General features: G+C 42.2%; 1 long non-coding RNA gene across 1 annotated transcript; it reads right to left on the bottom strand.

Annotated features, from left to right (window-relative positions):
- Nucleotides 1–31,224: 31,224 nt before the first annotated feature.
- On the bottom strand, nt 31,225–45,449 carry LOC123373301. The gene is made up of 3 exons (XR_006580650.1): nt 45,271–45,449; nt 40,012–40,114; nt 31,225–31,313 (listed from the first exon to the last, which is right to left on the bottom strand). It is a non-coding gene; the product is annotated as an uncharacterized LOC123373301 (long non-coding RNA).
- Nucleotides 45,450–72,089: the final 26,640 nt, after the last annotated feature.

The raw sequence follows: 72,089 nt of genomic DNA, 5'->3' as shown, positions 1-72,089 counted from the left end.
GAAAGACGCAGCAGGAGTTAAGATTTTCAAGAGGCTTGTCTGCCATCTGCAAAGGGAAGGAACTTAACATGACTTCCAATATGTTTGGCCCATGGGTTGCACAAATATTTTGTAGAATGGGAAAAGATTACATAGGTGGGGAAAGCATGTTGTGTAGCCACTTTCCCTCTCTACATGGCCTCATGGAGTATTTGCTCCCATCCACACCATGCAGAATTTTTTTGGTTGAGCTTTTGGTTTGGGGTTTATTTTGTTTGTCGCTCATCTTTTTATAGTTGATTCACTTCAGATTTGTTAGCAAATGCCTACCTGCTGTGGTGCTAAAGTTATAAGTAAATGTTTTCCTTTGTGCTTTTAGTTTTTCTTCATAATTGCTACTTAAAGTGAAATGTCAGTTTCCCAACAAGCTGTATATCTTTAATTATGGCTATGACTCCTAGGCATACTGGAATAGTGGAATTTAAAATACATTACTTTTTATTATTACAGAATAAGGAACTTAGGACTCTGTGATCCTGTATGGAATATGAGTGACCATTTATAATATTATTGCTAGCAATATTTCAAAATTGCAATGAATCTTACGAGATATGCCAAGTAAGGTATCAGTGGAAAAGTTATGATTTGCCAACTATGATAATCTTGTTTATATGTTTGCATCATCTTTGTATCGTGCATTATGAATACGTGTGATATATCTGTATCTCAAACCTGTGCTGTGTTTCTGGGTGACACACCTAGACAGATTGGCATCAGCACTATCTAGCTGGTTCGATGGCCCATCAAGGGCAATCAGGTATACGATCAGGGCTGGCCTTACCATGAGACCAACTGAGGCGGCTGCCTCAGGTGCCAGACTGTGGGGATGGGGGCACCACTAGGACCCAGAGTGTAGAAAATTGTGTCTGCTGCTGGTGCATAAGTATTCTCTCTGCTCTAGATGCAGAGAGATGGTGGAGTGCTGTGCTGGAGGAAGGAGGGCACAAGAGACATCACAGACAGGCAGGAGAAAAGGTGAGAGGGAATAATAGAAAGCAGCAGGAGCTGCAGGGAGAGAGAGGAGGAGGAGCCTCTTATGTACCTCTTTAGCACCCTCAGGAGCCTGGACTGATTAACACAAGCTTCTCAGGGAGCTTCCTGTTTCCTGCTGCTTCCCTGAACCCACTTGAGGAGAACAGGCAGTCAACTGAAGTAGTAGGAGGCAGTTAGGCCCTTAAAATGCTGATATCTTCCCTCACTCAGGTCCTGCTGCCAGCCTGCTTATTTGTCCCCTTCAACTGAGTGTTGAGAGCCACTATAGCTGGCACAGAACAGCAGTCATGAGTAAAAGAAGAAAATACCCATCTAGGGCAGCATTCAGAAAGAGAGAAAGCAAAGGAAGCTTTTCTATCTAAGCAAGAAGGAGCTCTCCTGAGATACATAGACACAAATGTTAACGGTGAGCCTTCCGGCCCCAGCGAGGATGTGAGTGATGAAGAGATGCCTGATCTTCCAATTAGTCAGAGTGCAGGTGACCTGGCAACTACTGCAGCATCCATATCTCCATCTCAAATGGATGTAACCATGCACATTCCTGAAGAAAAGTGTAGATCAGAGAAGAGTGTGGTGGAGGCGCAAGAAACAGCTGCTGCTGAGTTTAGTTCCTTAAGTCTAGATGATCCAGGACTGTGGACCCACTTGAGCAGTAGCCTGAGGGACTTCCTTGCACTGCATGGGCCACAGCAAGTGAAAAACTTCATGTTCCCCAAAGACAATGAAAATAGAAGTATCCATCCAACACATTACTGGCGTGAAATTCCCAATGGTGACAAAGTGGAGAGGCCATGGTTTATGTACTCAAAAACCCAGAATGCTGCATACTGTTTTTGTTGCAAATTCTTCCAGTCTAATATTCCAGCCACATTGGGTTCTACAGGAAGAAAGGACTGGAAAAATCTGGCTAGAAATCTGGCATGCCACGAGAAGGCAGCAAATCATCAGAGAGCATTCCATAGGTGGAAAGAGCTTGAGATGATACTAAGGTTAAAGGCCACCATAGATTATCAGCATCAAGAGAAGATTGCATCAGTCTCTTTACTGGCAAAATGTTCTGAAAAGGTTCATTGCCGTTGTGAGAATGCTTGCTACTCAAAACCTAGCACTACGTGGCACTTCAGATCAGCTGTAGGTGCCAAACAATGGAAACGTCCTTAAAATTGTGGAGCTGATGGTTGAGTTTGATGCTGTAATCCAGGAGCATCTAAGAAGAGTCCCACCCAAGAAATGTACACACACCACTACCTTGGAAAAACAATTCAAAATGAGATCATACAGCTACTGGCAACAAAAGTCAAACAGAAGATTGTGGCAAATTGGAAGTCAGCAGGATATTACTCTGTTATTCTGGACTGCACACCTGACATCAGCCATACGGAACAAATGACTTTAATGGTGTGTTTTGTAACAACTACAGAACCTAGTGAAAATGTCCCTGCAATGGGGTCTGTCAGAGAGCATTTTCTAGAATTTATTGACATTGATGATACTACAGGAGCTGGTATGACAAATGTGCTTCTTAAAAAGCTGGAAGATACGGGAATTGCGATAGCAGACATGAGATGTCAGGGCTATGATAATGGTGCCAACATGAGAGGAAAGAACAGAGGAGTGCAGACACGGATCTGAGAGTTAAACCCTCGAGCTTTTTTTGTCCTATGCAGTCCTCATTCATTGAACTTGGTGGTCGGTGATGCAGCATCAGATTCTAGTGAGGCCAGGGCCGGCGCTTCCATTAGGCGACCCTAGGCGGTTGCCTAGGGCGCTGGGATTCGGAGGGTGGCATTTTATGTGCTCCCCACAGGGCGCATGGGAGCCTCCGGTTCCGCTCCCGTCATGCCGCCGAAGAAGGAACTTCTGCCGACGTGCCTCGGAAAACAGCAGCCGGCAATTGAGCAGCTCAATGACTGCCGCTGTCGCCTGCGGCATTTCGACGAAGGGTCCTTCTTCGGCAGCGCGATGGGAGTGGAACCGGAAGCTCCCGTGTACCCCGTGGGGAGCGAACAAAATGCCGCCCCCCGAATTCTGCCTAGGGCGCCAGAAACTCTGGTGCCGCTCCTGAGTGAGGCTGCTCAATTTTTTTAGTGTAATTCAAAGCATCTATGTATTTTTCTCTGCATCAACTCATCGATGGCAAATTTTGAAGTAACATCTGGGAACACACCCTCTGACACTGAAACCACTGAGTGCCACACAATGGGAAAGTCGAGTGGAGGCGATAAAGCCTAACAAACACCAAATTGGGAAGAGAGATGGTGCCATAGTTGCCGTTATGGAGGATAACGCTATGACAGGAACTGTTGTGGGAAAACAGTGGCAGAGGGAAATGGAATAATCAGAAACATACATAACTTCAAATTTCTGTGTGGCTTAGTGTTGTGGCATGACATACTGATTGAAATAAATGTTGTAAGCAAGAGACTCCAAGGTGTTGACCTTGATATCTCTGGAGCAATGGAACAACTGGACAAACCAAAGGTCAAATGAGGGATTTCAAAATGTTCTGAAGAGTGCACAGAAGTTGGCAGAGGAACTTCACACTGAAACTATTCTCCCCCACCCCCATTCAAGAATACAAGAGTCACCGAAGAAGAAGACGACATTTTGATTACGAGGCACGGGATAATCCCATAAGAGACCCCAACCAACAATTCAAAGTTGAATTCTTTAACAAGGTGCTAGATTGTGCAATACAGTCAGCTGAAGAACATTTCATGCAGCTCAAGGAACACAGCAGTATATTTGGGATGTTGTATGATATTCCAAAACTCTTCACTATACCTGAAGACCTACACCAGCAATGCAGGGCACTAGAGACAGTGTTGACACATGATGACATCCGCGATATTGATGCGTCTGATTTAGGTGATGAACTGAAAGCCCTTTCAAGACACATTTCAACTCCGAAGGCTGTTCTGGAATATATGTGCACAAATAAGATGACCACCCTCTTTCCTAATGCTTTGCTCTGTGCATACTTCTAACACTTACTGTAACAGTTGCCAGTGGAGAACGCAGCTTCTCCAAGCTGAAGTTAATAAAAACACATCTATGCTCCACAATGACACAGGTGAGGCTGGTTGGCCTTGCAACCATCTCAATAGAGCATGAGCTGGCCCAGACTGTGGACCTTCAGGAAGCAGTTCAAATCTTTGCAACCAAGAAGGCACAGAAAGCACCACTTTGATTAGTCAAACAGATAAAAATGCCAGTATTTACTATGCAGACAAGAAAAGTTACACTTGCTGTTCAGGCGTTTGAAAGTTAAGTGCTACTTAAAATTTTTGAACAAGGCATTTTAAGTTGTTAGTTCTCCTTTATTGGGGTAGGTAGCAGAGCAGTACCATGAGAGGAGTAGAACAGGAAGAAGGCAGAATTGAGACCTTTCAAAGTTTTGGCCCAAGCAAGGGGGTATGGGGCGTCATTTGAGCTCCCCGCCTCAGGTGCCAAAATGCTGTGGGCCGGCCCTGTATACAATGAACCCATTGAGAGAAGCCAGTGGCTTCACCTGTGAGTCAGCAGGACATGCTGGTGGACAAGGGTCTCCCATGTGCTGTAAGTTTGTGTTTGGGACAAAGGAAGTACAAGCCACATGGCAAAGGATATAAAAGGGCAGCTGCATATTCTCCATTTGTCTTCAGTCCTGCTTCTGACCTCTGGAGCAATTTCTCTACAAGCTGAAGCAAGGACTGACAGACCCATCTAAGCTCTAGATGTGTTCCAGAGGGACTTTCAAATCAGTAAACTCACCAATGCTGCTAAGAATCAGAAGCCTGGTCTACACTACGCGTTTAAACCGGTTTTAGGAGCGTAAAACCGATTTAACGCCACACCCGTCCACACTAAGAGGCCCTTTATATCGGTATAAAGGGCTCTTTAAACCGGTTTCTGTACTCCTCCCTAACGAGAGGAGTAGCGCTAATATCGGTATTACCATATCGGATTGGGGTTAGTGTGGCCGCAGATCGACGGTATTGGCCTCCGGGCGGTATCCCACAGTGCACCACTGACCGCTCTGGACAGCAATCTGAACTCGGATGCAGTGGCCAGGTAGATAGGAAAAGCCCCGCGAACTTTTGAATATTTCCTGTTTGCCCAGCGTGGAGATCCGATCAGCACGGGTGGTGATGCAGTTAAAAATCAAAATAAAGAAAGAGCTCCCGCATGGACGATGCGGACGTGATCGCTGTAAGGGCAGGCAAATCTGTTCTATCAGCACTCCGTTACAGAAGACGAAATTCAAAATCATTTTTTAAATATCTCCAGACAGATGCCATAGCAGGGACTCAGCGCACTGCTGCGTGACAAGCGTAACGGAAAGCCAAAGAATCAAATGGACGCTCATGGACTGGAGGACTCAAGCTATCCCACAGTTCCTGCAGTCTCTGAAAAGCATTTGCATTCTTGGCTGAGCTCCAAATGCTTCTAGGGTCAAAAACAGTGTCCGCGGTGGGTCAGGGCATAGCTAGGCAATTTACGCACCCCCCCACCCACCCCCAGAAGTGAAAGGGAAAACAATCCTCTCTTGACTCTTTTACATGTCACCCTATCTTTACTGAATGCTGCAGATAGACGCGATGGTGCAGCACTCAACACCAACATCCTTGCTCCCCCCACGCTATGGATGGCTGATGGTACAAAATGACTGGTACCCGTCCTCATCATCAGCCTATTGGCACATGGGGCAGTGCAAAAGGACTAGTAACCATGCTGACTAGCATCTGTTAGGTCGATCAAGGGCGCCTGGTCCTAATTTTTCCTGGTAGATGGTACAGTATGGCTGATAACCATCGTCGTCATAGCAACAGGGGGCTGAGCTCCATCAGCCCCCACCCTTCATGTGTAAAGAAAAGATTCAATTGCCCCTGAACTAGCAGAGGGATGCTGGGCTCCTCTCCTACACACTCCTTACTGTCCTGTCTGGACTATCATAGCAGCTGGAGGCTGCCTTCCACTCATATCTCACTAACAAGTCACTGTGTCTTATTCCTGCATTCTTTATTACTTCATCACACAAGTGGGGGGACAATGCTACGGTAGCCCAGGAAGGCTGAGGGAAGAACGGAATGAACAGGTGGGGTTGTTGCAGGAGCACCCCCTGTGAATAGAATACAGCTCATAATTTCTGCAGGCTCTGACACAGAGCAGGTGTGCTCTCTGGTTCTCTGATACAGTGGTTCTCTAGTACACTTGCCCATATTCTAGGCAGGACTGATTCTATTTTTAGATACCAAAAAGGAGGGATTGACTCAGGTAGTCATTCCCAATTTTGGCTTTTGCGCTCCTGGCTAAGAGCAGCCAGGGGCACTTATGACAGCAGCAAATGGAACAGTGCAAAAGGACTGGTAGCCACGATCATCTTATTACCAATTTATGGTATGGTAGATGGTACAATATGGCTGATAACCATCTCTGCTATCATGCAAAAGCAAAAGCATGCTGCTGTGTAGCGCTGCTGAATCGCCTCTGTGAGCGGCATCTAGTACACATACGGTGACAGTCACAAAAGGCGAAACAGGCTCCATGATTGCCATGCTATGGCATCTTCCAGGGCAATCCAGGGAAAAAAGGCATGAAATGCTTGTCTGCCGTTGCTTTCCCAGCGGAAGGAGTGACTGACGATATTTACCCAGAACCACCCGCGACAATGATTTTTGCCGCATCAGGCACTGGGATCTCAACCCGGAAATTCAAAGGGGCGGGGGAGGCTGCGGGAACTATGGGATAGCTACGGAATAGCTACCCACAGTGCAATGCTCCAGAAATCGACGCTAGCCTCGGACCGTGGACGCACACCACCGATTTAATGTGGTTAGTGTGGCCGCGCACACTCGATTTTATACAATCTGTTTTGTTAAACCAGTTTATGTAAATTCGGAATAATCCCGTAGTGTAGACGTACCCTGATATGTGGATTCTGAAGTCTTATGTATGTATCTGATTGCTTTACCATGTAATCACTCTCTTCTTGTTCTTTCCTTTTAAAATAAACCTTTAGTTTTAGATACTAAAGGATTGGCTGGCAGCATGGTATTTTGGCTAAGTTCCAAACTAATATTGACCTAGTAATGTGGCTGGCCCTTAGGGGTTCAGAAGAACGCTTTATATAGTGAGCAGGCTTTTTAAATAACCTCTCACTTTACTGGACCTATGTGCTGATTGGGAGCCAGAGGACTGCAATGCATTAAGGGGGCTGTGTGATTTCTTTTTTCAACTTCTTGCTAACCAGTGAGGGGGATCAGGAGCACAATTTGTGACTGGTTGGTGAGTTGTGACTGGCTGGTGAGTGTTAGCCGTCAGTTTTGGGAGAATCTTCTCTCCCTTTTGCAGCCTGCCCTGACCTTGGCATTGTCAGTGTGGGCTACCCCAGGCACCCAAGGTCACACATTCATTTCTTTCTTTATCAAAAAAGATGTAATTAACACTAATGTTGGCATCCTTGCAGGAATCACAGGCCTAAAATTATCTGGGTTTCAGCTAAGGAGGCCTTTTACAAAGTTAAAAAATTAAGTCTAGTCAGCTGAAATATTGGTATCTTCTACAAGTGAAAACATCAGTGTTTATTAAAGCTTTAGTTACATTGAAAGACCTATGCAGGATTTTGTCTTGAAAATGAAAATTATTTTAAACTCCACTGCTTTAATATGCCTAGGAGTCATACTCCCAGAATTTTCATGTGCTTTTCACAGCAGATGTTAACCAAGTGCTATCTCTTTGAGACCTTTGAGCATTAGTCCTGCAATGACATCCCACTAACTCTCTCTACAGGCTAAAAATTCACTCATGAATCATGACTTCAGCTAGACTCCGGGACCTCAAGTCTCCTTTAACCTTAAACATGCTCTTCAATGCAATTAAATAAATTAAATGTTTAAATTACTTATATTAGCTTTAATTATATAATTATAGAGTCAATGATAAATAAATCTATAAAGGCGAGAAGCTAATTTAAAAAAGAACTAGTCCCAATTTTGAAAAGGAGGAACACTCCAATGGAAATTGCAGCCTTCTTTTTGCAGCTAGCTGATTTTAAACGACTTGAAGCTTTTGCCAAAGTGTGACAACAATGTAAAAAGCACAACAACAGACTATATGAGTAATGATACCCTGTCTTACAGTATTTTAATTTTTTATTGTAGTGTTCAAGATGTTACTTTCCAAATATTCAGTGAGGGATGGCTCCTGCTCTGAGGAGCTCATGGTCTATGGATAGACAGACAGGTAGAGAGAGGTTAGGGGAAGGGGAGTAACAAAATAAGGGCTTTGTTTTATTGTAAAAAAACCTTTATAAACAGAGCTGTCTGTTCAATGGGAATAGACTAACAGTATTATATACAACTACATCCTCTAAGGTATCTACCTGCAAACTCACTCATCTTTGTAGTTACATGTACAGACTCCCAATAAGCATAAGCAGTTTAGAATAATCTGGTTTTGCAGCGCTACGGAATCCACTTTGGGGCAAATTATCAGTGATGCGCACATCCAGCACAACTGAGAAATGAGGCTGCAGGAGCAAGAGTTCCATAGAGAACTTCTAAATGAGAACAAGTAGCGGCAAAGGCAACTTTAATTGTTATGCCAGCAACAAGTCCCTGCATTTCACAGGACAATAGCATTTGCCCTTAGTTTTCTTCTATCACTTCTATCTGGGTACTTATTGCAGCAGGCCTATCGTTCAATAAAGTTGATTTACACTGTTTATTTTAGGCAGGAGTCTGTCAGGCATATTTTATTTTGCCATCAATGCATGTCCAATTGACTACTCCATAGCTTCCTTCCACCAGAGTCATATGTTCCATAAAAAAATGGGCTAAAAAGAAAAGCAAAATTACTACATATAGTCACCTACCCCTCTCAAAGGGACCGATTGCATTGAATAGTAACAGTTGCCAACATTTAGGCCAAAATCCACAAGGGAATTAGGCACTGCAATGCTGAGCATCACAACACCTAACTCTTAGGTGCCTAGAAAAATCACTGGAACAATAATGCGATCCAAAAAGTGTGAGTTAGGTGCGTAGGCACCCTATACAATGACTGGGAAGAGAGAAGCACCTAACAACAGGGTCCAAAAGCGAGCATATGCTAGGTGGGAGCCAGCTACGCTAGCCAATGGGAAGTGCTGAGGAGAGGGGAGTGTCCTAAACCCCGCCCCTCTCATAGAGATAGTCATCTCCCTGGAGCCCGGATTTGGGTGCCTATCTCTGCTGGCGATCCACAACCAGAAACCCTCTCCTGGAGTCAGGTGGCATAGGCACGTAAGTTGTTTTTGGTGAGAAGTAGTTAGTCACCTGCCTCACTCCATGCAAAATGGCTGGAGGAGATGGTGGTGGCACCACAGCCCATCTTAAAACTTTTAGCCCAGTGGTTAGAGCACTCACCTGGGATGTGGGAGAGACAGTTTCAATCCCTGGGAGAAAGGATTTGGACAGGGGCCTCCTACCTCTCAGGAGAATGCTGATTTGGAGCTCCCTCAATCTCCTACTTAAGCTGTTCCACCACTTATAAATACTTAGAGTCGTTATGTCAGAGAAAGAGAGTGTGAGACAGAATCACTCTGCCCTGGTGGTTAGGGCCTCCACCTGGGAGTTGGGAGGCCCAAGGTCCAGTCCCACTGCTCTAATGGTGCATTAATTATTTATCTAAAATGGAATGGCCTCAATAGAAGAGACTGAGGAAGCCTCACATAAAAATTTCCCATACATCACTGGTTAGAGCACTATCCTGAGAAGTGAGAGACCCCTCTTCAAATCTTTTATCCCCCTCAGGCAGAGGGGGAAATTGAACCTGGTCTACCACATCCCAGGTGAATACTCTAACCTCTATAGCTTTTAGCCCAAAGTGGGCAGCAGCCAAATTCTGAATGGGATCTGATCTAGTAGGCGCCCTCTGAGCTTGCCTACTGGAATGGGTCCCACAGGTGAGATACCCGGAAGAGCACCTATCTTCCCCTGATTTGTGCATTGCATTGGGTTTAGGCAGGAGATAGGAGTCCAGACGCCTAGAGCTAACGGCAGCACACATGCCCAGAGGCAGGAATATAGGTGGCTAGGGAACATTTGCAGTGAAAATTTAGGTACCTGCAGAGTTAGGCAGAAGCTGAGTGGGAGGTTTGTGAATTGCAGTGGTGCCTAAAGTTGGGACTTAGATGCCTAAGTACCTTTGTGGATCTGGGCCTTAGCTCTGGCTCTATCAGGCATCAGTATCATCCATCTTCGCCTTACGCTGTCAAAATGTGTGTACAGAGTATATATACTGTGGGGCACATGCCTTCTGCAGGCTACATTGACATAAGTCACAGTCTCAGGTGCCATAGCTTGTCTGTCCAGTTATGCTCAAGCAAGGAAAGTCCAAAGGCCGTCTCACTTCACCATGTATCAAACACCTCACCCATATTTGAAACATTTCATGAAAGTACTTTTTTCAGCCAGCAATACTTCTCAAGCTCTTGCCTAGGCCCTTCCTCAATACCCTGCTACCAGCTTCCTGGCAGAGATTTAAAGACACTGCAGCCATACCCTGACACACAGAGGAAGGAATGAATAATGACCTGTATATTGATGGACTCCATGTTTAAATTCTAAGTTCAGGGTGTTGCACTAGCAAGGACGACTAATGGGATCTTGGTTTGTGTGAAAGGGATGTACAAATCCAAGGCTTTGTTGCAGCACTTTATAGAGCACATTGGAAACATCCAGTTTTGGACATACTCTGCATAAAGATAGAGTGGAGATTTTCAAAGGCACAAATGGCAGTTATTAATTTTCAGTCAATATTGCTTATTTTTATAACTTTAATTGACTTATTACAAGTGATGTATTATATTATTATTGGCTAGATTTTCATAAGTGACTAGTGATTTGGGAGCATTTTAATTTTTGGGTACCCCACATGAGACACCTTGCAGAGCCTGATTTTCAGAGGATTGAATGCTCATCAGTTTCTGATAGATTCCATTGCATTCCTGACTTTAATGGAGCTATTCTGGATTTAGACTGGTGTAACAGAGATCAGCATCTGTCTCAGGCCTGGTCTTCACTAGGAAAAATAGGTCAGTATAACTACGTCACTTGGGGGTGTGAAAAATCCACACCCCTGAGTGACACAGTTAAACCAACCTAACCCCCAGTATAAACAGCACTAGGTCAACAGGAGAATTCTCCCGCAACCTAGCTACTACCTCTCCTGGAGGTAGATTACGTACGTCGATGGGAAAACCCCACCCATTGACATAAGTAGCATCTTCACTGAAGTGTTGCTGCAGCATTTTAAGTATAAACAAGCCCTCCGTGTTAAAGAGAAAGATGAGATGAAGGAAGCCAAGAAAACCCCAATGTGTTTCTCCCATAGCCACCAAAAGTTTTTAATTTATGGTCCTGGATGAAAATAAGCTCCATGGCTGCTGAGGTTGGATAGCTGGCAGTGCTTGTGCAGGCTGAAAGCTGTAGAACTGCTTCTCTACAAACTAAAACTACAATATATCAGAGTTTAGTAGCATAAGCAACACTCTTGTCAAAAAATTGGTAGCTGCAGTAAAGAACAGGATTAAATTCAGTACTGTACAAAAAAGTGAAAGTGTATGGACAAGAGAAGGTTAATCCAATCTGTGGGTTGATTCACTTTGTCACAGTAATGGGGCTGGTATGTTATATCAGCCTCAAGACACTCTGTGCCTGTGAAGAATTTCATCTTTTAAGATACAGTATATTATGGTTCCTCACATTATATTGTATTCCCTATATTTTCTAGTAAGTTTCTCTTTTTATATTGTCAGAAATGTGTGAATTTTACTCTTAATACTAAGTTATCTTATTTAGCATCCACACATTCCAGATGCTTGTTTAATTTGAATGAAAACATAAAACAATGTAGATACCTTGTGTCCTCCCTTCCTAAAATGGGAGGAATTTTGGAAAATTTTCTACATATCTGTGTAGAGTGGTCAAAGGGAGCAGTAAAAGCAGAGGAGGTGAGGAGTTAGTCTAAACAAGGTAGTTTCATTTTTTCCCTTCAGAAGGGTCTGAAATCTTAGAAAAGTTCAGCATATAAGTTAAAGTCATGCTTGGGCTGTTCTAACTTGCATGACCAATGCTTACTTAGCTGATCACCAGTAGTCTCGCTGATCTTGGCAGCATTACAGGGCTTAGATTTTCAATACAGATGAACTGTTCTTGCACAATTTCTCTAATGAATTAAGCACAAATATAATTGCTGATCAACATTTTTTTATCAAAACTTTTTTTTTTTAATGCAAAATTGTTTGCGAGTTGGGTTTTTTGGACAAAAGAACTTTTCATGAAAATTTTCTCTTTCCATGAAAATGTTCTAATTTTAATTGAAGAAATGAATGCTGGACAATCAAAAAATGTCAATTTGGAAATGCCATCACCATGTCTTATGGGAGTTGTAGTACAAAGGCCTCATGTCCCCATTACTTTCTGTGGACTAAGTTCCCCAGGCAGACTACATCCCCCAGGATGCACCACTTACCTATGAGGGGAGACCATAGTGTATTATACAGTTTGATCAGAAAGCCCAGCTTATAAAGAGGAATGGGAGCATGAGACACCAGAAGCACAATTCCCATGAGGCATCATAGTGGCATTTCTAAATAGAATTATTTTGGTTTTCAAAATTTTCCACAAGGGAAAAAAAAAAAGCCATTCAGCTCTAACAAATAAGCTTTGCTTCAGCATCGGACATGCATGTCTTCTCTTTCCATCTATTTTATTTCTTAAACAAACAGCTTTGTATCTAATACATGAAGAGTTCACTGAAGTCCTTTATGATCTGTTTCCACAACGATATACAAATTCTTATTTCACAGTCATCTTTTGTTTTCAGAATTTCATTTTGTAATTCTAATGCTACAACTAAACAGATAGCATTTTTGCCATTTTTTAACACCACATTCCTCTTTGAGGGAAAAGTGATTCTCTTCCATTTGATATGTCAAGATCCCAAATGTGCCCATTTTCTTCTGCTCTTTTTCCTATGTATGCTTTTAGACCATAGGATCTATCATATTACATTGCATCAAATTATAGTTTGTGGAAACAATCTAGATTCTTAGTGGGCATAGTAGTGGAATGTTAAGGTGTATTATACTGTTCAACCATGATATGGTGCTATGTGCAACAAAACAAGCTCAAAACAGCCATTTCTGGAAGTGCATTAAAGGATCTTATAATGAACACCTCTGGTATAGCTCTCTGGGAAGGAAGCTCTGTAGCCAGTTCATAGCTGGTACAAAAGCCTGACCTGCAATCTACTATGTACAATCAGTACATGACATGGTGTCAGAAGTAAACTAGTGCCAGAGGAGAACAGAAAGAAAAGGAAAACAGCAACAGTTGCAGACAAAAGAAAAAAGCAACAAAGGTTGCAGGATCTCATCAACATGCTATACTTTAGTGTCCCAGAGAAGTTCAGCTTTGAAAGACCCTCAGAATGGACAGGATACAGGAAGCAGTATTTTTCAAGATTTTGCACTGCTACAAAACTCCACCAGAAAACTGGAGACATTCAAGTATCTTCTTTAATTTATGCTATAGGGAAGCAGGCAAATCATATCTTTAAATATTTAGCCTTTACTGAAGGCTGATACAAAGACGACTATCAATGGATTCTGGGTATGTTTCATGCATACTTTATACCTCAGAGAAATGTGATTTATGAAAGATCATGTATTCACCAAAAAATTCAAGAACCAGGAGAAAATGTTGAATATTTTATAAGAGCTCTGCATGCATTGGCTGAAAACTGATTTTGGGGACTGCAAAATATGAAAATACCATACAGACTGGTTATTGAGTTAACATAAAAACCTCTCACAGTAACTACAATTAATGACAAACTTAAATCTACCCACAGCTATACAGATAGCTAAGCAGCATGAATTAGTCAAACAGAACAAAAAGCAGAAGCAATTTGAAAAACCTGAAACTAGCTTAGAAGCTGTAAACAGACATGGCATGAATGCTAAAACTGATTATGATAAAAGTATGTAAAGCTTAAAGGGGGATATGTAATGGAATGTTAAACTGTATTATACCATTCAGCCACCAGGTGCCATCATGTGTAAACTTACAACAGCCATTCCTGGGAGTGTATTAAAGGATTTTACAGTGAAACACATCTGGTCTATCTCTCTGGAAATCTCTCTATCTCTCCAGATATCCAGTCCATATCTGGTACAAGAGCCTGACCTGAAGCTACTGTGTATAAGCAGTACATGACAGGCAGGATTTGGAGGCACTGGGTGGGGATAATAGCAGGTAGTAAGGACAAATGGAGTAGCTAATCCAGCAAAATGGGGCTGTAGGGCAGATGGGAGTTTCTGTGAGTTACCCAAGGAGTTGGATTGGAGGTAATTAGGACCACTGGGACAAGGAGAAAAGTTAAAGTGCAAAGAAGTTGCTTTCAGCCAAAGGAAAGGGCTGCAAGCAGCTAGAGGGAGCATCCAAAAATTGAGGCACCTTAAATCACAAGCCACTTCTGAAAAATCAACAGATTCACATTCTCGTGCTCCTAGTCAACATCATAGCACATGCTGGCCAAAACATTTAAGCACAGAGTAAGAGGCTACTGTAATTTCTGTTCCAAAAGAAGGAGTAAAAAAAAAGACAGCCCAGAATCAGAAGTCTCTCCTCTACTTCTGAATTGGCTTTCCATCTGTTTTTCCAGAACCCAGATTTTTGTACCACTCAGATTGTCTGGGCCACTGTCTCAGCATTGTTTGGGCTATTTTGGAAGACTTGTCTGTGAAAAAAAGAAGTGAGGAAGGAAGTGCACCTGTGCTAGAAGGTTTTGTGGGATTGTAATAACACAGGGGTTTCACTGAGTAGCAAGAGCATAAATAAGAAGCACAGAGAGTAAGTATTGGTTAAGTTGCTGGAGTATATGGTAAGAAATCAGTGCAAATTGAATTATAAAAAAATATATATGGAGATATACCTATCTCATAGAAGTGGAAGGGGCCCCAAAAGGTCATTGAATCCAGCCCCCTGCCTTTGCTAGCAGGACCAAGTACTGATTTTGCCCCAGATCCCTAAGTGGCCCCCTCAAGGATTGAACTCACAACCCTGGGTTTAGCCAGCCACTGCTCAAACCATTGGGCTATCCCTCCCCAAAGTCTATTTTTCTGTATTGCAGTGTTTGTCTCCCTGACCTACAGTGCTTGACAGAGCCCTGAAACAATCTCAAATTTGACTATCTTTGGTTGTTGGGATACATGTAAATATTAGTGCTCCTCCACTTATTGCTGATTCATACTACAGAAGTGTACTCCTAGATCATTCAAATCTTCTGGATGAAAACAAAGATGGATTCGTGAACATGCAGAAACACCACCATCAAATGATGAATGGAGTGCAACTCATCCTCCGTCTATATATCTTATATTGGCACCTGCCACTGCAGTATCTGAGAGACAGCCCTGTATTTTATTTTACTTTTTAAAAAAAACAGCGAGAGATGCCCAGTATCGGGCAGCTCATCCAATTCACCAGACCAGAAATGGGCATTGAAAAAACTGATGCATGGCAGGACGGCCTCTGTGTTTGTGCTCATAATGCACAATACAATATCTGATATATATATCTGCAAGAGAGAATGGCAATTAATATAAGCGATCAACAACAAAAGATCAAGAATAGTGGCATTAAGCCAAAGCAAGGAATTCTTAAGTTGGATAGTAAGGAAAAAACTATACCTGTAAAGAAAAATATCCAAGGAAGAACAAGTTGACACAGAGTGAGTGGACTGAGAAAATGTCATAATTGGAAATGTTCCTGGCAAGATTTGGCAATCAGCCACTGGGGATACTTAGGAAATAATTGGATCTATCTTTGCCATAATGCAAGGAGGTAGACTACATAACTCACAAGGCTGCCACCAATCTAATGTCTGTACATTTATGAAGGTGTGTTCAAGATTTAGTGTAAATATAATGTATACTGCAGAGCCAATTGAGCTCATCTGGGTGGCTTTGGCAAAGAGGTTGTTCATTATTGTCATTCATGTATATTGGAAGACATCTGATATGAAGTTCATAATTGAAATGTTATGAATACTTCAACATATGGATCTTTCACATCCACTTAATTGCCAGTTTAGTAATAATTTTATGTAATGAGAAATTGTTAATACTACATGAAATACTAAATTGACGTAATCACTAAAAAACATAATATGACATCCACTGCGCAAAAGATGCTATAATTCCAGGTGCCTTTGTTACACTTTCAACAAAGAACGTAACATTGCAGAACAAGTCAAATTCATCTTTAAAAATGGCTAATCTATGAAGTTTCAACAATATTTCTATATAACTATATTAAAGGTGAAACTGATGAGATATTCCTTCTCTCAGTCTTAGAGTATTTTCCTTGTTACCTTCTAGTTATGACTTATGATCTGGCAAATGTTAGGGAACAAAGTGCTTCAGATCTTTGTGGCAAAGGTCCCATAGTTGAAATAGCTATCTGTGTCCTGTTACTTTGATCATCTAGTCAAACAGCAACATGCCTGGTTTAGGTACTTGTGAAAAGGGATACCTATTCGTATCTCTCACAATTGTAGAAGAATAGATTTGGAAGAGGCAATAATGGGATAAAAGGCCTTTTACCTCTAACACACTAGTTCAGATCTTCCCTAAAATTGCAGTTACTGAAAGTCAGTGGCCTACCGGCATGTAAAATGAACTCTTAGTGACCAAATGTCTACATCCCAATTGTCATCTTTATTGCCATTCACAACAGATTAAGGGTATGTCTAAACTGCAGTTAGACACCCACAGACCATGCCAGCTGACTCAAGTTAGCAGGGCTCTCAGCCTAAGGGGCTGTTTAAATGCAGTGTAGATGTTTGGGCTTGGGCTGGAGCCTGAGCTCCGCAACCAGGGCTGGCTCCAGGGTTTTTGCCGCCCCAAGCAGCAAAAAAAAAAAAAGTCGTGATCTGCAGCTCTACCACCGCCACTTCAGTCTTCGGCGGCAAATCGGCGGCTGGACCTTCGCTCTGAGAGGGAGTGAGGGACCCGCCGCTGAATTGCCACCGAAGAGCCAGACGTGCCGCCCCTCACCGTTGGCCACCCCAAGCAGCTGCTTGCTGGGCTGGTGCCTGGAGCCGGCCCTATCTGCAACCCTCCCCTCTCACAGGTCCTAGAGCCAGGACTGCAGCTCAAACCCAAATGTCTACATTGCAATTAAATAGCCACTTAGCCTAAGCCCTGCAAGCCCAAGTCAGCTGGCATGGGCCAGCCATAGGTTTTTAACTGTAGTGTGAACATACCCAAAATGGACATAGAGAACAAACTACTGTCATGCTTTAAAAGGTAGTCCCCTCCAGAACAGGATCATTACACCGGGGGTGGGGCGGGGGGCGTGTAGGGAAGCTTACAAGGTCTCCATCAGAGACCTCTTTTCTGCTGTTGGAGTCCTTCATCTTCCCATGTTGTCAGTCTGGCACCTCTCCTGAGCATCACATTCACTTGAAGGGCCTGATTCTGCTTTCACTCACACTGGTGAAAATCAAGAGTAACACCACTGAAGTCAATGAGCAGCCATATAAAACTGAATGAGCAAGAGGTGAATTGGACCTCATTAATGAGCAACTATCAAAAAAAAAAAAAAAAAAAACCGAGTGTCAGGTATAAAGATGAACAGGATTAATTCCATCTTACCCAACTATTTTTCAGCCATATCTCCTTTGTACAAAGTGTAATTTGCTTTTCTGGGCAAATGATATTCAGGTGTCTTGTCTCTCCCCTCTTTTTATTGGCTGAATACCTCCCTTAAAATGGCCTGTACTATGCTAGATTTAACAGCATATGAGTTTCTGTTACTTAAAACAGAAACACAGTAAATGGAGCTCTTTTGTTTAAATGTTATGACAATTTGAGCTGCACTGGGACGTTAACTGGATACAATATGCCCCCAAAACTTTGGCGTTTGCTTTGTGGTCATAAAAGGTATTTGTGTTCAAATTTGAAAATTTCATTCATATATACCATAAGACCGACCCTGACTAGAGCCAGTGCACTGTGTATATTTGATCTTTTCTGATACTATGCCACACAGCTAATGTTAAGCACAGAACTCCCATGCTGTCAAAAGGACTTTCATTCAGAAGACCAGCATATCTACAGGAAGAAAGGAGACATTATCCAAACCTAAGTTAAATAAACATGGCAGAGTCCATACAATGTAAAACAAAAGTCACACATTGCAGTTTTAGGTGGAACTTATTTTCAAAGGTTGATTAGGCTTTAAAAAAGGAGTTTACTGGTAGTACACAAGCTTGAAGTCACTGAAGTCAATGGTATCCATGTGGGCACAGCAGTCCCTGCACATGCAAAAAGTTCCAAGATTGGAGCTTTATTCATTATTTCTTGCCTACTTTTAAAAATAGGCCTATATTTTATTGTAACATATGAGTTTTACTATTTCTGTTCACTTATCTTGTAAAATATTTAAATATGGACTCCCAAAGGTGATTTCTAAATAGGCTTATCAGAGATAACAATAGGAAATTAGACTACCCATGTTCATAAGCAAACAGAACATAGCCTTTGGAGAGATCCTGTATGTGCATTTCATATGGGGACATAAAATTAGTTATTTGTAAACCATACTGTAACGAAGTACAGAATTATCAGGCTATGTACAATGTGTCTGTTTCTTAGATGCCATAAGTTACTTCTCTCTTGCCTTCTCCAGGTTCTATACGCAAAGATTTTCCAGGAAGCTCACTAATGGTCTCTGATTTAACCAATATAATACATCCCTTTTTAAAATATTTCAAAGCATTTCCTTTTATTAAGAAAATGATGTTGAATTGGAATAAAGGATCTAGTTTAATATGTTTCCAATCAGAAAAATCGTACTATAGAAAAACAAACCATGAAATATTCTTTCAGAGAAATCTTACAATTGAGTATCTTATTTTTTGTAAAATATATTAAGCAATAGAAATAATTTTGGGCAAATATTTGAGAGCTGAGCATGGAAGAGATTCATTCATCTTTATTTTTGCATTTTTAAAATCCACATTAATTTAGTTTACACAGGAGCACTAAGTTGAAACATTAATAAAGTTTCTTTGTATACTGTATTCAATGAAAGCCAAAATGTTTTCCTCATTTTCTTTTCTTTTAATTCTAGCCCAATAGTGTGCAGTGCAGGAGGACAGTGCCCCTCTAGCTTTGTCCCTCGCATTAAAGGTAGTAACATAGCGGGAGGGAGAAGGGACAGAAGCATGGTCCCCAGAGTGGCTACATCCCACCCTCACACAGATTGACAAGGAGGGACCAGAATGGGGCAGAGATTGGTCTACTTTTGCACTTAACTAGTTTTCGGCAAAACTTTTTTAAATGAAAATTTTCAGCAATAGTTCAATTTCCTAATATAGACTGAGATTACAAATATTGTTACTTATTTTGCTGAGGTTCCCTTATTTCAAATTTTAAATGATCTATCCTTTGTTACAAGATTTGTCTTTTAATTAAGGGTCAGATTGTAATACCCTGGTTCACATTGTAGTCCCTTACACTACAAGTAGGCCCATTAAAGTCAATGGAGTAGCAAAGTACTACTCAGGATAAGTTAGAGTATCATAATTTAACCGTACATAATTCTCATCCAGACTTTTTGTCTGAAAAACAATTCTAAGGAATATAGCAAGAAGGGTCATGAAATGACAGAGACTTGTACAATGAAATATGTCACCGGATACCTTAATATTTCATTCTAGTTCAGTCAAAAAAGCTCTCTAATGTGATGCAAGCAATAAAACAAGATAAAAATCCCTATTAGTTTAACCAGTCATTCAGGATCCTGACAAAAGGAAGAAAGGAGAACAGCAGAATATGGACCCTGGACTTTAGAAAAGCAGACTTTGACTCCCTCGGAGAACTGATGGGCAGGATCCCCTGGGAGGCTAATATCAGAGGAAAAGGAGTCCAGGAGAGGTGGCTGTATTTTAAAGAAGCCTTACTGAGGGCACAGAAACAAATCATCCCGATGTGTAGAAAGAATAGCAAATATGGCAGGCGACAAGCTTGGCTTAACAGAGAAATCTTCAGTGAGCTTAAACACAAAAAGGAAGCTTACAAGAAGTGGAAACTTGGACAGATGACTAGGGAGGAGTATAAACATATTACTCAAGCATGCAGGGGTGTAATCAGAAAGGCCAAAGCACAACTGGAGTTGCAACTAGCAAGGGATGTGAAGGATAACAAGAAGGGTTTCTACAAGTATGTTAGTAACAAGAAAGTGGTCAGGAAAAGTGTGGGACCCTTACTGAATGGGGGAGGCAACCTAGTGACAGATGCTTTGGAAAAAGCTGAAGTACGCAATGCTTTTTTTGCCTCAGTCTTCCCAGACAAGGTTAGCTCCCAGACTGCTGCACAGGGCAGCACAGAATGGGGAGGAGGTGAGCAGCCCTCAGTGGTGGAAGAACAGGTTAAGGACTATTTAGAAAAGCTGGACATGCACAAGTCCATAGGGCCGGATCTAATGCATCCAAGTGTGCTGAGAGAGTTGGCTGATGTGACTGCAGAGCCATTGGCCATTATATTGGAAAACTCACGGTGATCGAAGGAGATCCTTGATGATTGGAAAAGGCAAATAGAATGCCCATCTTTAAAAAAGAGAAGAAGGAGAATCCGGGGAACTACAGACCAGTCAGCCTCACCTCAGTCCCTGGAAAAATCATGGAGCAGGTCCTCAAGGACTCCATTTTGAAGCACTTGGAGGAGAGGAAGGTGATCAGGGACAGTCAACATGGATTCACCAAGGTCAAGTCATGCCTGACCAACCTGACTGCCTTCTATGATGAGATAACTGGCTCTGTGGATATGGGGAAAGTGGTGGATGTGATATATCTTGACTTTAGCAAAGCTTTTGATATGGTCTCCCACAGTATTCTTGTCAGCAAGTTAAAAAAGGATGGATTGGATGAATAGACTATATGGTGGCTAGAAAGTTGGCTAGATCATTGGGCTCAATGGGTAGTGATCAACGGCTTGATGTCTAGTTGGCAGCTGGTATCAAGTGGAGTGCCCCAGAGTCCTGGGGCCAGTTTTGTTCAACATCTTCATTAATGATCTGGATGATGGGATGGATTGCACCTTCAGCAAGTTTGTGGATGACACTAAGCTGGGGGGAGAGGTAGATACGCTGGAGGTTAGGGATCTGGTTTTATGTATATATTGCAAATTGCCAGTTGATATGCTTTAGGGAGAGAAGTAACAGCAGAACCCTCTTCAATAATGCAGTGCAATATTCTTGGAATATGCAGACCTGCTGGACAAGAATAGCCCCATTTAACCAACCTCACTACAATTCCCTTACCTTGGCTGAGCAAGCTCTCCTGAGTGTCTCAAACAAAGTGGCCAAATGCAGGAGACCCTGGCTTCCCTTGTTGTCAAACTCCTGCCAAGCCCCAGTCAGGGAAGGTATTCATATCACTTGTCTCACATCTGCTGGCAACCAGCTTATTGCTAGAATAAGTTATGCTTCTTCAGCAAATAGTTTGTTTGTTGGTTTCTGAGCTAAGCGTATAAGCAGCTGGCCAACAGACATATCCTACCCACCATTCCTGAGGCCGTGTCCTACTTTTTGTCCATGAAAAGTGGTACACATGAGCATCTTCTCACTCTGTGCAATGTGTCTCTGAATTATTGAGACATTTAGACTAAGTTTCTTAGGGCAAAGGCCACCTCTCCTAAGTTCTCTGTTCAGCATCAAGCCACTGGTGGTGCTCACCAAATAATAATTGCATATAAAAATATTTAGCACTTTCAGAGCACTTTTTACCTTTAGAGTGCTTTACAAATATTAACTAATCATTGCAGTAGAGCTCTCCTGGTTATCAAATGTCCTTTACTGCTGTCGAGGCATCATCACCATAAATGTTATGCCTGAAATATATACAGCCAAATAAATCCTACCTCGACCAACTCTTCTTTGGAAATGGTATCTTCCATCTCAAAGGCTTTCCTTGAGTAAGTTTATTTTACCAGGTAAGACATGAAATCTGGTGTCTCTCTAGCTGTTCTCTCTATTAGATTCAAAGGATGCAGTACTTAAGACCAGTTTTCTCCACACAAAGTTGCTGTATTTAGTCATCTCCAAATAGTTAAAATAAAGCAGTATGGATGGGATGCAAACTTCAATGGTCACACAGTAGGAATACAATTCATTCACTAATTAAATGCACCCTACCTCGATCACTAGCTCCTGCCAATTCCAAATTCATATTGCAGAGAATTTTCATTTTATATGATGCAGAGAAAGGGAAAAAAAGACCTAAGAATATTAAAATATAAGAACGGACCCCCGCCCCACCTGCCCCTGAAGGCCATGCGCACCTCAGACTGCAGCATATACAAGGACATTGAAACTGAAGGGAAATTATTAAGTTGTAATAATATATTAACTATATAAATAATAGATCTGGTTTTATGTATATATTGCAAATTGCCAGTTGATATGCTTTTGGTGTTAGCCTGCTACAACTGGTTTATTGCCCTATTGAATGGGGGCAGGAAGGAATATCAGTTTTATGTGGCTTATTGTTGAACTGTTCATAAAGCTAGATTAGTCTGCAGTCTCAATGCTTTGCTCTTCCTTTGTAACAGAGCTACATACTATTGTTCCCAAATATAAATGTGAAATTAATATAAATATTTACCATAAGTTTCTCTCCCTCCTCCCTCCCCCTTATGCATCTATGATTTAGTTATAGGTTTTATAGGCTGTTTTTATATTTTTAATTGTTTGGTAGAGTTAAAATATGAAACAATGGCTAACTGCAATACATTAAATACTTATGGGTATGTTGTGCCTTCTGTTATAATATAATATCCATCTATTCTGGTTGATGGGTTTTAACCTCACACAGAATACTTTAAACTCCATTTGGACTTGTGCCTACAATCACCTTAGCAAAGTCTCTTAAGTAACTGCGCACAGCCTAATTAGTATGCATTATCAATTAACAAACTTAATAGCCGGCAGATTGATTAGATCCTCTGTTGCAGGGGCAGAGCTGAAGCGAAACAAAATGAAAAATCATTGCACGCATACACTGCTGCTTTGTTATTTTCTCAGATCCCCTCCTCCTCCTCCACATTCCTTTAATTAATGCATACATATGGTTCTGAATATCTTGTAAACCAGAGCTTGCTCTAACTCTTTAATAAAACTCACTCATAGATGAGAAAGCGATGTCCATGCCTTATTTATTTCTGGCTGAAAACAAACAATTTGCTTTCACCCATGTCTTTCCCTTTTAAATAACTCATATTTTTAAATATCTGCAGCTTATAAACTGATTATTCTCACAGTGGTGATGCTGGAAATATATAGAAAAGTGGAAACCATGTGCATCACTTTAGATTCCCCTAGAACTGAGAAGGTTGTTCAGGTGTCACATTGATAGTACTTTGACAACTGTAAAGTACTTTTAGCAATTATTAACAAGAAGAACAGTGCAAAATATGGAATATCCTGTTAAATATTCTCTTATTTTTGATGAGCTGGAAAAAGTATGAATGAAAGAAGGAAAATCTTCATATTCAGAAGGTAGCTATTCTAAAAAAATGTTTCCAACTAAACTGTGCATAGAATGCTGCCACTATATTTACATCTTCAATAGCAATTCAGCACAAATCCTCTGAAGGTTTTGAAGGGGAGTGGTGGCAAGTTTTTCTTTTGGGCAAAGTGTATTAACCTTGATGGACTGAAAAATAATGGCACATACCATGGTGATGTGAGCATTAAAAATAGGTGCCAGTGTTTAATAACTATTTAGCATTTATATAGTATATACATATTCAAATCCCTGTACAGACATTTACTAATTAATCCTCACAACAGCCTTGTGGGGCAGGTACTGTAAAAAACCCATACTCATTTTTACTGATGTGACAAAACCAGGCCAAGATGTGAAGTGACTTTCTCAAGAACACACAGCAAGTTCTTGTCAGAGCCAAGATTAGAACTTAGAACCACCTAGTTTCTAACTCTGTGGGCATGCCTCTATAACAAATTGCCTTATTACTAGCCCTGGAAGGATTAGATTTTTATAAGTAAATGTCAGTAACACCATACACACAGAAACCATCAAAAAAGTATTTCCATCAATAATAATTGAAATTTACAGATAGGCAAAGTATGAACAATGCTGCTTGAGATCTCTTTACAGTTTGATTTAAGGAGATTTATTTTGTATATTTTGCCATGTTATGTTGACAATTTGTCTTTTAACGGCTATAAAGCTTTAACTTTTTGAATCTCAATGTTGACTACTGTCATTAAATGATGACTGTCTGCTCCCCCATTTGTCTGATCCCTCCTATAATTTCTTGCAACTGTAAAAATTTAAATAAATAAAAATAGAAAAAAAATGCTTAAAAACCATAATTTTGCACAACTGCAAAAATTTTAAATTGATAAAAACAAAAAAGTGCCTAAAAATAAGAATCAATATTATCTGTCGAAATTATGAAAAAAATAAAAACCAAATGCTGCCAAGCCTGCTTGTAACTTATCCTTTTCATACAGGAACCAGTAAGCTCAAAGGTGTGCAGTATAATCAGAATCTGTAGGTGAGTGGCTATTTCTTTGAGTAGTCATATCTGAAGAAGACAATCATTATAGCAGCTTCTTGGGTCCACCAAGTTCCCTCTGTGTCTTGCAAGCACATTCCTGTATATAAGGGAATCCCCACTGCCATAAAGCTGGAAGAGACAGCTCTCTTGTGCAGCCTCTGCCACCCGACTGCTACTTCCTACACTAGACTGCCCTCTATTGTGTGTTGGATCAGGGAAGGGATGGGAGGGGCCATGGCTGAGCAAGGCTCTGCTGTGCTCAATTCTCTACTGGTGTAAAGTCCATGAGGGACCCTAACCCCTTGGAGCTTTAGACACTGGGCCGGGTGGCTGATAACAGGGTTCCCAGTTCAGCTCCCAGTCAGCACCTCTTAGTCTCCACGAGGTTAAGCTCTGCTCAGCACAGTGGAGCAATCAAACCCTGAAGTCTCTAGAAAAAAGTGCATTTAAAAGTGAAGAGCTTTTCAGCTCATAACGTGATGAGGGTTATTTCCTGTCCCTATGCCCTTAACAACTGAAAAGAAGGAAAAATCCATTGACTGCTAAAATTCTGAGAGGTATTCATCTTCATTGGAAAGAAATTGTAGGGGATGCTCTGGGTTTCATTTCATTACTATCACGATGTTTGGAAGACTCTTACTTATCTTACCATCAGCTATTTTGCCTATCCCTCAGCTCTGTTTTTGTTCTTTTTTTCTCAACAAGGAAAACACAAATTGGCACTATTTCTGGGGCGAGCGAGGGAGTATATCAGATTTACATACAAACAATTCACCAAGAATAGTCTTCAGTACAAAAGAATTAGGGTCACATTCCACCCTCACATGCAATTCCCACTGATGTTAAGAGTTTTACACAAAGGCCAAGGATGCAATATGGCCCTTAGCTATCAATCCCAGCATTGTTAGTATAACTACAGAACAATAGAGATGAAGACCACCTTTCTCCTATGCCAGGACATATAACCTTTCCGTTTACACCTGGCCTGCTGCTGCTGAAATAGTTGTGATTTTTTTCCTAACACATTATATTATCTATGGTTTTACAAGTTATGTCAAGCACACAGACTTAGAAATGGTATTCAAACTACCTTAAGTCTGATAGGGCTTCTTCAGATACTAAACAAAACTGATAGACAGATGAAATAATAATTAATAAAATGCCCATTTTATCATGATGTAACTTTTCCCTGAAAAATCTTTGTATTTTAAGATTGTCTTTAGAAGTAAGAAAACTGAAATTCCTTGCAGTCAAGGGAAGGATGGAGTCTTAATTAACTGTCAGAAAATGGTCGCTCAACATTGGAATAAGAAATATGCCTCTAATTGTCATTATGTGACCCATGGGAAGGGCATTGGGCTTGTAACCAGAGAAACTAAAATGTGAAAACTTTCTTAATGATGGGGCTACTCAGAGAGCCTAAGATGAATGAAGACCCACCATCTAGGTGTATCCCTTCCTTTGGATTAACAGCTGCACCACATAATGATTTCTACCCTCCTAATATTTGTCTTACTACTTTAACAATATAGTATTCTGTATAATGAATCCTTTTTTAAAAAAGAAGAAAAGTAAAAAACAAAAAAGAAAACCATCACATGAAAAATACAAAAATAATGTTCTACATACTGTGGCAGAGCTCCAACCTTGTCCCCATGGGTCCCATGCTTCCAGGTGGTTTATGCTAGCCTCAGTGGCTCACTGCAACCCTCCATGCAGCCCTTCTCTCTCTAGGGGCAGGGTACAGTCTACTGAGCCCTTTTCATCATAAGTCAGCAAGGAGGTTGGTGAGAGAACTCCCACAGTCTCTGTTGTCCCTACAGGCTTATTCAAGAACAGTTGAGTCTCCTGTCCTGACAGGGATGTGTCCTCCCTTCCCAGGAGGTGTTTCTGTAGTGGCGAGTTGGGGGGTACCCGGGCCCACCCTCTACTCCAGGTTCCAGCCCAGGGACCCTAATGACAGCAGATGTTGGCAGCTGACCTTTCACTGCCAGAGTTGCTACATTTCCCTGGGCCACTTCTCCACAGCTCCCCCCTTCTGTCTTTCAACGCCTTCTTCACCCTTACCACCTTAGGGCTTCCTTTCCAGTGGTTTCAGGGTGTCTTCATTACCTAGCCCTTCCGCTGCACTTCCTCTCCCCTGGCTCTCTTTGGCCTGACTGGAGTGAGCCCTTTTATAGCATCAGAGGGGCCTTAATTAGAGTCAGGTGCTTAACAGCTTCACCTGACTCTTAGCAGGTTAATTGGAGTCAGGTGTCCTCATTAGCCTGGAGCAGCCCCTGCTCTGGTCAGTCAGGGAACAGAAAACTGTTTATCCAGTGGTCAGTATATCTGCTTTCCAATACTTTGCTGTTCACAGCTGGCCTGGGTCTATCACAATACAAAATACATAATGACTTTCTGAGATCTCTATGATTATTGTTTCAGTTGTTGTTCATCATGTGTTCCTTAGTATATATCATTTACTCTCATGTAAAAATTGTCAGCTTGATGTCCCTTTCTTATCTTAATTTGGTGCCCCCTTATTCTTGTGTTCAACACTAGCTCAAATAGCCTTAAAATAATTATCCTGTCTATTGCCCATTAAATACTTTAATGATGTTCCCTCTTAATCTCTTATTTGCTAAAGAATATTTTTCTGACTAACTAAGATCCCTGTGTGATCCTAGTGGCCTTCTGCTGTACCATTTCCATTTGTGGAATATCCATGTGTAATACAGCAATTGAAATGGTGCAAAGTATTCCAAGTGTAGCCTTACTCGTCCCCTTGCACAATGCTAGTAGAATTTCCAAAGATATGTATTCAATTCTAGTTCTTGGCTTTTACTCCCTCAGCCACCCTAATACGTATATGTTTAAGATAGTAAAAGTATTTTACACCCCACCTCTCTTCTGGTCCATATTTTGGACATTGAAATTAAATTACTATAGAAAGGTATGTATTATGTCTGGGGAAAAATTGTGGCAAGGAAGGTGAGAAGCAAAGCTTCTCATCAGTGACTGATAGAAGTTGTTGCCTCCAGTTGTGTAAACTTCACAGATCTGACTGAAGGACAACAGAAGCCACCATCTCAGTAAGAAAACTGAGGCCAGTGCAATGAGGATCTTTATCCAAAGCCCACTGAAACTAGTGGGAGTATTTCCATTGACTTCAATGGGCTTTGGATCAGCTCCTTATTCTGGATTTACACCCAGATCACTGAATACAGAATCTGGCCCCTAGTTTATATATGACATTCTAAATGTTCTTGCTTTCCTTCTTTGTTCTGACTACCCCATCCTATTTCTTTAGCTCTTATCACTTGAGCTTAAGAAGAATCTCCATTAGTATTCCAAAATCTCTCTGTCAACTCAAACTAGTTTGCAGACAACACAAAACTTGGGGGAGTGGTAAATAATGAAGAGGATAGGTCACTGATTCAGAGTGAGCTGTATATCCTGGTAAACTGGGTGCAAGCAAACAATATACATTTTAATATGGCTAAACATAAATATATGCCTCTAGAAACAAAGAATGTAAGCCATATTTACAAGATCAGGGACTCAATCCTGGGAAGCACTGACTGAAAAAAAATTATGAATCATGGGGAATAATCAGCTGAATATGAGCTCCCAGTGTGATACTGTGGCCAAAATAAGCAGGAGGATCTCGACTAGGAGTAGAGAGATTACTTTACCTCTATATTTGTAACTTGTGTGATTATCACTGGAATACTGTATCCAGGTCTGGTGCCCCCAATTCAGGAAGGATGTTGATAAATTGGAAAGGGTTCAGAGAAGAGCTACAAGAATGATTAAAGGATTAGAAAACATGCCTTATAGTGAGAAACACCAAAGAGTTCAATCTATTTAGTTTAACACGTGTGGCAGGTACCCCAAAGGGAATGAACAGACAGGTTATCATCAAGTGATCCATGCTCTGTCACCCAATCCCAGCTTCTGGCAAACAGAGCCTAGGGACACCATTCCTGCCCATCCTCACTAATAGCCATTGATGGACCTATCTCTCTTTTGAACCCTGTTATAGTATTGGCCTTCACAACACCTTCTGGCAAGGAGTTCCAGAGGTTGACAGTGCATTGCGTGAAAAAATACTTTCTTGTGTTTGTTTTAAACCTGCTACCTATTAATTTCATTTGGTGACCCCTTGTTCTTGTATTATGAGAAGGAGTAAATAACACTTCTTTATTTACTTTCTCTATACCACTCATGATTTTATAGACCTCTATCATATCCCCCTAGTCACCTCTTTTCCAAGCTGAAAAGTCCCAGTCTTATTAATCTCTCCTCATACAGAAGCCGTTCTATACCCCTAATAATTTTTGTTCCCCTTTTCTGAACCTTTTCAATTCCAATATATCTTTTTTGAGATGGGGAGACCACATCTGCACGCAGTATTCAAAGTGTGGGCGTACCATGGATTTATATAGAGGCAATATGATAATTTTTTGTCTATTATCTATCCCTTTCTTGATGATTCCTAACATTCTGTTTGCTTTTTTGACTGCCGCTGCACATTGAGTGGATGATTTCAGAGAACTATCCACAATGACTCCAAGAGCTCTTTCTTGAGTGGTAACAGCTAATTTAGACTTCAACATTGTATATGTATAGTTAGGATTATGTTTTCCAGTGTGCATTACTTTGCATTTATCAACATTAAATTTCATCTGCCATTTTGTTGCCCAGTCACCCAGTTTTGTGAGATCCTCTTGTAGCTCTTCGCAGTCTGCCTGGGACTTAACTATCTTGAGTAGTTTTGTATCATCTGCAAATTTTGCCACCTCACTGTTTATCCCTTTTTCCAGATTGTTTATGAATATGTTAAATAGGACTGGGCCCAGTACCGATCCCTGGGGGACACCACTATTTACCTCTCTCCATTCTGAAACTGACCATTTATTCCTACCCTTTGTTTCTTATCTTTTAACCAGTTACCAATCCATGAGAGAACCTTCCCTCTTATCCCTTGACTGCTTATTTTGCTTAAGAGCTTTTGGTGAGGGACCTTGTCAAAGAATTTCTGAAAATCTAAATACACTATATCCACTGGATCTCCTTTGTCCACATGCTTGTTGACCCCCCTCAAAGAATTCTAGTAGATTGGTGAGGCATGATTTCCCTTTACAAAAACCATGTTGACTATTTCCCAACAAATTATGTTCATTTAGGTGTCTGACAATTTTGTTCTTTACGATATAAGTCTATAAGTACTTACAGGTGAAACAAATACTTGATAATGGGCTCTTCAGTCTAGCAGAGAAAGGTATAACATGATCCAATGGCTGGAAGTTGAAGCTAGAGAAATTCAGACTGGAAATAAGGCATACATTTTTAACATCGAGTAAATAACCATTGGAACAATTTACCAGCTTGTCTATCACTGGCAACTTTTAAATCTAGATTGGATGTTTTTTCTAAAAATTATGCTGTGGTTCAAGAGGAATTAATTTTGGGGAAGTTCTATCATCAGTTTCATACAGGAGGTCAGATTAGAGCAGTGGTGGGCAACCTGCGGCCTGCATGCAGCTGTCAGGATAATCCGCTGGCAGGCGCGAGACAGATTGTTTACATTGACCGTCCGCAGGCATGGCTGCCACAGCTCCCAGTGGCCGCGGTTCGCCATTCCTGGCCAATGGGAGCTACAGGAAGTGGAAGCCAGCAAGTCCGTGTGGCCTGCACCACTTCCCACAGCTCCCATTAGCGGGGAACAGCAAACCGACCACAGCTCCCTGTCGCTGCGGCTGTGTCTGCGGACAGTCATTGTAAACAAATTGTCTTGAGGGCCACCAGTGGATTACCCTGACAGGCGACGTGTGGCCCTCCACTGGACTAGAGGATCAGAATGGTCCCTTCTGTACTTAGAATCTATGAACAAAACCACCCTCCGACTTCAGTAAATCCAGTTATCATACTCTTTGCTCTTGTTGCTTTAAATGGGCCCTTAATGGCCTGATGCTGATGAATGACACTTCGGAAATGCTCTACCTTGAAGACTGAGGGGCAGCATGGTCCAGTTTCTTATATAGGGTTAACATAGGACCACTTGAACAAAAAGATACTAAGTAATTGTTTAGGTTGCATCTCAGAGCATGTGTGACTACAGTCAGAGCATAAACTGACTACAGTTTAACAAAGGGGTCTTGGCCCCTCCCCATAGCTCTAACCTTTCAGTCCTCTATAATGCCCAGATTCTATGGTGATTATGCTTGTTAGAACTGAATAGTTAATAAAAAAAATATCTCAAATATTAAATCAAAACTGGCCCATTAACTTTATGGATGTGTTGGGTGTATTTTGTTATAGTGTTATGGTCTGTTAAAAAATATATATGTTAAATCCAATATGTAGTTTGTAAAGATATAGCAGCAATCCAAGATGGAGTTTGAACTGCCATCTTATGACCACCATCTTGTTGTTTACTGTTATCATGGCCCAGTCATGACTGAATTGAACTGTCTTTTCCTGCCACTGGCAACTCCAAGGACAATTTTACCTCAAACTGTTTCCTGCCTTTGCTGGGACTGTACCATATTTTCCCGCCACTAAATGCATAAAGGGATTGAACTCACCGACAAGTGGCGCACTCCATCCCAGTGACTGTGCATGCATGGTTCATGTCTTCACAGCACCAGTGCATCGTTGAAGGGCACCACCATTCCTGAAATGAAGAGAAAGGGAAGAAGACATTCCATCTTATCTGGTCCTGGGTACAACATCACCAGAGGGTTTTGATCTGCTTCTTCCACCTTGAGACATTGAGGGACTTTCCAGTGCTCCTCCTCTGTGGGTTCCAATTACCCAACAAATGTAGCTCCTGGACTTCCCCAATGCCACAAACACGCTGATAGTGAGACAATTAGGGTTCTCTTAATTAGGGATTTCATACTGTTTATTGCCAAGGGTGATTTTGTATTTTGGACTTGAGCTTCATACTCCTATTTTAAAGCTGCTGTTTCACTGTTTTGTATTGTTATTTAGCTACTGTTCTTTTACATTTACCCCTTCCATTTTGTACTCATTCCATTAATACACTTACCTGTTGTTTTTACCTTTACCTATCGTCAGTTTCCATTTCTTACACTACACATAGGGAAGAGGGAGGGAGACCTGTACATCAGTCCACTGGTGACAGACACGGCAGAGGATGGGTCTGCTCTTCTGAGTAAAAGGGGCTTGTTTTACATCTCAATACCTACACCACTATCAGGGCCGGCTCCAGGTTTTCTGCCTCCCCAAGCAGCAAAAAAAGGTCGGCAGAAGCCTCAATTGCACCACTCCATTCTTTGGCGGCAGTTCAGCAACAGGTCCTTCACTCCCTCTCTTCCTCTTCGGTGGCACTTCAGTGGCACTTCGGCGGCAGCTCAAAGAGGGAGAGGGCCTGAGGGGCCCACCGCTAAATTCCCGCTGAAGACCCAGACGTGCCGCCCCAATAGCAGACAAAGTACTGCCCCTTTGAATTGGCCGTCCCAAGCACCTGCTTCCTTAGCTGGTGCCTGGAGCTGGCCCTGACCACTATACATCTAGAGTTACCTTGGCTCCCCTTTGAGGTAACAGATGCAATGGTTACTGCCAAAGGCTGAGCATTAGGAGCATCCTGGGTTCAAATGAGAAACCTCAGTCATGTGCTCACTTTGGGGGAAATCTCTCCTGAATTGCAGCAAAGAATCCTGTGGCACCTTATAGACTAACAGACGTTTTGCAGCATGAGCTTTCGTGGGTGAATACCCACTTCTTCAGATGCAAGAAGTGGGTATTCACCCACGAAAGCTCATGCTGCAAAACGTCTGTTAGTCTATAAGGTGCCACAGGATTCTTTGCTGCTTTTACAGAACCAGACTAACACGGCTACCCCTCTGATACTTGTCTCCTGAATTGGTGTATGTCTGTTCTGTAGTGGCAAGATTCTAGGAACATGTGCTCCATAGGGACTTAATGCACCTCAGCACAGAACAAGGTTGGAACACATCATAGGTGGTAGTAGTGGCCAATCTGTGACCTGAGGAAAAGGATACCTAGTCACATGCTCAGGCATCATGAAGGCTATTGGATTTAGCCCTTTGTAATCCACAGAACTCAATGGAGGTGCTTGTGTTTATCAAGACTGAGCACGTTCCGTTGAGCCTGAGGACCAGCCAGACCAGCCTCCAGGCTGATTGATCAGCTCAGCTGGGTTGCAGTAACATAAGAACGGCCGTACCGGGTCAGACCAAATGTCCATCTAGCCCAGTATCTGTCTACCGACAGTGGCCAATGCCAGGTGCCCCAGAGGGAGTGAACCTAACAGGCAATGATCAAGTGATCTCTCTCCTGCCATCCATCTCCATCCTCTGACAAACAGAGGCCAGGGACACCATTCCTTACCCATCCTGGCTAATAGCCATTTATGGACCTAACCACCATGAAATTATCCAGTTCTCTTTTAAACGCTGTTATAGTCCTAACCTTCACAACCTCCTCAGGTAAGGAGTTCCACAAGTTGACTGTGCGCTGCGTGAAGAAGAACTTCCTTTTATTTGTTTTAAACCTGCTGCCTATTAATTTCATTTGGTGACCCCTAGTTCTTGTATTATGCAAATAAGTAAATAACTTTTCCTTATCCACTTTCTCAACATCACTCATGATTTTATATATCTCTATCATATCCCCCCTTAGTCTCCTCTTTTCCAAGCTGAAGAGTCCTAGCCTCTTTAATCTTTCCTCATATGGGACCCTCTCCAAACCCCTAATCATTTTAGTTGCCCTTTTCTGAACCTTTTCTAGTGCCAGTATATCTTTTTTGAGGTGACGAAACCACATCTGTACACAGTATTCGAGATGTGGACGTACCATGGATTTATATACGGGCAATAATATATTCTCAGTCTTATTCTCTATCCCCTTTTTAATGATTCCTAACATCCTGTTTGCTTTTTTGACCACCTCGGCACACTGCATGGACATCTTCAGAGAACTGTCCACGATGACTCCAAGATCTTTTTCCTGACTCGTTGTAGCTAAATTAGCCCCCATCATATTGTATGTATAGTTGGGGTTATTTTTTCCAATGTGCATTACTTTACATTTATCCACATTAAATTTCATTTGCCATTTTGTTGCCCAATCACTTAGTTTTGTGAGATCTTTTTGAAGTTCTACACAGTCTGCTTTGGTCTTAACTATCTTGAGCAGTTTAGTATCATCTGCAAACTTTGCCACCTCACTGTTTACCCCTTTCTCCAGATCATTTATGAATAAATGGAATAGGATTGGTCCTAGGACTGACCCTTGGGGAACACCACTAGTTACCCCTCTCCATTCTGAGAATTTACCATTAATTCCTACCCTTTGTTCCCTTTACAGAAATCATGTTGACTATTGCTCAACAGTTTATGTTTTTCTATGTGTCTGACAATTTTATTCTTAACTATTGTTTCGACTAATTTGCCCGGTACTGACGTTAGACTTACCAGTCTATAATTGCCAGGATCACCTCTAGAGCCCTTTTTAAATATTGGCCTTACATTAGCTAACTTCCAGTCATTGGGTACCGAATCCGATTTAAAGGACAGGTTATAAATCTTAGTTAATAGTTCCGCAACTTCACATCTGAGTTCTTTCAGAACTCTTGGGTGAATGCCATCTGGTCCCGGTGATCACCTGACTGGCCAGCCCACATGATTGGGTGAAGGAAGCCAGAAGGCCTGCTTCTAAGCTCAGTAGCTGGTGACCACCTGCTCAATATTTCTTTCTAGGGCTGTGATCACACTTGCCCCAGCCTTGTTCTTGCCCTGTTCCAGTCTTGCCCCTACCTTGTTCCTCCCCTGCTCTGGTCCTGCATTCCCTTCCTAGCTCTGGCTTTGATGCCAGCTCTGACTCTGGCCCCTGGCTCTGGTTTCTGGTACCTGACTCTAGCTCTGACCCTTGGTTCTGGTTTCTGGTTCCTGATTTCTGCTCTAACCCTGAGCCCCCAGCTTTGGTACCTAGACCCCTCAGCCTGGTTCTAACCATTAGGCAGGACTACTGGTGCCTGCCCCTGACAATGTTGTAACATTAGATAAAAAAAATTAAAAAGGCATAAGTTACATGTGTGTTGAACTATACGGATTACATAGAAATGCACATCTGGAAGGAAACTTAATGCTGCAGTAGTAGTTGCAATTTGATTGGATTTGTAGGTGTAAAACAACTATTGTGAATATAAGAGGTGTGGTGGCTGAGTGGTTAAGGCATTCAACTACAATATAAGAATGATTTGTTGGATATTAGTTTCTGAAGCAAACCATGCTGAAATTCATTCTCCCTAAGGACTGCATAGTAGAACAACAAATGACTGAATACAACTGAACTCCATTAAAGATATTTCTCAGGGTATGTGTATTTATCAAACATTATATTGCTTACAATTAAACATTTTGTAACTTATCACACAAATGCATGTATATTTTAAATTGAAGTTAATTTGAAGTTTCAGTTTCTATTACAAAAACTAAGCTCACAATGAGATTTCATATGCTTAAAATCATTTTTTTTCTTTTGCATAAAGAGGTTGAAAGACATTATCAGTGTTTTATTGTATGTAAAGAAAGACAGGATTGGCACGCTATCTTTACAATCATAGTCATATCAAATATGTCAAGTCTAACATTTAAACAATACAGTCAGAAATTGATTTTGGTCACTTCCTTGATTTGAGAAACAAGGTGTTTTCAAAATGAAGTTTATTCATGCCATTTTCTATTAGCATTATATGAAAATTAATACATGTATAGTTAACTGACAGGATAATATCAAAAAATACTATTATAGATTGCTTATCCAGTGTATGTGGTCTGGGTTTTTCATTTTTTTTTTAATATGCATCTGTAGAGAACTGAGTTGGAGCAATAAATCAATTTGATTTTCAGACACAAGATAGCATTCTTTTAACTAAATACAGCAGTTATTAAAAAAAAAATCAACATTGGCCTATTGATGCCACACAGTTATTTTCTACTGTAAATATAAAGGAAAAACTGGTATCTCAGATACCACTTAGTGCTAACTGTTCACAAATGCTGACTTGTTTTTTTTCCTCTAAAATACAGTATGCATTGTAAGTTCAGTCTTTATATAGTCCACTTCTTACTCAAGAAGGCTGAAAGGGGTATAAGAGGCATCTCCTGGTCTCCCATTTTTTCCCTCACAATTTTATGGTCGTTTTCTGCCTATAGTTAAGGATGCCCAATACTTTCCACTATAAGACTCTTTTTTCAGTTGTTTATAACTTTGCCCAACTGTTTGGGCTGAAATTTTTCACAGCAGGTGTCTGTCTCAGACTGATATATATATATATATATATATATATATATAATATTGAGGCGGAGTTGGGGGGATTTCAGCTAAAATGGTTCTGGTGTTTCTGAGAACAAGATTAGAGACAAGGGTTGTTTTGTCCATGTTAAATTCTTACAACCATTTTGTTGGTAAGCTTGGCTCATTTAGCCTAACAAGACAAAGGCTGAGGGGAGTTTGATTGGTCTCTATAAAAACATCAGAGAATAAACACCAGGGAGGGAGAGGAGTTAAGGGCCATCAACAAGTTTAATTTGAAATTAGATGGTTTCTAACCATCAGAGGAGTGAAGCTCTGGAACAGTCTTCCAAGGGGAACAGTGGGGGCAAAAAAACCTAATTTGTTTCATGACCAAGCTTGATAAGTTATGGAGGGGATGGTATGATGAGGTTGCATACAATGCCATATGCCCCATCCTCATAATTATTAGCAAATATTTCCAATGGCTGGAAATGAGACACTAGATGGAGAGGGCTCTGAGGACTGCAGAGAATTATTTCCCAGGTGTCCGGCTGTCCACATGCTCAGGGTCTACCTGATCTCCATATTTATGGTCAGGAAAGAATTTCCTCCCCAGGCCAGATGGGCAGGACCCTGAGAGATTTTCACCTTCATCTGCAGCATAGGGCACGGGTCACTTGCTGGTTTGAACTAATGGAGGATTCTCTGTAACCTGTAATGTGCAGGAGATCAGACTAAATGACTATGATGATCTTAAAGTCTGGCTTTAAAGTCTACGAGTCTAGTGCTTCCATGCTTTGGAGCAGGGATTTGAAATTTGGCAGTATGGGATGCCTTGGTGTCAGGGATGTGTGTTTTCCTATTTCCATGACCATTTGGCCAAGTTACAAATTTTTGAAAAATCTCAGTTTGAAGATGCAAGGTAGACATTTGCAAGAGTTTGAGAGCTAGATTCTTCAAGAATCTATCTCCTCAGAGCTTCATCTCCACACGACTCTTATCTGCGACCAGGCATGTGCTCCATCCCCACAGAGCACCTGAGCCCAAAGAAAAGTAGGGCTTTCCCAACAGTTGGCCATCTTGGCTTCTGGGAGCTGCTGTGGTGCAGGCACTGGAATTGAGAGTAGGGAGGCTCTCTCTCTGTACTCTCAGTGCTTCCCTGCTAGTGTTCATGCAGTGTGAGGGGAGGAAGAAGCCTGACTTGAATGCGGAGGGGTGAGGAAGAGATGGTAGGGAGGGGGGACATGAGCATGGGTTGTGGACAGGATCCAGAGCCAAGGTCGGGGCATGAGGGGAACAGGAGCAGAAAGGGATAGGAAGAGGCTGCAGTGGAGACTGGGCAGAAATTGCATTTAAAAAAAAAACCATGTTAAACAAACACTAAAAAGCCTGGCACTCAAAAGTTAGGAAATGACAGAATTAAGGTTGCTCATGCAGCCCCATTGTAGCTTTTTACATGAATTGATTTATATTTCAGAATTATATTTTGTTCCACCAGGCTTTACTATTTGCTGAATCTTATTGGTGTAACCTCTGTCTTTCCTCCTCCAACCCTACCATCCTCTCATTACCATCTTGGTGCCTCATGCAAGGTCTTTGGTGTAGAGACCTTGTCTTCTTTTTATAATGTGAAGCACTTCACACACTTGAGTGCTGCAAAATAATACTAACAAGGAGCACCACATTAGGGTCTTTCCCCAATGTTGGGGTCCAGGGTGGGGAACAGGCAGTCACAGAATCCATAACCCTCCAGGTAGAACTGCCCTAGAAATGACTGAATTACACTGATCATTATCTGACCACACTGGGCCTATCATACGAATCAAAGAAATACTAGCCACTGAATTTCTTAAATATGGATCTGTGGTCAGTATTATTCTTGCTACTCTTTCTGTGGAAGACCCTTTATTCATCTAGCTAAGTAATAGGTGGGCTGATGATTTATTTTTAATACAAAAATCCTCTGATCTATTGAACATTTTAGCCCCACAAATGTCAAGTAATTTGTTCAATTGTTAAGGTGATTGCTCATTTTCCATATTTTCAATGGAATTATTTCCACTTCAGTGCTAAGATATACCAAGCTTGAAGTAAATCAATTCTCTCCTTGTGCTAAAAATTAGCATAGCACAAACTAATCAATGCCATTAAGCACTAGTGCAAAAGCTGAGACACTAAACATAACAGCAAAAAGGTAAATTGCTTATGATTCCAACCTGAATGCAAACCAGACTGCTAGGTGGCTGACCCTTGTTTAATAATAGTTTAAAAAGAACAAACAAACAGGCTCAAACCAATTTGTTCACAAAACTATAATGTATGATTCTATTGTTGTCTTAAGTGGACAAGTTTATTTTGTATGTTAATCAGAATATATCTATTGCCATGATACAGCACACAGCTGACACTCTACAACTTCAGTCTCCGGTACTGTACATGAAGCACCTTTCCTCAACACTTAAAGATGTCACAATTATTTATGAAGTGAATGTTGTTTCTGAAAGGTGTTTTACTAATAGCACTTGAGACTGACATCATGTATGTAACAGTTATGGTATGGGCTGCAGCAGATCAACTTTGATATTGTCCCTCCATTTTGCCTTAACCCTCTTAGTGGTACCTTTCCTAATGCTGAGAAGATTTGGAAGGATGTCTGTGTGGTTAAGGATGGGAATCAGAAGATCTCTAACATACTCCCAGGCAGCTCCACTGCAGATTTTCTAGGCAACTCCTGCAGACCTTGGCCAACTTCTCTGTGCCTCCATTTCTTCATCTATTCTATACAATGGGGATAAAATACTTTCCTATCTCATAGTGATCCTGTGGTGCTAAAGTCACTAATATTTGTGAGGTGCTCAGATACTTCAGTAATGAGTACCACAGAAAAGCTTATATAATCATTAAATAAGATACCTCTTTAATGAATCTGCCAACAAGGGTGACAATTAGTGCCAGCTGTAACATAGATACCTATCTTTTATGACTGGACCAGGACCATCAACCCATTTCAAATGGTCCACCAAGCAGCCATGTGATGATGATAATTTGGGGGCTTTATCGGCCATAGACAAACATGAACTGATGAGCTAGAAAGGAAAAGTTCTATGTTCCATTACTGATTTCCTGAGCCATCCAGTCCTACTATAAAAATTCACTTTTAATAAAAGGTTATTTCTATCACCTGCTGTAGTATTGCTATCATTTTCTGGGAGAGAAATGATGAAATATTTTAAATTTTATAATGCAATATTTAAACAGCTTTTTTCCCCCTAAGAGAAAGTTCTTTGACAAGACATCCCTTCCATCATGTGTTAGTTCTCAACAAGAACTGGGCATTTTAATCTGACAATTCCATGTGCACTATAAGGAGGAGAAAAAAAGAACAAATATGCACTATTCTCTGCTAGGTTAAAGGTTAAATTTCTTGTGGTCTGAAGGATCATGACCTTATTTACACTTAAACTGTAAGGTACAAACAGAAGTTATTGAAGTATATGGATATTGATTTCCAGTAATATGGTGACATTGAAACAAAACAAATGTAATAAAATAAATAATAATAATATAATCTTACATTTATATAGCATCATCCCAAAAGGAATCCAAAGCACTTTGCTTTACAGACTGATATACCACAGGGATCACTTTATCCGCAACTGAAAGGAAGCAACTGTATTGTAGTTCATCGTGTGTCTCTCAGAGAAATGTAGCATACAGCAAAACTATGTAGCAGTTTTGGACAAGACATGAACACCATTGTTGCTGCAGGGAAAATTAAAGTAGGCAAGATGTAATTATTCATCTTGAAGGTTTTCCAGGACACTAAAGCTAATACCTATGCTCATACAAAGAAGCCCCGGCAGTTCACAAGTGATCAGAACTTTGGCTTTATGTTTTCTCCTAATGATAGGACTTCCACTAGTACTATGTCTCCTAACACAAGTCTGGGATGTTTGTTCAGTTCTTACCCAGAGGGGAGTTATGTCATCATCACCATTTAATGGAGGATGAAAATTTGCAATTTTCAAAGTGGTCTAGGGGATTTAGACATCTTCCATTAGAGTGATTTCAAAATTTCAACCTACTTGTTTCTTGGCAGCATCCTTTCCAAGTCTTGATCCAGTTCAACCCGCCTTAGCTTGTGATAGCTGATGGGATCACATCATAAGATGGTATGACTGGTGAGACCTTTTAGGAAAAAAGAAAAAATAATAATAAAAAAAAACATGCCAATGTGCAGAAAATGTACCTGTTTCTAGAAGTGCAAATGTGGAATTCCCTTTATAAAAATGTACTACGGGGGGAGGGATAGCTCAGTGGTTTGAGCATTGGCCTGCTAAACCCAGGGTTGTGAATTCAATCCTTGAGGGGGCCACTTAGGAATCTAGGGCAAAATCAGTACTTGGTCCTGCTAGTGAAGGTAGGGGGCTGGACTCGATGACCCTTCAGGGTCCCTTCCAGTTCTAGGAGATTGGTATATCTCCAATTATTAAAAAAATATTATTAAAAGTATTCTACAATAAGAGTCCACCAGTGCATCTTATAACAATATTGCAGTGTTTAGTGTAATTACTCAAGACCCACCTTTGCTGTAATGTTTACAGGAAATCCATCAACCAATGATGGTTAGGTTATGCATCAGAGACAGCTGATTTTATTTATTTAAATTAGACTGTAAGCTCTTTGGCACAGAAACTGTCTCTTATTATATATTTATACAGAACAATGAGCTCCAATCCTCATTGTGGTTTCTACCAGTAGGCACCACCAAAATACATAGACTAATAAATAATGACAACAATAATGTTGTTCTTTTTAAGTACTGTTTAAATAATAATGTTTCTTAGTGTATATCTAGCCAGTGCAGAGGAGCTGAGCCACATTTTTGCAATTATAAATATTGCTAAGTAGAGAATGAAATCCTATAGATATAAAATCTAATTTACTGCCCTGTTCTAAGTAATAAGATATAGTTAAAGCACAATGGTAATGAAGGAGTAACCGTCTGGGGGTTTTTTAGTTGAACTGAAAGAAGTTTGATTGTGAGAGAATAAAACTGTTCTCTTCAATATAATGATAGCAGTACTAAATCAAGTATCTAGTAAAGACATACCATTCTACACATTCTTCCATGTGTCTCCAGTAAAAATGGCTTCAGACAAGTTACAAAAAGGACACTATTCTTTAAGGGGCTGATCTTGCACTATTCAAGTCAATGGGAATTTTGCCATTGACTTGAATGGCAGTAAGGTAAAACATGGACAAAAACAGACAAATTTTCACAAATCTGATCCATAGGAAAACTGAATTGTTTCCACATGTATTCACAGCATTTCACAGTGAAAATGGCTAAAAATTCTCAATTTGCCCAAGGGGAAAAAAATTGTTTTTAACCAAACTTGGTCGAGAGTTAAAAGTGTTTTGATTTGGTTGAGAATCCACGAAACATTATATTTTTTTTAAATGGTTTTGCTGGTGATGACAATGTTCACACACATCATTTCCCAAGTTTCTGACTCCCAGAACTGACGGGGCCTGGGTGCATTGTGAAGTTAGAAAACATAATGCCTGATAAGAGACATTGATTACCCAAGCCATGTGACAATTCCACAGTTAAATGAGTAGTCCCATTGAACTCATTGAGACTACTCACATGAGAAATATTTACTCACATGAGTATGGGCATACAGGATTGGGCACTATTTTTTTTTCTGTTTTTGAGATCCCCATTCTGTTGGGAGTCATGGGCAGCTGCAATACAAGGGATAGAACAAGATGGCAAGGCCCTGATTAACCCATCAGTCACATGTAGGTAACTTCCATTGTCTTCAGTACAATTGATGGAACAATCAGCCCCAGCAGTTGTTTGGTGCAGGAGACTGGTGGTGTCAGATTGAACAGGATTGAGGCATTTTCCCGGGGCAGTATAAGGACGATTGCACTGCTGCTCCCTGTGCTGTGCATTTTCTGTGCATACACAAAGGACTTTAGCTTTCAGGGCTATCAGTCTGGCACCTGTCACAAACACTAAATTCATTCCCCAAAAGGGAAGGTATTAACAGTTATGTAATCATTTAGGTGACAGACCAAAAGTACAGTACAGGCAAGTATGACAGGAAGAGTTACTGAAAGAACATACAGCTAATCAATGCATATGAACAGATCTGCCATACTTATTCATAAATGTGTAAATGTTGTAAGTAATGAACACACAAAATATGAACACACTCATTTATCTACTTACAAAGAATCAATTGTTTTTATCATTTTCTCTATTCCAGCTCAAATTTCAGAGGATCATTTTGTCTTACCTCAGTGAAAATATAATAAACCTTCAATACATTCCTAAATCTTATAAATTACTGTACAGTTTTGCAGTTCCCTTTCTTTTCCTAACAGAAAAGGACAAGGTCAACGTTGACTTCTCTCTTTTGTTCCTTATATCACAAGTCCATTTAGTTTCACAATGGAGTTACATGTTGCATATAAGATTACTTCCTTTGATCCTTTTTAAATGTATTACCTCTAATTTGATTTGCCATACCTTGTATTACGGAATGAAAATGTTTCTGTATGGTAGAAATATTAAGCTTAATACTGCTCCCATTTAAATAAAGGACAGGGTAGGATCAGGCCCACCTACAGAGAAGTGTTTGATAGTCACATTTAATTTAATCTCTTTTGCCTATGATGTGTAGGCCTATTGCCACCGGAAATGCATAAAAACTCACAATAAAAGATGCAAAGAATATTGTGTTAACCTGTTTTAGGAGAACTTTGAAAGATGCTCCCAGATATCACCAGGAAGAGAAAGAATTGTAAGACATGCAAAAGGAATCTTGAATAGTAATTTAGTACGACATTTCCTAGATAAGAGATAACACCGGCAATAGAAAGTGTATTGAAACAAATTAAATTATAATGGCAGAACATCTATCTGTCTTCTTACATGATGCCAATTCTTATTGTATCTGAATACCTTACAAATTTATGTTTGTGAATACAAGAAGATCTCTATCTTTTTCTGTCTCCTTCTTCCATTCTGTAGGGACTTTATTTTACAGAGCCTTGCCACAGTAATCCCACCAGAATCACATATTTAAAACAACAACAAAAACAAATAGATCTTGCATTTTGTTCTGAAAGCCCTGAGGTTCATGGAAGCCACAGTTGCAGACCAGTTGCTAAAACAGTCCTGTCTTCTGCATACATAGGTTTTTTCCTTGAGGATGCAAGTTCCATTGTTCCAGCAGAAAATAGCTATCAGTGGTGCTTGTGAGCAAAAGGATAGCCTTGTGCTTAAGATCTGGATGAGGACTCAAGAAACTTAGGCTCAATCCCCATTCTACCACAGACTTCTTGTGTGACATGGCAAGTCACTTAATGTCTCTGTACCTCAGTTTGCTGTCTGCAGAATAGGGTTATAATTCTTCCTTTCTCCCGCTCATTGTTAGATTATGAGCTCTCCAGGACAGAGACTGTCTCATTATGTCTGTACACAGTGCCTAGTATAAAAGGAGGCCTAAATCTCAGTTGGAGCCTCTATATGCTTAGTGTAACACAAACAAACAATAATGATCACACAGGATGGAGCAGTAACTTGGGTTAGTCCCATGGAGAGCTTTAAAGAAGATTATAAAAAGGAGGCTGGCCCTAGTCATTTTGCTGTCCAGGTGGAAAACATTTTTGACGGCATAACAATGTGGTGTCCCCTGAAAGTTGTTGCTCAGGGCAACTCCCCTGCTTGCCCAGCCCTGATGATAAAAACCTTGATTACAACGTGTTATTCAGTGGTGATCTAGGGAAAAGAGCACAGCAGCACCAGGATGATGTGATCTCAGTGGCCCCTGTTGCTGAGTAAGTGAGCTACTCTCTTCTGAACTAGTTGGAGCTTTTTTAAGGTTGGCAATTTCATTCCAAGGTAAAGTGTAACCCACACACCTCCTGTGTGTGGTGTTCTGTCCCATCTAGTGGCACCGAGACCACTGAAAGAGAGGGAGAGAGAGAGTTAATCGAGTCTGCTCTACAGCCTTAACTAAGAGACAGTTGGCTTTTAGCTCATGCTATAGAGGCTCATGCACGAAGCTCCAGAGACCGCAGGTTCAGTCCTGCCTGCTGACGACCAGGGTCTGTCGGTGTTACAAAAGCACCTGTAGCAAGCAGAAAAATGAGAACACCGAATACTCTTCAAATGTATCACAACATAGCACTGCAAACAGGACTGTCAGCTTATGAAGTTAAAAAAGCATCTAAATGCATGGGAGCAAAAGCTAGGATTAATGCTAAAAAGACAATTTATGGTAGTAACTGGTCAAACGTTTTAAATCAGTGAAAGAAATTAAGGTTTATGTATTAACAAATCAATGAGTCTACTGCCATTACCTGGATCAAAGGTGATCACTCCAACCCCTATCTTGCAAGCTGTTCCATGCAGGCAGATATCTGCACCTTTCAGCATTCCCCTGACTTCGACGGGGCTGTATGCAGGTTCAGGGCTCTATCCATGCAGAGCAATTGGTTGGATTGAGGCCAAAATTAGTATCTCAAATATCATCATGCAGTGACAACCATGCACAAGCAGACACATGAGCGCACACATGCTCAAAGAAGGGTTGCCTCACACACCTCATCACAATTTAAAATTAAAGAGGCCTTTAAGGATTTACTGTAGTTAGCAGGGCTGATTTTAACTAAGGATGTAAACACTGTGTAGAGTGGCTGTTTCTGATTCTTCCTCCTCCCATTTGTCATGCCTCTTCTACTGCACGGAGCTGAGTGCCTGCATTGCAATCTTGGAGGAACTACAGTGGCGGAGCTAAGCTGCTTTTCCTCTTGACAAGTCACCTCTGCTTTGCTGCTCTTGTGCCCCTTCTCTACAGTGTACCACCATCAGGAGCATCTAGCCCTTTGCTTTGGTCAGTTTGATGAAGACCCTTCCAACGCCTTAGCAGTGTTTGTAGTGTGACAAAGTACTGTCCTTGACTCCATGGGTCCTGCATTTCCTGGCGGATTTTGCTAGCCTCAGAGGCTCACTGTGACCCTCCACGTAGCCCTTCTCTCTCTCTAGAGGCAACGGTCACAGCTTACTGAGCCATTTTCATCATAAACCAACAAGGGAGGTGAGGAGATGCAATCCTCCCTCACACAGTCTTTGTTGTCTCCCAGTCTCAGTGATTAATCAGGGAGGGGACGGGGGAGCCCAGGCCCACCCTCTACTCCAGGCTCCAGCCCAGGGACCCTAAAATTAGCAGCTATAGTAGCTGACTTTTTGGAAATAGGACGTGTACAATTACCTGGGCCACTTCCCCACAGCAGCCCACACTTAATATCTCCTTCAACATTACCTCAGGACCTCCTTCCATGCACCTGATATGGATTTGTACTTCTTCATTCCTTCAACAGCATGGCTCCTTCCTATAGCTCCTGACACCTACACCTCACTGACTAGCTGGGAGGCTTTTAACTAGTTCAAGCCAGCCTCTGATTGGCTTCAGGTGTCCCAATCAATCTAGCTATCTCCACTGCCTTCTAGAAGGATCTTAAGTGGCCCCAGGTATCTTGATTAACCTGGAGCAACTGCCATTTGGTTACCATGGTACCAGGGATTTGTTTAGCCTCGGGCTAACATACATGTTCCTCACTACTTTACTGTAGCCATCTGGCCTTGCCCATCACAGTAGTTAACATTGGTGTGCAGTACAAATATATGTTTTATCACACTTAGGTTTTAAGGTTCTTTGAGGAAGAAGAGCCAATGGCTTGAAAGACATTTCTTTTAAAATCGATCTTCCAACTCCCATAACAGTCTATAAAAAAAGACTTCCTCAGCGAATGGGATCTTATCGCCTTGTGGATGGATGTGTTATTTGTTATAGATAGTTAACGGGGTCCAACCCTAAGAAATTAACAATTTATTTTAATTAGTTCGTTATCTGCTTATAGAGTGCCAATTGCCATGACATCTGGACACACTGCAGTCAATTTAAAATCAACAATTATAAATCATCCAAGTAGGTAACTCAGTAAAATTATATACAAACCATGCCTCATTGTGATGGCAATTTATTAAAAGCCAGTGTAAACAGGTGAGCCCATTGATTTTGGTTTAATGTAGGTTAATTGAGCTGAAAAGTTTGCTTTCTTAGGGTATGTCTACACTACAAGACTATTTCGAATCAACTTAATTCGAATTTGTGGAATCGACCTTATGAAGTCGAAGTTGTGTATCCACACTAAATACACTAATTCGACTGTGTGAGTCCACAGTAACGGGGCCAGCGTCGACTTTTGAAGCGGTGCACTGTGGGAAGCTATCCCACAGTTCCCGCACTCCCCGCTGCCCATTGGAATTCTGGGATTTCCCCCCAATGCATGCTGGGGGAAAAAATGTGTCGAGGGTGGTTTTGGGTAACTGTCATCATTGAACCGTCAATCACGCCCTCTCTCCCTCCCCAAAAGCGCCTGCGGGCAATCTGTTCATGCACTTTTCTGCTCAGTGACAGCGCGGGCGCCACAGCACTGCGAGCACGGAGCCCGCTGCAGTTATGGCCGTTGTCAACTCCTCGCACCTTATCATCCACCTCTTCCACAGTCAGCTGCTGAGAAATAGGGCTACTTTTCAATGGTGCTGCGAGCACTGGTGGACCATGGGGGACGTTTTACCAACATCAACGTCGGGTGGCCAGGCAAAGTTCATGACGTGCGTGTTTTCTGGAACTCTGGTCTGTTTAGACGCCTGCAGGAAGTTAGTTTCTTCCCGGACCACAAAATAACTCTTGGGGATGTGCAGATGCCTATAGTGATCGTCGGGGACTCAGCCTACCCGCTAATGCCCTGGCTCGTGAAGCCCTATGCAGGCGCCTTGCACAGCAACAAGGAACTCTTCAAGTACCAGTGAGCAGCGAGCAGCGTGACCTGTGACTGTTCAGTTTCTTTACAGAGAAGCTGAACCTGCCCCAGTTTCTTTACCAAGTTACTGTTGACTAGCATCTGCAGTTACATACCCCGTCCACCCCACTTCCCCCACTTCCAACACACGTTTAAAAATAAAATACATGTTCCACTGTAACTTTACAAAGGTTTCTTTATTGATGACTTTGCGTTAAAGGGTTGAAACTGGGACGCGGACTGTGCTGGGTAGGGTGTGCGGTGATGTAAAGACCGCCTCTAAACTCGAGGAATGACAGGCTCCTGCTCCCAGAGCGGTCTGCAGTGCCGGACTGGTTGTTTCAACGGAGCCTGCCATCCCTCCTTTTTGGGACTCTGTGTGCGGGGGCTATGTGGCCTTTTGGCGGGGGAGGACGGATACAGATTCCTCTGCTGCGTGGCTCTGTGGTCCAGGACAGGGACCGTTGCATGAGATCTGTAACCCCCCTCCCCCGCTACAAAGTCACGTACCCCCCCACCCACACAGAACCTGCAAACCACCTCCCATACCGACCAGGGTGCCTACTGACTGCACTGTGTGTGTGTGACCTGCTGCTGATCCTGCCCCCGTGTCTGTACCCTGGTAAAGGTGATTGTCCTGTCCAATTACCAACCCCCTTCCCCCCCTTCAAACACAGTCTCCTCTAAAAGAACATGACGGAAACAGTAATTAACAGAAAAGTATTTTTTATTATCAACTAGACAGTTAGGGGATGAAACTGGGACGGGGGCTTGGGTGAGGCAGAAAGGAAAGGACTTCTCAAAATTTAGGGTATGAGAGCTTTTGGGTACTTGAGCACTCTGCTTGGGTGCAGTGACAATTTTCATGGCCCCTGGTGCCCCTCCTTCTGGTTATTTTGGGTGAGGGGGGTATGGGACTTTGTGGCGGGGGAGGGCGGTTGCAGATACACTGCAGGGGGGCTCTGTCCTCCTGCCTGCTGTCCTGCAGAACATGCACAAGGCACCGGAGCATGTCCGTTTGCTCCCTCATTAGTCCAAGCAGCGTTTGAGTCGCCTGCTTGTCTTCCTCACACCACCTGTCCTCCCGTTCACTGTGTGAGCGCTGGTACAGAGAGAGGGTCTCCCTCCACTGGCTCTGCTGGTCCATCTCGGCTCGGGAGCACCCCATAAGTTCAGCGAACATCTCGTCCCATGTCTTTTTCTTTCGCCGCCTAATCTTTGCCAGCCTCTGTGAGGGGGATGCTGTGGCAGGTCTGGAGACAGTCGAAGCTGTGTGATGGGAAAAAGGGAGTTAATTCCTTGCAAAGATACATTTTTGCGAACAATGAACACAGTCTAGTCTGTCTCTGTGAATTCTGGGTTGAGATCCCAGTGCCTGATGGGGCAAAAACCATTTTCGCGGGTGGTTCTGGGTAAATGTCGTCAGTCATCCCTTCCTCAGGGAAAGCAACGGCAGACAAGCATTTCGAGCCTGTTTTCCCTGGATTGCCCTGGCAGACGCCACAGTGTGGCAACCATGGAGCCTATTTTGCCTTTTGTGCCTGTCACCATATATGTACTAGATGCCGCTGACAGAGGCGGTCCAGCAGCGCTACACAGCAGCATGCTTTTGCTTTTGCATGACAGCAGAGATGGTTACCAGCCATACTGTACCATCTACCATACCATAAATTGGTAATAAGATGATCATGGTTACCAGTCCTTTTGCACTGCACCATTTGCTGCTGTCATAAGTGCCCCTGGCTGAGATCAGCCAGGGGCGCAAAAACCAAAATTGGGAATGACTCCCTGAGTCAATCCCTCCTTTTTGGTATCTAAAAATAGAATCAGTCCTGCCTAGAATATGGGCAAGTGTACTAGAGAACCACTGTATCAGAGAACCAGAGAGCACAGCTGCTCTGTGTCAGATCCTGCATAAATTATGAGCTGTATGCTATTCACAGGGGGTGCTCCTGCAACAACCCCACCTGTTCATTCCGTTCTTCCCCCAGCCTTCCTGGGCTACCATAGCATTGTCCCCCCACTTGTGTGATGAAGTAATAAAGAATGCAGGAATAAGACACAGTGACTTCTTAGTGAGAAATGAGTGGAAGGCAGCCTCCAGCTGCTATGATAGTCCAGACAGGACATTAAGGAGTGTGGAGGAGAGGAGCCGAGCATCCCTCTGCTAGTCCAGGGGCAATTGAATCTTTTCTTTACACATGAAGGGTGGGGGCTGATGGAGCTCAGCCCCCTGTTGCTATGATGAGGACGGTTACCAGCCATACTGCACCATCTACCAGGAAAAATTAGGAGCAGGCGCCCTTGATCGACCTAACTGATGCTAGTTGGCATGGTTACCAGTCCTTTTCACTGCCCCATGTGCCAATAGGCTGATGATGATGATGGGTATCAGTCATATTGTACCGTCAGCCACCCATGGCGGGGGGAGGGGGAGCAAGGATATTGGTGTTGAGTGCTGCAGCATCGCATCTATCTGCAGCATTCAGTAAAGATAGGGTGACATGTAAAAGAGTCAACAGAGGATTGTTTTCCCTTTCACTTCTGGGGGTGGGTGGGGGGGGTGCGTAAATTGCCGAGCTATGCCCTGACCCATCGCGGACACTGTGTTTGACCCTAGAAGCATTTGGAGCACAGCCAAGAATGCAAATGCTTTTCGGAGACAGCAGGAACTGTGGGATACCTTGCGTCCTCAGTCTCCCCTCCCTCCATGAGCGTCCATTTGATTCTTTGGCTTTCCGTTACGCTTGTCACGCAGCAGCGTGCTGAGTCTCTGCTACGCAGTCTGTCTGGAGATTTTTTAAAAATACTTTGGACCAGGCGTAACATTACAGTAATTCCCCTAATTAGATGCAGGAGTCTCCGAGCGAGATCACCCTGAGGACGGTCACTGAAGGAGATAGAGAGCGCATGCTGCGTGAAAGCCAGCACAAACCAGGGGCCTATGCAGCCGTGCTTGGGGAGGCAATGCTCCCTGAGTACCTCATGAAAGCCTGGCGTGGAAAAGTGTGCTACCACGGAGCACCCAATAAGGCAGCTCTCCCCAGGAACCTCCTGCGGAGGCTTTTCGATTCCCTCCTGGAGAGCTTTGTGGAGATCTCCCAGGAGGATTTCTGTTCTATCCCCGTATATATAGAGACCTCCTTTTCACATACTTCAGATTCCTGTAATATTAAGAATAAAAGTTTACATGTTTAAAGCACTTACCGACTGCTCCTTCCCCTGATTCAGGGTCCGGGTTAACGGCCGGGGAGGGTTGGTAGGGGATCTCCGTGAGGGTGATGAAGAGATCCTGGCTGTCGGGGAAACCAGCGTTTTAAGCGCTGTCACCTGCCTTGTCCTCCACAAACCCTTCCTCATCTTCCCCGTCCGCGAACATCGCCGAGGAACTGGCCGTCGACACTGTCCCATCGTCAGAGTCCACAGTCACTGGTGGGGCAGTGGTGGCAGGCTCAGTAGCGTCCGTTTGCCGCTTTGATTTTTTGGTAGCCTTGTCTGGGGTCCTTGATTTTCACGCGGCACTGCGTTGCATCCCGCCTGTATCCTCTGTCTCTCATGGCTTTGGAGACCTTCTCGTAGGTCTTTGCATTCCGTTTTTTGGAGTGCAGCTCCGAAAGCACAGACTCCTCGCCCCACACACCGATCAGATCCAAGACTTCCCGGTCAGTCTATGCTGGGTCCCTCTTTCTATTCAGAGATTACATGAACTCCTCTGCTGGAGAGCTCTGCATCGCTGCCGGTGCTGCTGAGCTTGCCACGATGTCCAACCACGAAATGAGATTCAAACTGTCCGGACAGGAAAAGGAATTCAAATTTTCCCGGGGCTTTTCCTGTGTGGCTGGTCAGAACATCCAAGCTCGGACTGCTGTCCAGAGCGTCAACAGTGTGGTGCACTGTGGGATAGCTCCCGGAGCTACTAAGTTCGATTTGCATCCACACCTAGCCTAATTCGACATAGCCATGTCGAATTTAGCGCTACTCCCCTCGTCGGGGAGGAGTACAGAATTCGAACTAAAGAGCCCTCTATGTCGAATTAAATGGCTTCCTGGTGTGGACGGGTGCACGGTTAATTCGAATTAACGCTGCTAAATTCGAATTAAAGTCCTAGTGTAGACCAGGCCTTAGAGAGAGAGGTGTGGCTTTTTTCTTAAGGTCTATCTTGGCCTCCCAAATTGTCTTTTCAAGGAAACTGTGAGGAATTTAGGATTTGTCAAAGTGGTGTGACTGTTCAACATTCAATCCATTTATACTACACCATCAGATGAAAGGCTAGAGAATATAGCGGGGCCCTTAGCTTATCATGATTTCACAGCTGTAACAAACACCATGGAATTCAGGGTTGTCTGCAGGAATTAGTTAAAAACTGACAGTAACACTGAACTGCTTCTTTTCCCTCTCCTCTTCCCCTTCTCTTGGAATTGCTGGTTAATACTCATGACATGTTAATGTGCATTCAGAAGGGACTTCGAAGGGGATAAGTTGGGGGAGTGGAGGGAGGAGAAAGGAAGATTAAAGAGGAGGGTAGGTAAAGCAACAGATTGTGAGCAAGAGAGGGAGAGAAATGGAGGTTAAAGGAAAGAGGTATAAACAGAGACAGGAAGAGAAACAATAGGAGGATGGAGGACAAGGAACAGATGGAGGGGGAAAGAGACAATTTGGGAGAGGGAAAAGGTTGTATATGAACAGCAGCCTTGTTCAGGTAGGAAACTTGAGGGAAGGTGCCAGTTCATTTGCAACCAAAGATGTTTTATCCTCAGAACATGCAACTTTCCCTCAACTAGTTATTTTCATGTCCTATTTCTGATGATTCATAGATGTGGTTGTTTAATTATTTACTTTACATGAGAGTAATGGCTGATTCTGACAAGGGGATAGAGTACCTTTCTCTTTTACTGTTAAAAGTGCTTGGCACAGGGTCTTAAGTGGCTCCCTCACCAGCAGTGGGAGGAGCTCACAGAACTAGCAAAGACCCCTCCTTCTCTTTCCAGGGTGTAAACAGGTAAAGATCAAACTTTTTGCCTTTCTGGTGAAAGAACCAGATCCAGATGAAGGTTCTGTCCTATCTAGGTTGTAAGCTAGGCTGTACAGTCTGCTCTAAGGATGATTTTAGGCTTTCTCCAATCAATGTGCCCCTCCTTTATTACATGCCCTTTTATACATGTCATTTGGACTATTCAGTTTAATAAGCCCCAAGTGTATTTGCTCTCCAGCTCTTTTCCCCTGCTGGTCGTGTTTCCAAACTTCTGCAGACCAGGCAGGGAATGCTGGGCCTATCTAGGCAATGCTCAGTCACACAAGGTAAAAAGCAGCAGTCCGACAAGGGTCAAAGGCTTTCTGAGCAGCACCCTATCGGCGTTCATTGAGATACACCCTATTGTAACATGTTTCTTCATGCTATCATTCTGTATCCTGTATTTCTATTTAATAGACATTTCTGATATGTCCACCACCATAGCATCAAACACCAGGTAGTATTTGTTACCTTGCTGCTGACTGTCTCCTTGTGGCCATTACTTGTTGCTGCTATTTGTTATGTGTCTCCCTACCCTCTCCAATACACACAGTCCTTATCCTGAAGACATGCCTCTGAGAGGAGTGTAAGAGATTGAAGTCACATCTTCCATTTTTGCAATGTCCCTATGAGAGAAGAATGGATTTCCTTGCAGGTTTCTGCTAAGCAAAGTTCTTATTGTTATACACGCAAACTGGCATCTGATTAAATACATGTTTACTTGTTGCAATATTCAAAAACAATAAAAGTGAAGGAAAGAATAAATAAATAAAGAAGTTTAAAACCAAAATAAACCAGAAAATGAGAAATGCCACTGAAAATTAACTGTTAAATTTGTCTACAGATTGCTTGTTGTTTTCTTTACCTGGTTTTCCCAGAGTGATTTATATTGGAGCTGTTTTATGCATTGACATCCTGTCTAAACAAACATTCCAAGTTATTCTTCTATTAACCAAGTAGGTGGACTGGGTTAGGTAGTGAGTATTTAGAGGATTAGAAATGAAACAACAAATTTGATTATTTTCTACTTTTTTTCCCCCCTCTCTCCATTTAGGATAATTTTTAAGTGACTTTAGTGCTCACAAAAGAGGCCAAATTGACGGTCCTGGAGGGTGAAGTTATGTATCCACAGATCAGGGAAAGGACAGGCAGTGGCAATGTAAGCTTCCAAACTCATATTGCCTCAGGCCATGTGCTTGCATTCTGACCTGGATGGGCAACACATAGGGGTGAGAAGCTAGTTTGTCTCCATGCCCATTCCACTCTTGGCCTCTTTGCTGAAACTGCCAACACGAATGCCAATTTTAGTTGTGATTAGGCTACCTGTCTGAAAGGAACTGGACTGAAATCACCAACTCAGTGCACATAGGTCCCTGAACAGCTGTCAACTAGAAACAACTTTCCCTAGCTGCTGACCTAGGCCAGCTTCAAATTGCTGATCTAGAAATTAAGGAGTCTGAGCCACACAGACCCACTCAAAACAACAGACTGACAACTCTGAGGCACAGCTTAATTGGGAGAGAGGGAGGGAGAGTCTGAGCCTGATTCTGATCTCACTTGCCCTGGCAAAAAGTGGGAGCATCTCCAGTTAAATAAATAGAGTTACACTGATGTAAAACCAGCTGATTTCCCCAAATATTCATTACATGTCCTTTAAAATAAAAGCCACCCTTTCCTCACCCATTCTTTCCCATTTGGTGGTAATAGAAAGGCTGCTATTAATTCACCTGAGAAAGGGAAATTAGTGCATCTCAAGAGATTATTGAGAAAGCTTGCACTGTTTTCCTGAATAAACCCTATAGTAAAATAATAGCCCGCTTTCAGAATTTGGTCACTTGGATATTATTGATTTATAAAACCTTGATGACATTTGTCTGAATTGGAAATCTAACTGAAAAGTCACTGAAAAGTCCTTTTAAAATAAAAGTCTATTAATTCACTTATGGATCAATTTCACAATTATGCCTCTAGGAATAAAATCTAATTATACAGTTTTGCAACTACAGTACCATATACACGTTCATGTTCAGAAGGACATAATCCTTCAAGGAATAATCTTGAGTGTAATCTTAGTAACATCTAGCATATATAGTATTACATGATAACGTTCTGGTCATGACAAGAAGTACAACTGGAACTAAGGAAAGCTTTAATTCTTGCATTATAAATCTCCTAATCATATATATGATATGCAATATGCACAATGTGCCAAAAATATCTTCATTTCTACAGTATACAAAAAGAAGCAAAAAAGAACAGGAGCGTAATTAGCATGTTAATCATGAAAGAACTCCAAGTAGTGCTGTAGTAAATAAAATAAGACAAGAGTATAAAACTGTCTACAATGCATTAACCTTTCTAGCGTTTTATTAGATCAGTGCAATAGAGACCTCTCTGTAAGAACTGGGGTCTATGTCTCCCCTTTAAAAGAATGCAGAATGATTCAGACCTGTTAAATTTTTTCCCACTCGCCTTTTTCAGTGTGTGTCTGTGTATATACACAGCTACCCCACCTGCACTCTCCACACACACTTAGGGGCTTGTTCATCTGAGAGGTTTAAACTGGATTGAGTCATTCTGCTTTGAAAATGCTTGCGTACATATAACACAATCCAGCACAGCACACTAACTCCACATTTATCACAAACTCTGGAGTTCTCTTGCAAAGTGGGCTATGTTTGCTGCAAATTGAATTCGTTCGGTCTCTTATCTGTGTGCACACAATGCTGCAGCATACCACTTTGGGATATCTCCAACCAGTGGTGAGCTGGAGCCGGTTCCCACCGGTTCGCAGGAACCGGTTGTTAAATTTAGAAACCCTTTTCGAACCGGTTGTCCCACGAGGAACAACCGGTTCGAAAAGGGCTTTTAAATTTAACAAAAGCCCCACCAGCTCCCTGCCCTTCCCTCGGCCCCAGCTCACCTCACTCCGCCTCTGCCTCCTCCCCTGAACACTCCTGAGGCTTCTCCTCCCCCTCCCCGGCTTCCCACGAATGAGCTGTTCGCGCGGGAAGCCTGGGAGAGCTGAGAAGGAAGCAGCGGCTTCCCGCAGGTAAGCTGGGGCAGGTGGGCGGGGGTGCGAGGAGGGCTCCAGGTGCCGCACGGCTCTGGCCTGGCCCCCGACCCCATCCCCAGGCGGTGTGGCTCCGGCCCAGCCCCGGCCAGCTGGGCGCCCCGACTCCGGCCCCGGCCGAGTGCCCCGGCTCTGGTCCCAACCCTGGCCAGGCCTGGCCCACACCTCCAGGCAGTGTGGTAAGGGGGTAGGGAGCATGGAGGGGGTGTTGGATAGAGGGCAGGGGAGTTGAGGGGGTGGATTAGTGTCGGGGCGGTCAGAGGGCAGGGAACAAGGGGATTGAATAGGGGCAAGGGTCCCAGGGGGGAAGTCAAGAAGGAGCAGGGGTTGGATGGGGTGGCAGGGGGCAGTCAGGGGACAGGGTAGGGGGGTGGATGGGGCAGGGGTCTGGGGGGCTGTCAAGGAACGTAGGGGGTTGGATGGGGCAGGAGTCCCGGGGGGGCATGACCCCCTCATGGGGTGAGGAGGAGGGAACAGGTTGTTAATATTTTGGCAGCTCATCACTGACTCCAACTGCTTTCCCACACTGCTTTGCAGGCGACTCCTACTGACCTGTCTGAAACTGACTTATGTGCCCTCTCCCCAGCCCTAGTGTCAAGTTGCTAGGATGTCCACTCCCCTGTTTAAAAGCTGACATGGGGCCAGATTTTGCCCATTTGCTCCTGGATTCCAGCGTACCAACAAAACTGCAGTACTACTACAGAAGCCCCACATGAGTCATGCAGCTGCTTGGATCTCATCACCCTCTGGAATGAAGCTTCAGTGCAGGAAGCTATTGTGGCCAGCCACTGGAATACAGATCTGTTTGTGGACACTGCAAAGCAGATGTCTGAGATGCTGAACAGTACCAGAGAAAGATCAAGCAGCTCAGGACCACTGACCATAAAACCAGGGATGACAGGAAACAGTCCAGCAGGGGACATGTAACCTGTCCATTTTTTGAGGAACTGGATAGGATTTTGCACACCTACGCAACCACCCAACTCAAAAGCTTGAACATGTTACCTGCTCCCTTCCCCTTCTCCCCATCCCCCCAACCCACCCACCCAAGGACAACCAGCAAGGCTCATTGAACGATGAACATGAGGAGACCAACGAGGAGCTGTCCCTGAGAACCAGGCTCTCTTAGGGACTCAGGACTTTGACTCCAGACAGGTAGAAAGCCAACCTGATTCCTGCCCTACAGCATCTCAGAGCACAAGTCCCAGTCAGAAACCCAGGCTGGGACTCAAGAAGCAGATTCTCTGGAAAGAACTTCAGCATGTAAGTTCCTACCTTTACGATGTAACATTGTGCTGTGCAGCCATGTTAGCTTCTGTGACTGGTGCCTCATGGCCACAGCAACTTTAGGTGGATGTGAGCTAGGAGCCTTTCTGAGTCTCCAGCTCCTCCCTCCCTCAGCTCATACGTATACCCCTTCTCCCCACCCACTCATACATATGCATTTCCAAGATGACAGCTGCTTCACCCGGGTAATTGGCTAAGGCCCTGACCATCAGCTGTTTTCATGCCCATGCCATAGAGGGCAAATGCCCATCCACCTATTTTCCTTTCCCCTCCCTTCTCTCTCCTGCTTGTTGAACACCCTCTTCCCCTCTCCCCCCCGCCAAGCCTTTGTTCACCAACTCAAAATGGTAGCCAGCAGCATGGTGTAGTGGCAGCCTCCACCCCACTACTCTCCCATCGCAGGTTTGAATAATGAAAACATTCATTTATGCAAAACTGAACAGTTTATTGAGACAGTGGTTACAGGAAAAAAGTTTGGTTAGTGTTCTCAGTTTACATGAGGTAGATATGGGCATTATGTGCCTGTAAAGGTACAAAGAGTACAGCTCTCTTCTGAGGTATAAATGCCCCGTAGTATGCATTTTTACAGGAAAAGAACTGACAATCATTGCAGAACCCTATCTGGTTTTTTCTGCACTTTCTCCAGGTTTTCAGGGGACGTAAAGCAGAATCTAAGATTAAGATATTGCTCATTTTTGTCCGGACAGTCTGCAGGATAGCCACATTTCCTCCCAGTATAATTTGCAGCACCCACTCCTGCTATAGGTGCAGCATTTCTCAGGTCACCATCTTGGTGAATAACTTCACAGCATAGCTCACTGGTCTGCCCTTTGCTTTTTTGAATAAGGCCATTCTCTGCGTCCTAGGCCTTGGCTACACTTGAGAGTTACAGCTCTGTTGGTGGCTTTATAGTGCTGTAACTCACTCCCCGTCCACACTGGCAAGGCACATACAGCGCTGTATCTCCGTGGCTACAGCGCTGCTTGTACTCCACCTCCCCGAGAGGAATAAAGACAATAGCGCTGGTGCTGCAGCGCTGGGGTGCCAGTGTAAACAGGGAATAATCTTAGTACGCTGTGACTGACCTCCGGAAGCTTCCCATAATCCTTTTAAGTGAAGGTCCTGCTCTTTGTTTTGTTGTGATGCCTCTCTTTGTTTTGTTGTGAACTCCAGGCTCCCAGAGCTGCTTATCAAAAAAACAAACACAGCTATTGTTTGCTGTGAATGAGCAGAGGTAGGGGGGCTCCCTTTGGAACGCCCACAGCTAGTGTTTGCTTGAAGAGAGGGGGTGGGAGGGGGCTTGAGGAGAGAAGCAGCGTGGTGGGCAGGGTGGGGTCTGTGAGGAAAAAAACAAACAGCTGCTGTTTGCTTTCAGTGAGTGAGAGAGGGGTGGGGGAGGGGGTCGGAACTTGCAAGGCAGCTGCTGACACAGTGTCGGCTCCAAAAATCCACTCTCTCTCTCCCCCACACTCCCTGTCACACTCCACCCCACCCCCCCTTTTGAAAAGCATGTTGCAGCCACTTGAACGCTGGGATAGCTGCCCATAATGCACCACTCCCAATGCCGCTGCAGATGCTGTAAATGTGGCCACGACAGTGCGCTGGTAGCTGTCAGTGTGGCCAGACTGCAGCGCTTTCCCTACTCAGCTGTACGAAGACAGGTTTAACTCCCAGCACTGTACAGCTGCAAGTGTAGCCAAACCTCTACTCACCTGCCTCAGTGTAATGTCATTGAGATTCAGGACAGCCTAAAGAGGATGCAGAGGGGATTACTACTCAGCTTGCACCCTTAACCTCTCTGACACCATAAAAGTGCCTCCAAGGCCCAACAAACTGCAAAGCCAGACTGGGAACACAATTTCCACCCTACCCCAGCCTCCCAGGCACAATGGCAAAGCAAACACCATAATCTGCACAGACATAATCCCAAGGCACCCAGCAGCCTGGTCATGTGCACACCTCTTACCATTTCTGAGGTTCCTCCAAGAGTGGGAAGAATTTCAGGGAGATAAAAATCACACCGACATATAAAAAAACTGCTCTCAAGGCTTGTCTGGAATATGAACTATAATAGGCTGTGCTTTTTCACACTCCGAGAGCCCTGGCACCTGCAATGGCCAAACCCTCAAGCATAGGTGTACACTCACTTGTTACTTTAATTAAAACAGCAGTGAAGCCAACATAGGGTAAAACAAAACTAAGGGTAAAAGGGGTGAGGGGTAAAGATTTCTTTACAGTTGCTAATTAATAGATATTTTTAAATGTATTGTTTCATGCTAAAATTGTTGTTTTATTATTGGTTCAGTTAAAACTATTTGTTTGTTCCATACCTGATTGCTCTTGAACAATAAAAACCATTTAAAATTCTTTCAGAATGAGTCATTAATACAGAAAATCCATAAAACTCAAATAATTCATAGGGTTTCACAAAAGCATACAGGCAGAGACACAAGCTAAAATAAAGATTACTACAGCATCCCACTTCCACCACCCATAAACAAGATTTCACTGTTCACAGTCCATCCCAACCCCCTTCACTCCAAGGGTAAGGGCTGGATGTACAGCTGCACATTTTCAAGGCTGAGGCTCAAAATAAGAACAACAGGAATCCATGACAATATTGTCCCAGCAGTTTTAATTTTCTGTGGGATGTCTTGCTGGCTGCTCGAACCATCGAGCAAGTCTCTACACCTTGTCTTCCTACCCATTGGTAAGGCTTTCACCTTAGTCTCACAGATATTGTGTAGAATACATCATGTTGCTATAATGGTTGGCACTTTTTTCCTGCTACTTCCAATCTGTTTCACAAACAGCACCACCTTCCTTTCAATGGCCAAATACAAGCTCCACTACCACTCTGTAACTACTGAGTGAGTAGTTAAAAGTTCCTTTCTTCTGGCCAAGTGGTATGCAAATAGCTCCATTATCCTGCGAAGCAAATAAGCCAGGTTTCCCAGGATAACTGGAGCAACCTCCACACCATTAATGTCCATTGTGATCCTTTCTCCATTAATGTATATTGAGCTGAGTTCCAGAAGATCCTAGCACCCTGGACCCTTCCTTGCATTTATGTATGTAAACCTGCAATGGTGGTCAACCAGTCCTTGTAACATCATGGAAAAATAACCCTTTCTGATTATAAATTCTCCGCCCTGGTAGTGGTGAGGGGGAAGGGACTAATTATAAGCACATGGGTCCCATCAACTGCCCCAATACAGTTTGGAAACACTATGCATTGCAAAGCCCTCTCCATGCTGAATTGGTTGGCTGTGGATCAGTAGCATTTGGGAATGGCCACATTCCAGATGGCCACAGAGACCCGCTTCTCCATGAATATGCAGCACAGCATGTTGATATGTGTTGCTGCAGCTCCAGGGTCAGTTCAGCATGTCTCAAAAATGCTAAAATTCTCACCACTGCTAGTCAACCTAGGTCTGCAGAATGATCTTTTCCCACCAAGCCACACTGTTTCCCAAGCCCAGAAACAGCGCTGCACGGTGTGAAGCTGCTCCAAGAACCAGTCCTCAAGAATCAACCACTTGGTGTCCTCCTTTTCTTCACCATCCTCATCCTGCTTCCTCCACTGCCGAATCTCCTCGTATGCTGGTGGAGCTGCTGCTGATACCCTATCATCTGCTCAGTGGTGCAATGGGCAAAGTCCTCAGTCAAATTGGTCCAGCTTTGAGTGCTGAAATACAGCCCAAGCAGCCTTTGTCTATTTGCAATCAGCACAGAATATTGGATTCAACAGCAATTTGAAAATGGGTGGATAACAAAGAAACATGAATTGTTTAACAATTTGAACCTGCCTCATTTCTGCTTTGCATCCCACCATTAGCAAAAATAAATAAATAAATAATAATAAAAAATTAAAAATCTCATTCCAGGATGCACACTCTCAGCAGTGAATCAAAGGACCCAAGGATACCCTCCAAGAATGCCACACCCTTAGCACACAAAATTCACCACCATGTGTGCACCCAATGAACACTGAATGACAGAGCAGGTGCGCCATGTGCACAATATTGGTGCAACTTGCATACTGCACAGTACCTGACACATATCTAAAAGCTTCAGAAGGAACCAGCCACGCAAACAAGCCCTTAGATTGAAAGCTCTTTGGGACAGGGACTAACTTTTTATTCTGCTTTTGTACAGTGATAGCACTATAGGGTCCTGCTCCATGGCTAGGGCTCCTAGGTACTATGGTAATACAGATGATGATTAATAAAAATATGCACAAAACACACTTTTGTTGACCTTGTCCAAAATCAGATAAGAAGAGAAGATTCTGAATACAATCACATGGATGCGCAAGATTTCATTAGTAGTTTTCAAGCATACAAAGATGATTAGCCAAAAACACAGTATATCACTGAACTTGTCAGTAAATTCAGTTTTCACACACTATCGGAATTTCTTCTGTAGACATGTAAGTTTATATTAACTCTGATGAATCCCAGCTTCTTCTTTCACAATCTATCTGTCAGGAAATGCAGACACAAAGAATGAGTTATTCTGAAGAAAATACTCAAAGATTCTGGAAACAGATGATACTTCCTTTCAATCAGTTGTCACTTTCTTCTCAGGCTAAAGTGTTGTTATCATCACTCCAAGCTTAACTCAGTTTGACAGTAGCTGCATCTGTGTTTGTTGGTCTTCATCTCCTCTTTTGGTTAAAGTCGGTGTGTTGAGGAGCTGTTTACTGCTATTTCATACTAATAAGAGATTGACTTTGAATTAGAACTTGCACACAATGGGTGAAATTCACCCATATCAAGACAGCCAGCACAAGCCCCACACACCACTTAAGACCCAGTTAAGCTATTAAAAGGGCAATGAATGGGTTTTAAGAAGCACACAGACCTTGCTGATCCTCTACACAGGGGTGAATGTCACCCAATGAAGAGATGTTGTCATGTTTTTCCTAGGCAGACCCTTTATGATCTACGTTATTATGAATGCTGAATAGGCCATTACCAACTTCTTGTAAATGTTAGTGGGAATGTGGCTATCTCCATAGATCATGAACTGTTAGTAGCAGTACTCCTTTACTTGCTTGACTTACTCATTTCCATTCAGTAATGTTGCTGGAATACATGCTGCTTCTCAACTGTCATTCTCAGCGTCTGAATCTGCAGTAGTTTCAGCCACTTGCATTACTACTGCTAGAAACCACAGACTCAGCAATAAGGATGTCATCAGCATACTTGAGATTACATCTCCTTCTGCCAATGTTAATACCACTATGATAACCATCAGCAGCAATACACATTATTATTTCAGTATAAATATTGAACAGATGTGACAGCCTTGTCAAACATCTTTCCTGGTGTCCAACCACTCTGTTACACCTTTTGCTGTTTTGACTACTCTACTCTGCCCATGAAAGAGATGGCACAAGTTGACCATCTGTGCAGCAAAGCATGTTTGCAGCATATTGTGTCGGTCCATATTTATGTATAACACAACACACAGTTGATAAAATGTACCCACAATTGCTTGTTGTCTTTGTTTCTTTCATAATCATTCTGAGACTGAAATAAACAGAGCTGATTCCAATTTACCCCAGTGTAACCAAGACAAGAATTTAGCCCAGATTATCCAATTGCCTATTATAGCCCATAGTTTGTTAGCTCTGCTTCATTCTTTTTCCTAAGATGATCAACTTTCCTGATTGATAAACAGATGAGTAAAAACCATCTTGCACTTCCTATTTAACACTCTGTGCTTATTAACCTCATAAATCTTTCATTTGAACTTTATGCTGTGAGAAAAGAATATCCTGGCAATTTAATAAAAAGCAACTAAGTTCATATATTCTATTAGTGTTGTAATGCAAAAACAGCAAATGCAAAAACCGTAAGACAGGCAATAAATCTTGAAAAATACACTATTATCACTTACTCTTTTTATTACAGTGATGTCTCCTGGCCCCAACTACAATTGCCCCATTGTGTACTATACAAATATTCAGCACGAAATGGTCTTTACTGTCTTAACAACCAAGACACACAGAAGGTGGAAGGGGAAACAGAAGCACAGAAGAGTGAAGTGACTTGCCTAGACAGAAACAGCCAGAACCAGACCCCAGGCTTCCTTGGCCCCACATCAATGTCCCAGCCAATGGTCCATACTGCCACTTCTTGAACAAATGTAAGCCAAAGAAATACCAAAAGGTTGACTCAAGTGTCATTTTTGTAACTTAACCATAAAACCAGCACAAAACAAGGAGTAAATAAGAATTCAGAGTACCTGGGGACGTGTTAAATACTGTCAGTTAATCAGGGGTGGCTCTACACATTTCGCCGCCCCAAGCACGGCGGCATGCTCCACCGGAGCCACAGGACCAGCGGACCCTCCGCAGGCATGCCGCCGAAGGCTGCCTGCCTGCCGCCCTCCCTGCGACCGGCAGAGCGCTACCCGCGGCATGCCGCCCCAAGCACGCGCTTGGCGTGCTGGGGCCTGGAGCCACCCCTGCACTTAATTCAATCTCATTGGAGCCCCTTGAGCTAATGTAGGCAAGCTGTGTCCCCGGGATATTTAACCTCTGAAGAGGGTAGGCAATGACAGAAATCATCCCTTTGACCTATCCCAACAGGAATGATGGGGACAAGAGAAGTACTATCTCCTAATAGTGCCCATTGTTAGAGATGACCTTCAAAGGGGGGGAAATTGGTGAAGTCCTAAAAGTTTCTTCCCCTTTAAGGGGAAATTTTTTTTCTGATTATTTTTTACTTTACACATATCAGGAATGTGAAGTCTTGTCTTCCCTCTTGGACTTCTTGGAAGATCACACATAGGCATTAACAGCAACAACAAACAAAAACAATTTTAAACAGTGTGAGTAAAAATTACTTTTCTCTCAATTGCTCCGGTTTTATTCCTGCAATTCTTAGGATGCTATCGTCCTACTTGTTCACAGTGTCTTCTAAGAAAATAATGGATAGACATGACCTGGATTTTTAATGTAAAAAAAATTAAATTAAAAGCAACAATGTACTTCTCAGGGTTTGTTAAATGAATTACACAGAAGAAAAAAATAGCAACTTTTTCTTTGTAGGACACCTTTAACATGCTTTCAACTGCAGATATACAAAGAACCCTCATTGCGAATTGTTTCTCTTTTAAAGGGATTTCAGAAGTAGCAAAGTCATTGCCTTCTACCATGTACCCTAAAGAATAGATGCTATATATATATACTCAATACATGCAAGAAAGGGGGTATTAATCTGTGCTCAGACTGGGACTGTACCAAAGAACCCCACATCTAGAGTTTTTGATCATTTTTCCTGATGCCAAGTTGATTCAAACATATCAACATTAATTTTAATACATATTGATCCTGAGATCCCTCAAATTCAAATGCCTCTCCCTGTTTCAGCAGTTGGGAAGTTTGCTCAGACCAGCAGGGGAATGGCTCACTCCTGGAACTGGGAGGGGACAGCTCATATCCAAACATGCTGGAGCTTAATCCCTCCTCCTGCCTCACCATGAACATGGGAGTGTGTTTGGGAGATGGGCTTCTCTGCCTCCCATTGGCCAGTCATGGGCAGAATAGCAGAGCTGATTGGCTCTCACACCCGGCCCTCCCTCATTTTAAATCTTTCCCAGGCATCCAGGCACCATCTTGCTAGGGTTGTTGCCCCATCCTCCCTCACTGTAATTGAAGTATATTTAGCTGGCATTCTAGGATGCTGTGGGTCTGACCAATCAATTGTTTTGGGATCAGGAAGGCATTTTTGCCATTCGGTCATGCTGGCAGGGTTCCAGTGAGTTGGTTTTTTTTTGCCTTCCTTGCAGCATTGAGGCGGCACACTTTACATTGAATAGGAATGGTAATGTTAGGAGATAATATAAGGTTTAGTTCATTGCAACTGTCCAGCATGGATAAAGATAAATGGGCCAGCTCCCAGAGGTGAATGAGACCCAGGATTTGGCTGGTGGACCTGTTGCCTGTAAGGAGGAGAAGAGACCTAAACTCTTTGCAGCCGGAGGTCCTCAGTACTTCATGGGAGTGAGGATGAGAGGATTCATAAGTGAGCTGAGTCCTAGGGCTAGTATGAAGAGGTGCTACCCAACTTATTGATTAGATGGTCAAAACCCTGTAACCATGCACTAGACTCAGTTAAATGCCTGGTATATGAGAAGGTATGAGCAGATAGCACTGTTCCCCCATTGGTAAGTTAAAAAAGCTGCAGCCTGACACTTAAATACATCCCTCTGTCTGTCTTCCATTCACCTGCATGTCCTGATGAGATCAATCAACAAGTGGCTATTTCCTTCTCTGGAGGAAAGAATAAAACAATCGTTTGGGCCCAATCCTACTCCATTTGACATTAATGGCCAAATTTCCATTGACTTGGGTGGGGGATCAGGCCCTTTGTTTCATAAAGAAATCTTGAAGATATTGTTTGCTAAGCCAGCCCATCCTTGGGGCTGCAGAAGCAACAACCTGACTGACTCCATTGGTGCTCTGCAACTTGTGAAAAGGAGTCAGTCCCCACACAGTCATCAAAGAACCCCTTCTTCTGGCAACAGCCCCAATGAGTCTGGCTTGACACTCTGGCAAGGATTTAGCCAATTATGTGCTACTAATTTTGGTTGTTGTGAACATTATTTATTCCAATATCTGCCAAACAGTTGGAAGAAAAGAAGGGTGAACACCCATGCCTTTGTTTGAGAAAGCTCCTCAGTCCAGTTCTGTGATCTTCCAAGGATTACTTCAGTAGAAATAGGGAAGACAAACTTGATATTCCTGATAGTCAGAGATTGATGAGCTATCACAGAATAGTCCTCTGTTTAAAAAGAATAAAAGTGTTAAATCATTTGAGCAGCCCGACAGATTTCCATCATGAGTAAGAGATTGCTGGGAATTAAATAGGACTGCATTGTTTTTGTCTAATGAGCATGTCCAAATTTACACTCTCTTCATCTATTATTTTCTTTTTTATAAACATTAGAGTCCCACTAAAAATATAGACAATAGAAATTGTGTGTTTTGATGGAATTAGATTTCTTTAATTCTATACAAAATGGAGTAAACCTATATAATGTCTTATAGGGAATAAACTTTAAGGATTCCATCTTAAGCTTAGAAACTTGTGCCTCTTTAACCAGTCAACTTGAAAAATCACATTACTACTCTGAATGCTGTGTACAAAGGAGGGGACTTTTCACTATACATGTTTATGGACCCCCAGATAACCTCAGTTTGCAACAAAGCTCTAAACATTTGATTTCAGTTTCAGGTTTCAGTGAGGTTGGGAGGTCAAGTTAATATCAGCATTCGGACTGTTCTTAAGACAGCACAGTAGAGCGAGGATCCCCTATCTTCTATTACTTAGATAATACTATACTCTGCTATAATTAACATATTGCACTCTCTAGTATCTTTCATCCAAACATCTCAAAATTCTTCACAAACACCAGATGTTTAAACGTCACATTATGCCCATGTAGTGGGTAGGACAACTGCAGAAGCTTAGCCCAAGGCAACACAGTAAACCAATGGAACCTAGTTCTCCTGACTCCAAGTCTCAAGCCACAAGACCACCATGCTTTCCCAGCACACAAAACAGAGATATCCATTTTGTTTCCCTGGGGGACAAATTCTGACCTTAGATAAGTGCCTACAAATCCCATTCACTTCAAGATGACATGGGCCCACGTAAGCAAAGATAGAAGATACTTATTAAACACAATTGCGTAGTTTCTATTATGTGCTTTAAGGACTAAGATCCCAGTTCATCAAACCACTTAAGCATGTGATTAACTTTAAGCACCTGAGTAGTCTCACAAAAGTCAACGGGATCACTCACATGATTAAAATTAAGTACATGCTTAGTGCTTTGCTGGACTGTGATTCTAGACCTTGAAGGGTATAATAGAAACTACTCTGGTTGTGTTTAATAAGTATGTCAATAATTATTTAATATAGAGGGTGACCTATGTGAATTTTTTTATGCAGTTCAAACTTGGGTAGGGTGAATCTAGTGGAGGTTGGAGATTTGTGGACCTCTCAGTGTCAGACATCTGAAGCTGAACCCAGATCCTGCTCACCCTCAGCTCACTCACCTAACGACCCCATGCTCCTGATTGGCTGAAGACTCCAGCAGGCACAGTCTTAAACCCTGCAGCAGGCCTGGCTCCTAGACTGCTCAATAGCCTTCCATGCCTGCAGCTGTGTTTCTGGGCCTCCTTCCTATTCCTGCTGTCAGCTCTCTTCTTGTTGCTGGTCCTTGCTCTGTATCCCTATTCCTGGTCCTTGTCCCTGGTTCTGCTCCTGATTTCCTACTCCTGGACCCTTCTCCTGGCTCCTGCTACAGCTGATACTCTGACTCTGGCTTGGTCCCTGGACTTGGTGTTTGTATTCTGACCATGGCTCTGATTCTTGGTTTCTGGCTCTTGGCTCCAGCTTGCTGTCTGGAGTTGGCATTCAGCTTTTGACTGCTGCTCTGACCCTTGGCTCCTAGTCTCTGGCTCTTGGCCCCAGCTCACTCCCTGGATTTGATGACCTAGCTCCTGATTATACCACTAGGCCTGGCTGCTTCTGTTCCAATCATTATGCCAGCCTCCTGCCCTGACTACTAGGCAAGATCACTCACTATCTGGTCATTACACTCAGATTAGTTTTGGGGTTCACAAAACCCATGAAGAGTAATTCAAAGCTTTCATTCCTCCTGGTTAAATGCTGGTATTTTCCCTAAGAGAAATTAAATCAAACAGAAAATAACACATTTTTCTTGCTAAAGGGAAGCCTATGTTATGTAGTAAGTAAATGGGGTGAAATTCTGGCGCCACTGAAATCAATAGCATAACCTGAATTAATTTCCATTGGACCAGGATTTCACTCAGTAAATTAACCCTTTCATGTGCAGGGTAGTATTGGTTAGTGCCCTGTACGTGGTATATACACTGCATTTATTTTTTCATTACAATTTATGGCTTTCCCCCACTCCTTTCTTTAATCATTCTCTAAATTTGTTTTTTCTCTTCTCTCCTTTCTCTGCCATATATTTTTTAGTCTCTCCTTTTTTCTCTCTCAACCATTTTTTTACCTCATGTTTCAATGGGTTTCACAATCTCTCATCCTTCTCTGCTCCTTATTACACAGCCTCCCTCCCCTATGTAGAATATAAACTGATAATACTAAAGTTCCAGCTGAATTTTCAAACTCATGACATGTGAGTGGGTTTGGAATGAGGTAATGGCAGTTTCTTATTCCTTGTTCAGACATGTTTTAAAACAGTGGTACCCTGGGCAATGGGTGAAAATTCCCACACAGAGCACTGTAATAATATGAAACTTATATTTTCCTTTGCTACCTGTGTCTTTTCATCTCCTATAGATAAAATGATAGGAACTTCCTTAATTTTCACATCAATGTTTGTAGCTTAGGATTCCATTAATATATTCCTCTCCACTCTGCTGTTCTGCGCCCTAGTTTGCAGTCAGTTCATTCTGCACTGATGTATATTTCATTGCCCAAGGCTTAATTTTGATTTATTGTCCATCCATAAATTAGAAAAATATGCTCTGGAATTCCATCCCGCTGAAAAGCTGTGCCTGATGTCAGGGGACTGGGTGATATTTAAGATGTCAGAAATACATATTGGATTAGTGTGCTTTGTTTCCCCACAACAGCAGGTGTTTAATCATAGCTGATGGCTGAAGTTAAATGCATTAGGACAGCATCAGCCAAGAAGATGGAGTTTTTCTAAACCATACAAACTCCAGATAAATAACTCAAAACTAATTGTGTGTCCACATCTTAGATACATTTTTATTTACTTAATACATTAAACAATGAAAATAGCCCATGGCACTTAACTTCCCATTTAAAATCCTGGGTGGCTGTTTACACAATATTACAACGTGCCTTCTTGGCCCATCCATGGTTTAAGATATTTTCCTAGGGACACAGAATTGAGAAAGGAAAGAAAAGGGGGTAAAAATCAATGATAGATGTACAGGTGATGGAGTCTTGGGGCGTGGGGTTATTCTCCTAGAAATATAGACATTTAAAAACACTAATTTTACTCATTCTAACACCATCCTAAATAATATATTTTCCAACCAAGAGCTTTTGAATTTCCTTTTTCTAATACAGAGTATTTGTTTGTTGCTATTAAGCTTGCTATTCTGTTTATGTTAATCAGAGCTCTCTGTGTATAGAAAAATGATCAGGCTTGGTCTTGAGCAATTTAGCTGGAGGCCGAAGAGAAGACGCTTAGGAGAGCAAACATTTTCAAGGTCAACCGGTGAACTGTAACAAGCCAGTGAGATTCATGGCGAGAATTGTATATTTTGACACAACAGCGATTTGATTAAAAGAGAAAGTAATGGGTTTAAACAGTCGCTATGAGGATGTAGCCAGACTTTGTTAGCTTTTCGCAAATTACTTAACAGACCCGTGATGGAACTGGAAATAGGACTGTTTTGTGGAAGGTAAAGAAAAGAGGGTTACATTTGAAACAGCAGTAATGAGGAATGTTAATTCTGGGTATTTCTTTTAAGGCAAATGAAGTGTAAAACCACAGTTTCTTGGAAATTTATATTATAATAAAAGTGAGAGAGTTATAACAGATGATTGAAATTGGGTTTAAGTCTTCTGGTATTCAAAAGATAGTTGTAATCTCTCAGAGTGGTAAACAAATGGGGCCCATTTATAAGTTAATAATACTCTGAACTTATATAAGGCCTTTGAGCCAAAGCTCTCAAAGCATTTTATAAAGGTTGGCATTAGGGAAATATCATTCATTCCATTTTATGGATGGAGAAACTGAGACACAGAAACTAATTGACTTGCCCACGGTTACACATCGTGTCAGACTTCCAGTCTTCTGCTTTAGGACCCATTCCAGGAGGGTATTAAGCATATTCCTAACTGTAAGTGTAACCCACATACCTTCTGGGTGTGGTGCTCTGTCCCATCTAGTGACACCGAGACCACTTAGGGAGAGAAAAAATAAGTTTGCTCTACAGCCTTAGTTAGTAGCCAGTTAGCTTTCAGCTTATACTGTTACAGCTCATGCACTAAGCTCCAGAGGTCCCTGGTTCAATCCTGCCCACCAGCACCCAGGGTCTGTCAGCATTACATAAGCACATGTGTAGTCTCACTGATGTTAATGTAATTACTCACGTGTTTAAAATTAGGCATGGGTTTAAATACCCCTTTATATTGATTCAAAATCAATAGATAATAAACACACCTCAGCTCAGATGCATTATCTCAATTTTGATGTCAACCATCCCATTTTAAAAATATGGTTTTGACAGAATTTGGAACAAAAAAATCCAACTTTAAACCAGCAGCTAACCACTAACAAAACTAAAACTCACCCAAAGGAAAGAGAACTTTCCCCATCAGAAAACTCCACTCCACAGGGGGCTGCCAGGTTTTTTCTAAACAAGGACTTTTCAAGTTACAAGCCTCATGCAGAACAATAAAGCTTTTTATATGCAAATAGTATTATAAGCATTTCTTAAGACTGGATGTTTTGAAATTCAAGCTGCAGTGAGATGTTCATCAGAGACGCTGTCTCTGACAAAAATCTCCTATAATGATTTTATCATTTCATTTTCCCATCAGGCCTTCATCTACTGTAGTTCACCTTGCCTCTTTGTTCTGAGGTTATGTGACTGCTTTAAGTCAGTGAGAGTCTAGATTTTCCTCTATTTAAAAACACAGGTTATTTAGCTGCTATAAAAGCATTAATGACCCAATCTGTAGTTCTTACCCTGGGTGTCCAGTGAAAATTTTGCCTAAGGACTGCAGGGGTTGGCCTAGGGTGACCAGATGTCCCGATTTTACAGGGACAGTCCCAATATTCGGGGTTTTTTCTTACATAGATGCCTATTACCCCCCACCCCCTGTCCCGATTTTTCACACTTGCTATCTGGTCACCCTAGGTTGGCCATAAAAGTCCTGGGGACCCGGAAATTACCTAAAGCCATAGGAAACATCTAGGTTTCTCTGCACTGATCAAAGTCCTTTACAGTATTAGGTATAACAACTCTTGTTTTTTCTTGCTTGTAATAAAATTAATTTTTAATAAAATTCCTTTCTTTTTAATTCATCACAACAATCTGAGTTCTGGCCAGTTCTTCAAATGTTACGGGTTGTTTTTTCTGATATGTCAGAACAGTTCAAATTTTTTTTAAAAGAAACTGAATCTCTTTTTTGTGTCTCCTTCCCATGGTACAGATCAGAATATCAGCAAAGGACTGAGAGGAATCACTGATGTTATCACTGAGTAATATGATTTGGTCCTGCTCCGAAACTGTCTGTTAAAAATTGGTGTGACATTGTGGTAGGACCAGGAAGGCTGGGTTTGCTAAGGACATTTTCTATGTAGTGAAATAGAGTGGGTGAAATTATACTGTTGGGGGATGGTACAGGGGAAAGATCCTTTAACTTAAATGTAATTATTAAATCACACATGATCCAATCCTCCAGCAATTATTCAGCCAAAACTGCCACTGAAATGGGGCATTTGCTTGAGTAAGGACCTCAGTATATGACCCCTAGTTTGGATTTCCCTGATGGCCCAGAGAACATCAGGCCTAAATTAAAACTCAGCCACTTTTGTAACCTAGGGACTGATGGCTCAAAATGGAGACTGGGAGGCAAAGCGAATGGGAAACCATGATTCCTTTAAAATATATCCATTAAACTGTGGATTAACTCTGAGGACAGGGATGAGATTCTTCTGTTGGGAAGACAAAGGAAAACAGTTTTTATTTTTTATAGCAGTACCTTCTTTTCAAATATGACTCCTCCTTGGCAGCTTTGAAGTAGGCATGCATAGGGTTAGATTTTATGTAACAGCAAAAGGCATTATATATGTGTGACTCAAAATCCCATAAGCCAATCATGTCTTTTCAGTTAACTAGGTCACTTTAATTGGATAAGAATAACAGGAGAAACAATAAAATGAATCCAGTTAGCACAGTGAGATGATCTCTCCTTTATTTCTTTGTAAAAACAAACTACATCCAGCCCCACTTCATTCTAGTTTCAGCCTTCTCCAACTCAGCTCCACCTTTGACAGTCTACAACTGACAAGTCTCCTTGCACTCTGCATCCCAGAATGTTCCAGACATGTGTAACCTCACACAAGCAGTACAAGTCCTAAAACTCCTTGCACCTTTAAATGTATTTTAAAGAGAGCTTAGTGAGCCAGACAATGTGGCAAGAACATGGAGTTGGAAGTTAGGATTCTTTAGTTCTCTTGCACTGACTCCCTGTAAGGACATAGGGCAAGTCATTCAGAATCACTGTGCTTCTGTTTCCTTTTCTGAACAACAGGTGTAAAACCTCCCTCTCTCTCAGGAGTACTGTGAGGCTTAATCAATCAATATTTTTATGTCATTTTGAGATCTGCCGATAATTAGACGCTATATAACAAAATATGAGTATTATTGCACACAACTCATGTTTTTTTTCCAGCGGAAAATGTGTGTCAATTCTGTTTTAAATGTACATTGAAATTTTATTTCTCCTAAGACTACCTAAAACAGCTAGGAAGGAGAAAAGAAATAAGATGGTCTCTAAGCCCATGTGTATGATTTCAACAGGGGAAGAAAAAATGGTTTATCATTGTGAAAAGTGAACAACAAAAGTTCGACCAGGCTGGAATGCTGAAGATATGGTGGCATTGAGCAGGGCCTCAGAAACACTGTTGATGAAATTCTCCTAAATGTAACAATATGCTCCATTTCTTTGTGGGGGAAATGCACGGAGGGGCCCCCACTGTTTGTGAGGTCAGAGACTATGTGTTTCAATGAGATCTATAATTAAATGATAAATGATATTGTGGTCTACTATGTTTCTATTTGTCCTGGTAATAAATCATCAGGACATTGAAGTGTCCTAGGTTTTGCTGCAACCAGGCCTGCTT

This window comes from Mauremys mutica, chromosome 6 (assembly GCF_020497125.1).
Source record: "Mauremys mutica isolate MM-2020 ecotype Southern chromosome 6, ASM2049712v1, whole genome shotgun sequence".
Lineage (NCBI taxonomy): Eukaryota > Metazoa > Chordata > Testudines > Geoemydidae > Mauremys > Mauremys mutica.
The sequence above is the reverse complement of the archived record's forward strand: the minus strand, read 5'-3'. Positions and strand labels throughout refer to the sequence as shown.